This window comes from Myxine glutinosa, chromosome 1 (genome assembly GCF_964187855.1).
Source record: "Myxine glutinosa chromosome 1, kmMyxGlut1.1, whole genome shotgun sequence".
In the NCBI taxonomy this organism is placed as follows: domain Eukaryota; kingdom Metazoa; phylum Chordata; class Myxini; order Myxiniformes; family Myxinidae; genus Myxine; species Myxine glutinosa.
Genome location: NC_136261.1, coordinates 73118541 through 73190629, shown reverse-complemented (window position 1 = coordinate 73190629; position 72089 = coordinate 73118541). Strand labels below are relative to the sequence as shown.

General features: G+C 48.2%; 1 protein-coding gene across 1 annotated transcript; it reads left to right on the top strand.

Moving 5' to 3' along the window:
• The first annotated feature begins 48993 nt into the window (after window positions 1-48993).
• Window positions 48994-49988, top strand: LOC144889730 (uncharacterized). The gene is made up of 3 exons (XM_078770910.1): window positions 48994-49315; window positions 49443-49580; window positions 49672-49988. Exons 1-3 carry the CDS (start codon window positions 49015-49017, stop codon window positions 49839-49841), a joined length of 609 nt encoding a protein of 202 aa, XP_078627036.1. The 5' UTR covers window positions 48994-49014; the 3' UTR covers window positions 49842-49988.
• Window positions 49989-72089: the final 22101 nt, after the last annotated feature.

The following is a 72089-nucleotide window of genomic DNA, read 5'->3' as shown; positions in this document are numbered from 1 at the left end:
CAGAAAGCTCCAGTAGAACTACACAAAAAACATGCCGCACGCATGCACACCACACACACACACACACACACACACACACACACACACACCTACAAAATTCATCAATTTATAGCAGAAGGAACAGCTGGGCAAGTCGTTTCACCAGTTCCTCCATCTGACCATTAGTCATCGCGAATCTGTTGAACTGTTGGACTAGGGAAGAACGCAAGGAACTGCAGAAACTTCCAAGAACGCACGAAATGCCGTTTCTGACGATCACATTTTTAATAATTTCCTGGGGGAGGACCCCCAGACCTCCCTGTGCCCCCCCAACGCTATAATTTCATGCACCCCCCCCCCCCCCGCCATGAAATTCCTGGATACGCCCCTGACATGCCTCAACATTTGGCGCCTCCACAGCAATGTACGACAATTCATTCTCTACTCTGAGAAACGTATTGTTACGGTTTTCCGCCGCCCTTCTTACCCTTACCAAGGGGAATTAAGCCCCTTGTTCTTTCTGGGCCTGGCGTAACCGAGAGACTTGAAACGCCTCTTCCGGGCAAACGCAAGGTAGGGTTTTGGGACCAAGTCTCGCTCGTACCTAAATACCTGCGCCGCCACGGAAGCGGGGAACCAAGCCTCGCACGAGCCACGTGTAATTTGAGTACACCGAGTGGATTGCGTACCACGTGGGCAGAACCCCCTGCCTTGAGCTGCCACCGTTAAAGTTGGACCCCGATTGGAGCGGTTTTATTCGTACCACGCTTAGTCAATGATGGAAAACACAAGAACAATCGAATGGAAGGAAGAACACAGGTTTAATTATTATTCCCAATAGTATGTACAATGATCGGTAGAAGAAGAGACACAGAGCAGCCTTAAGCTGTCTTATTATAATACCCAGACACTGGCCCGTTCGCACTCACACAGGGAAATTGCAGGCAGGATGATGTTCAGGCCAAATGCGCCGACTTGGTCATCCAGGAACGGCCCCGTCCGGCTCTCCTCGGTCACAGCACGTCCCGCGATGATGGCAAACAGGCGGTGGAAGAATCCTCATAGCGCATCTCTCGAACAAAAGGCAGCAGATCAGGCAGGAAAGAGATGTACGTGTCTCTCAGCGCGGCTGGGCGGTTCCACAGCGCATTTAGCAACCAGCGCGCTATCACTCGCATAACCCAATGCAATATAGCAGCTCGACTTCAAGCTCAACCGAGCATCACTTTAATATGAGCGCGTATCTTGGTTCATGCGCATCTTTCTCCGATCTCATGTCTCTCAAACTCTACTGCTGACCGCGCTCCTTCAACTCCTCTTCTCTTCTCTGCAGTCCTCCTGGGGGCTTTGTGCGACGGGTTATATTTGCCACACCCTGGAGCCTTCTCGAACGTTCCAACCACGCCCTGTGACGCAGTGCTGCAGCCACTCCCTGGGAGCCCTGACTGGCGGCTCGCGCTTACCGTCAGCTTCTTCGCCGCCCTCATTCGGTCCCGACCCGACCTGCTAGGCCTGCCTCGTGTTAATTCGCGCCAAAAAGCCAAAAGCAGCACAAAGAGGCGAAAGGTGGCATAAGGCAATGGAGGCGGGATAAGGCAATGGAAGTATGAGAAGGACCTACTCTCATTATTCTACTCAACGCAAAACTAACACAGGAAAAGGACTATTCTTACACATACTATGAAATAACTGAACTATCGCGAGGCTACGTGTTGTTTGTGTGACTATACTATGAGGGGGAAATTTAACCTTCATTGTACAAAACTCAAAACCGCAACAGTATTTTCGGACCACAGACACGCAATGCTCCACAAAAGAAAGGCCCAGTTGGTTCAGCTAGCGTTTGAGAGGGACTTAACCCGAAAATGCACAACTGAGTGGAAGGACACCATTCTTAGGATGTTCAGCACCAACACTCGCAGCCTGCAACTCTTCTGAAGGTAAGCCATGCATTTCATTCACTTTACGATGCCAGCCTTGGCTTTCATGATTACTACACAAAATGTTGAATGATTTTTGGGTCTGTCTACATTTATTCGGTAAGAGTGGAGAGAAATAGTCTATTTCAAATGATGGTCCAATGACGCGCACAGTGCAGTGAGTGAAAGAGTGAAAGTGTGAAAGAGTGAAAGAGTGAAAGAGAGAAAGAGTGAAAGAGTGAAAGCATGAAAGAGTGAAAGAGTGAGAGACAGAGACGTGGCTTGCACGTAGGCTATATTTTCTGCAGTGTGGGGGCACAGTGCAGTGTGTGTGTGTGTGTGTGTGTGTGTGTGTGTGTGTGTGTGTGTGTGTGTGTGTGTGTGTGTGTGTGTGTGTGTGTGTGTAAGACAGAGACTTTGCAGCATGTTTTTAAATATTGTAACTGGGTTGGTGCTTGAGTGACAGAACTTCTTGGAGAGGATTGTTCAGAAAGTAGATGGGAGGGTTGTCCAGTCGATCTTTTCGGAGAGACAAAGTAAGAGTGTGAGATTTGTCAGGATTGAAAGACATGTTCCACTTGTTTGAACAGTCTGTGATTTTGTCCAGGTCTGCAGATAGTGAGGAGGTTGCAGACTGCCGATCTTAGGGATGAGGAATGGAGCGGCAGAGAGTAGAGTCATCAGCAAAGAGGTAGAGAGGATTTTCAAGAGAGTCTGAGAGATCATTGATGAAGACCAGAAAAAGCACAGGGCCCAGAACACTGCCTTGGAGAACTCCAGCCTGAACAGGAAGGGGAAATGAGAGAAACCCATTCAGGGCCACACGTTGACTACGACTAGAGAGGAAGTCTGCAAGCCATGCGTGGAGATTTCCATGGATACCATAGGAGGAGAGTTTGTTGAGCAGAGCGGGTGCCAGACCGTATCGAAGGCACGTGATATGTCAAGGGAGACAGCTCTAATTTCCTGTTTGACATTGAGGACCTCCATCCATTATTGAGACAGCAGAAGCAGCACGTCCACAGTAGAGTGACCTGGTCTGAATCCAAATTGATGATCGGAGATCAAGCCATTGGAGAAGAGGAAAGATTTGATATCCGAAGCAATGATGGATTCCATGACTTTGCTGATAATTGGGAGCAGGCTGATTGGTCTGTAGTTACAATGATCTGTTTTTGCACATTTTTTGTGTAAAGCGGTAATGTTGGCCGATTTCCAAGCTGATGGCAGATGACCTTGAGCAAAAGAGAGGGTGAAGAGAACAGAGAGAGAGGGAGTGAAAGAGTGGCAGAGCAGGATTTTAGGACCCGTGGGCTGATGCCGTCTGGTCCAGTTGCAGAATCAGAGTCGAGGTTTGACAAAAAACCTCTGATCCTTGTCAGGAGAGAAGGACACAGAGTCCTGGAGCAGCTGGGTTCGATTGGGTAAGGTGGGTACAGAGAGGGATGGGTTTGGGACACAAGATTTAGAGGCAAACACAGAGTTGAGGCATTCAGCTTTTTCACGTGCGGAGTCAGCCGTTAAGCCGTTTGAGGTGAGGAAGGGGATGGAGGGGGAACAAACACCAGAAACTGATTTGACCAGATGCCACCAGGATTTGGAGGAAGGAGACAGGTTTGAGAGTTCAGTCTTGAGAGTAGAGAGATATTGTTTCCTGGCTCTCCTGAGGGTGGACACACACTTGGTCTGAGCTTGGTGGAAGTAACTGAGATTTCCTTCAGTTGGATTAGCTTGGTTGGAGGCTCGGAGTGGGTTCATTGCTTCATGTGTGAAAAATACAATATATATATATAAAATGAAACTTGAACCGCTCTCTGTATATTCACGAATATACACAGTATGAAGGAGAACTGTTTCCGATTGCTGCATGGGTTCGACGACTCATGAATATTCATAAACAATCTCTCCTCGAAGTTCCTGAAGGAATTCAGATAAGTACGTACTAAGATTTCATTGCTGCAATAAACAGGTTTTGTTTCGGAGTAAGTTACAAAAGGATTGTGAGTAAGTGTTGTCACTTTAATCAAAAGTGATGTCAGCCGGACCCCACCCCTTCATGGCTTCGCGTTTGCAGCATCTACAGTACGTGAGTATGCACTCTGTTCCCTTCATTTCTTGGTCTTCCCTCCCCCACCCCCACCTCTTAAAAAAAATCCCCGATCCATCCCTGGAGTAGGTGTTGCATATATATACACTTGCGCCATTATATGGATTCGTCGGGCGTCGTTGGCGGGTGGGCGGGAGTAAAAAAATATAAAAAAATGACCTTACTCCACCAACCGGTAACTCTCCCTCCATAATGGGTGAAACGTCACACACATGTCCCACAAACCTTAGGGATGCCAGGGTGTTCATGAATAAATTGTAGGTCTCATGGTCTGGTCGCCATGTTGGATCAAATAAAAATAAAGAAATAATTATGTCTCTGAAACCGCCAAACATATTGAAGTCAAACTTTACAAATATGATCTAGTCGTCAAAGGGAATACATGTTTAAAATTTCAACGTGATCGGTCACAGTCTGGCTGCCAGAATTAAATATATATATTTGAAGAAGAAGAAACCTCACAATTTTATCTTCTCCAGCCATGTGACAATTTGTCTTAATTACGTACTGTTTCAACTCGGTGGCATCCTGTATTAATTACGTACGTCTATTAATTACATACTATTGTAATGCACCTTTTGACACTTTTTAGAGTGCTGAGGCCCCTTAGACCTTTTTATATTTTATTTTTATTGTATACTTAATAGTATAGGCTTGTATAAGAGCTAACACATATATCATATAATAAAGGGAGTGGGAGACAAGAGGTGGAGAGGGAGGGAAGCACAACAGGAGAGAACAGGGACATCAGTGGAAGAGAGAGAGAGGGCTGGGGCGGGGTGCATGGGATAAACAAGATGGACACTACAGGGGCTTTCAGGAAAGAAAACAGGGAATTTGAAGGAGGTGGATTTGGAGTGGCTTAACGGGGAAGAAAAGATCAAGGTTTTGGATGGGGGAAGATAATAGATGTTGATGAACAGCTGTTTTAAAGACCTGGAGGGAGGAGTGGGATTGAAGGGAGTGGGGGAGTTTGTTCCAGAGGTGGGAGAAAAGAGGAATGAAGGAGTGAAGGTGAGCAGAGAGTGTTGATTTTGGTAATTTCACCGGAAGAGGGATTATGGTAGTCCTTGTGCGTCCTGCAGGAATATTCGGGGGACAGAACACAGAGTAGGGAGAACAAGGCCGGAGAGGAGTTGGTAGAAGACAGAAAGACCACCTACCTGCCTACGGAGAGAGAGAAAGGCCCTCAGAATCAGCTTCATCGCGGGAGATTCCAATGATTCTGAAAGCTTTGGTTTCAACAGCGTGAAGCCGAGCTAGGTGTGAGGCAGGAGCACCAGCCCATAGGGGAGAACAGTATTCCATTGAGCTGCGGATGAAATCCTTGTATGTGGTGAGGAGCTCAGGTGTGTCAAGGAAGGACTTCGCACGACGGAGGATGCCCAGACGGCGACTGGCTTTGGAGGCCAACTTGGCAATATGACTTTCCCAGGAAAGATCATGGCAGATAGTGAGACCCAAAATGTTGAGTGACAGAACCTTGAAGACTTTTTAAGACACCTAAGATCACCAAGATCCCTGAAGACCTCTAAGACCCTTCAGACCTAACATTCCCTGAGGACCCAAAAGACTGAAATGACTTCGAAGACCAAAAAGACTCAGAGGACCCAAAAGACCCAGAGGAATTTTTTAATTTTTTTTTTAAAATCCAATTTTGAATTCAGTTTTACAAAAAGGACGTCATGGATCAGGTGTCCGATGAAAGCGGGGTTATATCAAAGCGGGGCAGGTTGGATCCAGTTCATATGTGCCCGCAGTTATAAAGTGGCCCGCCATAGGTGGCCGTCTAATTTAAATTTATCTCATACTTCGCTGCCCTTTATTACTCGTTTATATTTTGAGCCCATCTATCGATACATACGCGTGGTCTTTGTTTTTGGAAAAGAGGGAATTGAATGAATTGTTATTACTGGCGGGAGTACCTTTCTCGGAGCACCTACGGTGGGCAATGTGCTGTGGCATGCTTGAAATGCACATTATAATTTTTGTCATTTTTGAAAGACATTTTATTGATCATAACATATCGTGCATGATATCATGATCATATCCACATCATGATAGAAAGATGATTTATAATACCGGGTACCATCAAAGGTGGCACCATGTCTACCACATGTAAATTTTTGAGTTCAGGTGACATCCAGATCCAACATCCACGTGTACTCCATAATAGCAAAGGCTTGCGGCAACCGGAGGTTTCAAATGATGGTTAAACAAAAAGAATGGATATGAGACATCTTCTTTTTTATATTTAATTTTGTATACAAGATCGAGGCTCGTGAAAGAGCTAACATTAATCACACAAAAAGTCAAACCGACATATAAAACACAAAATAAGGGGAGCGGTAGACAAGATGGGGAGAGAGGGGGAAGGAACAAACACAACATTTGAGACCAGGGACATCGAGAGAAATGTGGGAGGGGGAGGGCTTGGGGGGAGGTGGGAGCGGTATAAAACATATGGACACTGCAAGGACTTCCAGGAAAGAAGTTGGAATTTCAAAAACGTGGATCTGGGGTGAATTAGCGGGGGTAGAAAAGATCAAGACTTTGGATGGGGGAAGATAAGAGATGGTGGTGAACAGCTATTTTAAAGACCTGGAGGGAGGAGTGGGATTGAAGGGAGTGTGGGAGATTGTTCCAGAGGCGGGAGAAAAGAGGAATGAAAGAGTGAAGGTGAGCAGAAAGCCTAGATTTTGGCCGTTTAACCATAAGAGGGTTGCTGGCAGATCTTGTGCGATCTGTAGGAATATTTGGGGGACAGAGCACAGAGAAAGCTGGGGGAGCAAGGCCGGAGAGGAGTCCGTAGAAGACAGAAAGACCACCAACCTGCCTGCGGTGAGTGAGTGAAATCTACATGAAACGGGACTACAAAGAAAAAGACATTCGCTAGAAACAAACAAAGGTACCGCACCGGTATCAACATTATAAAGGTGTGTTGCTTAAACATGAGATATTTCTCCTGTTCTATAAACGATATGTTTGTGTCCACAGCTGGAGGAGACTGTTATGATGGTTCGGTCCACCTCATGGTCCAAACATGAGTCTAATCATCACCAAACTCAGTACAACAAGTGCAGCGTGTCTTGGTGATACTGCCGAGCCCCGGGACGTGTCGACAGGTGGAGCTAGTGGTCTAAATAAACCATGGATGGCACAAGGAGCCTGCTTGCTGGTTGTCTGCATCTCCGATGAGACAAGGAGCCTCCTTGCTGGTTTTCTGCATCTCCGATGGGACAAGGAGCCTCCTCGCTGGTTTTCAGAATCTTTCATGGGACAAGGAGCCTCCTCACTGGTTTTCTGCATCTCCGATGGGACAAGGAGCCTCCTCGCTGGTTTTCAGAATCTTTCATGGGACAAGGAGCCTCCTCACTGGTTTTCTGCATCTCCGATGGGACAAGGAGCCTCCTCGCTGGTTTTCAGAATCTTTTATGGGACAAGGAGCCTCCTCGCTGGTTTTCTGCATCTCCGATGGGACAAGGACCCTCCTCACTGGTTTTCAGAATCTCCGATGGGACAAGGAGCCTCCTCGCTGGTTTTCTGACTTTCTGATGGGACAAGGAGCCCCCTCGCTGGTTATCTGCATCTCCGATGGGACAAGGAGCCTCCTCGCTGGTTTTCAGAATCTCTGGTGGGACAAGGAGCCTCCTCGCTGGTTTTCTGCATCTCCGATGGGACAAGGAGCCTGCTCGCTGGTTTTCACAATCTCCGGTGGGACAAGGAGCCTCCTCGCTGGTTTTCTGACTCTCCGATGAGACAAGGAGCCTCCTCGCTGGTTTTTGGCATATCTGATGGGACAAGGAGCCTCCTCACTGGTTTTCGGCATATCCGATGGGACAAGGAGCCTCCTCGCTGGTTTTCGGCATATCCGATGGGACAAGGAGCCTCCTCTCTGGTTTTCTGCATCTCCGATGGGACAAGGAGCCTCCTCGCTGGTTTTCGGCATCTCTGGAGAACGAAAAGTCACCAACACTTTCCCATCCCTTCAAATAATCAATTTTCACGCCTTTAAAATATAGTTAATTTAAACACGAGAGGAATGAGTATTTGTGACCAATGAGGAGAGGAAATAACCCCAAATAATCCTTTTCATAAAACATTTTGTTTTTATAGGATTTTAAAGACACTTTTTTGGATTCTAAATGTCGCAACAGGGTTGTCGATATTTAAGAAAGCTTATAGATTTGACTATCATAAACATAGTAATTATCCACAATAATAACATCAGCCCTCGTCATAATCAATGATCCATAAGCTATAGAGAGAGTTCGTGCTATATCGAAGTAGTCTTTGGGTAAAGTCTTCCCCAGGTTATGTTGGGTGTGGCTAGGTTATATTGGATGATGAGGTTATGCTGGGTGGTTATAGGTTATGCTGGGTGGTTAGGTTATTCTGAGTGGCTAGGTTATGCAGAGTGGTTGTAGGTTATATTGGGTGGTGAGGTTATGCTGGGTGGTTATAGGTTATGCTGAGTGGATAGGTTATGATGGGTGGTTATCGGTTATGCTGAGTGGGTAGGTTATGATGGGTGGTTATAGGTTATGCTGAGTGGATAGGTTATGCTGGGTGGTTATAGGTTATTCTGAGTGGATATAGGTTATACTGGGTGGTTAGGTTATGCTGAGTGGATAGGTTATTCTGAGTAGATAGGTTATTCTGAGTGAATGGGTTATGATGGGTGGTTAGGTTATGCTGGGTGGTTAGGTTATGCTGGGTGGTTTGTTATGCTGGGTGGTTTGTTATGCTGGGTGGTTTGTTATGCTGGGTGGTTTGTTATGCTGGGTGGTTAGGTTATGCTGGGTGGTTTGGTTGCGCCAGTTGGTTTGGTTGTGCTGGGTGGTTTGGTTGCACTCGGTGGTTTGGTTGCACCGGGTGGTTTGGTTGCGCTGGCTGGTTTGGTTGTGCCGGATGGTTCGGTTGTGCCGGGTGGTTTGGTTGCGCTTGGTGGTTTGGTTGCACCGGGTGGTTTGGTTGCGCCAAGTGGTGTTATTGCACCAGTTGGTTTGGTTGTGCCGGCTGGTATGGTTGCACCATTTGGTTTGGTTGTGCCGGGTGGTTTGGTTGTGCCGGGTGGTTTAGTTGCGCCAGGTGGTGGTGTTGCACCAGTTGGTTTCGTTGCGCCGGCTGGTTTGGTTGCACCAGTTGGTTTGGTTGTGCTGGGTGGTTTGGTTGTGCCGGATGGCTTGGTTGTGCCAGTTGGTTTGATTGCGCTGGGTGGTTAGGTTATGCTGGGTGGTTTGTTTTGCTGGGTGGTTTGTTATGCTGGGTGGTTTGTTATGCTGGGTGGTTAGGTTATGCTGGGTGGTTTGGTTGTGCTGGTTGGTTTGGTTGCGCCAGTTGGTTTGGTTGTGCTGGGTGGTTTGGTTGCACTCGGTGGTTTGGTTGCGCTGGCTGGTTTGGTTGTGCCGGATGGTTTGGTTGTGCCGGGTGGTTTGGTTGCGCTTGGTGGTTTGGTTGCACCAGGTGGTTTGGTTGTGCCAAGTGGTGTTGTTGCACCAGTTGGTTTCGTTGCGCCAGCTGGTTTGGTTGCCCCAGTTGGCTTGGTTGTGCCGGGTGGTTTGGTTGTGCCGGGTGGTTTGGTTGCGCCAGGTGGTGTTGTTGCACCAGTTGGTTTCGTTGCCCCGGCTGGTTTGGTTGCACCAGTTGGTTTGGTTGTGCCGGGTGGTTTGGTTGCGCTGGGTGGTTTGGTTACGCCGGGTGGTTTGGTTGCACCAGGTGGTTTGGTTGTGCCAGGTGGTGTTGTTGCGCTGGCTGGTTTGGTTGTTCTGGGTGGTTTGGTTGTGCCGGGTGGTTTGGTTGTGCCAGGTGGTTTGGTTGTGCCTGGTGGTTTGGTTGTGCCAGGTGGTTTGGTTGTGTCAGGTGGTTTGGTTGTGCCAGGTGGTTTGGTTGTGCTGGGTGGTTTGGTTGTGCTGGGTGGTTTGGTTGCGCCAGGTGGTTTGGTTGCGCCGGGTGGTTTGGTTGTGCCGGGTGGTTTTGTTGCGCCAGGTGGTTTGGTTATGCCAGGTGGTGTTGTTGCACCAGTTGGTTTGGTTGTGCTGGGTGGTTTGGTTTTGCCAGGTGGTTTGGTTGTGCCAGGTGGTTTGGTTGCGCTGGGTGGTTTTGTTGCACCGGGTGGTTTGGTTGCGCCAGTTGGTTTGGTTGTGCCGGGTGGTTTGGTTGCGCCAGGTGGTTTTTGGTTGTGCCGGGTGGTTTTGGTTGCGCCAGGTGGTGTTGTTGCACCAGTTGGTTTGGTTGCACCAGATGCTTTGGTTTGGTCGAGCCCGTTGGTTTGGTTGCTCAGGTTGGTTTGGTTGAGCCCGTTGGTTTGGTTGCACTGGGTGGTTTGGGTGCACGGCTTGCCGTTGCTGTCCCAGCAGTTAGTCAGGAGAGGAATTTGGAATTTATTTAAGGCTGCCATTGATAACTAACTTACTCTTCAAGAAAGAGACCATAGTGAGGAGCTGTGCTCCTATGCGAGTCGAAAGGATTGACGCGACAAAAGACGGGAATTCGTCCGAGCTCCTTTATTGGTAAAACGAAAACTTGGGTACTCTGAAAAGCCCGTTTATCGGGTAGCAATATATACTGAAACGCAAAAGAAACTTACCACCTTTGAAACCTTTAAATATCAACAATAACACTGCGTGTAGTGAATGTGTGAACTTATTTGTGGACAATAGTGTCCTCACTGTCAGACAAAACGGTCACGGATGGTCACTTGAACCTTCAATGGTCACTTCATAGCACAGCTGTTGAACAGCCGTTTTGACTGTCAGTGATTAGCCAAGGGGTACGGGATGATTTTAATGAGCTGCACGTGATGTCTTGATATTGGCTTTAAAAAGGCCAGTGCAAAATGGGCATTTCAATCAACATGCCGCAATTGTCAAGGGATCAACGGCAGCGTGCCCTGGGCATGCTGCAAGGCGGATTGAGCTACCGTGAGGTGGCACGTCGCCTTGGCTGTTCACACCAGACGATATCGGCCCTGGTGGACAGAGACACCCTCCACAACTCTGCAGATGACAGACCTCGATCAGGGAGGCCAAGAGTCACCACTGCAAGGCAGGACAGGCAGATGGTCCGAAGTCACCTGCGGGATCGATTCCGTCCAGCATCCCGCACTGCGGCAGAAACTCCGGGGCGTGCAAACCCACGGATCTCCAATGATACTGCACGAAGACGACTGCATGACTATGGTCTGACTGCCAGAAGACCATACAGAGCCCCCGTGATGACGGCTGCCCATCGCCGCAACCGACAGAGATGGTGCCAGCAGCATCAGAGGTGGACCTTGGCGCAGTGGAACGAGGTCGCTTTCAGCGATGAGTCAAGGTTCTGTGTGGACAGTCCTGATGGGCGTGAGCGTTGCTGGAGAAGAACTGGCGAGCGATATGCCGATTGTTGCGTGCGTCAAGCCAACAGGTGGGGTGGCCCAAGTGTGATGGTGTGGGCCGCCATATCAGGCCGGTACAGGACGCCACTGGTGGTTGTGGATGGGAATCTTAACGCCCAGCGGTATGTGGATAACATCCTGCGACCTCATCTGCTGGCATTCCTGCTAGACCACCCAGAACTGAGAACCTTTCAGCATGACAACGCTCGTCCCCATGCTGCTCGCTTTACCACTGCATTTCTCCAAGGCGAGAACATCAACACCATGCAGTGGCCTGTGCTCTCCCCTGATCTGAATCCCATAGAGCACCTGTGGGATGAGCTTGGGAGATGCGTAGTTGGCAGGGCCAGGACACGGGCAGAGCTGCTTCAGACATTGAGGACTGAGTGGGACAGAATCCAGCAGCAATCCATCCAAAGACTGGTAGGCAGTATACGCCGACGATGCACTGCCTGTATCCAAAACAATGGTGGCCACACACGCTATTGAAAGGGGACTGACATTGCACCCTGTGCTGTTCTGTACTGTAGAACAAACTGATGAGATGGTGTATCTTGGTCAAAAACTTGACATGTCATCAATAAAATGCCAATGTTTCAATTAGCAATTGTTGGTTTGTTTTATTTTGAACTGTTACAATTTTATTACATTTCAAACAAGTGGTAAGTTTCTTTTGCGCCCAGGGCACGCTGCCGTTGATCCCTTGACAATCGTGGCATGTTGATTGAAATGCCCATTTTGCACTGGCCTTTTTAAAGCCAATATCAAGACATCACGTGCAGCTCATTAAAATCATCCCGTACCCCTTGGCTAATCACTGACAGTCAAAACGGCTGTTCAACAGCTGTGCTATGAAGTGACCATTGAAGGTTCAAGTGACCATCCGTGACCGTTTTGTCTGACAGTGAGGACACTATTGTCCACAAATAAGTTCACACATTTACCACACGCAGTGTTATTGTTGATATTTAAAGGTTTCAAAGGTGGTAAGTTTCTTTTGCGTTTCAGTATATATAAGCACAATCAAACACGTCATGCCGGAAGCCACGCCTCCCAAGCCGGGCGCGGCATGCCGATCGGAGCGTTTGCCCGGGAAAGGCGAGGCTGGGCATGCCCGGGCGGCCTGGGCGAGCCCGGGAAAGGCGAGTATGGGCATGCCAGGGCGGCCTGGGTGAGCCCGGTACAGTGATCGCTCCCTGGTTGCGTCATCGGCAGGGGTAAGGCGATTGTGTATGCTCAGCGGCAACCGCTACACGCGCCCCCCAGAATCGACTTGCACCGGCAGGGTCAATTTAAGGGGGGTCCTGATGACCCGGTCGAAGCGACCCCTGGAGGGTCGTGGGGGGGGGGGGTCCGGTGTGGTGGTGGGTGGTCGAGCGGGGGGAACCGTGGACGGGGGGCGGCCTCGCCGCGGAGGAAGGGCCAACCATAGTGGTTGGTCGACGTCCAAGTGCGCCGGCTTGAGGCGGTCCACCGAAATCCGGTCCGACCTGCCGCCGACGTCGACGACGAAGGACTTGTCGTCCTGTCGCAGGACCCGGAAGGGCCCGTCGTACGGCGGCCGGAGTGGCCCCCGGTGTGCGTCATGACGCACAAAAACGTACTCCGCTGTGCGAAGCGCTGGGGCGACGTAGGACTGGGGGCCACCGTGGCGGGACGTTGGCACGGGGGCAAACCGTCGGGCGGCCTCCTGGAGGTCCGAGCGCTGGCGAGCCGCGGACCAGGGACTGGTAGCGTCGGGCATGAACTCGCCCGGGACGCGTAGCGGCTGGCCGTAGACGAGCTCAGCGGTGGACGCCTGGAGGTCCTCCTTGGGGACCGTGCGGAGGCCCAAAAGGACCCACGGCAGCCGGTCGGCCCAACCGCCATCCTGAAGGCCGGCCATGAGCACGGCCTTCATGGAGCGGTGAAAACGCTCGCACAACCCGTTGGCTTGGGGGTGGTAGGCCGTGGTACAGTGGAGCTTGACCCCCAGGTTGCGGGCGACCGCACCCCAAAGCTCGGAGGTGAACTGCGGACCGCGGTCCGAAGAGATGTCTGCCGGTGCGCCGAAACGGGCGACCCAGGTGGCGATGAAAGCCTGCGCCACGTCGGCGGTTGTGGTGGAAGCGAGGGGAACGGCATCCGGCCACCTGGTGGTCCTGTCCACCATGGTGAGCAGGTGTGTGAAACCTCGTGATGGGGGAAGGGGGCCCACCAGGTCCACGTTGACGTGGTCGAAACGCCGTTCAGGCACGGTGAAAGGTGCCAGCGGGGCCTGGGTGTGGCGGTGGACCTTGACCAACTGGCAGGCCGTGCAGGCGTTGGCCCAGTCGCGGACATCCCGTCGAAGTCCATGCCAGACGAAACGCGCCGACACCAGCTTCTGGGAAGCTTTCCGGCCCGGGTGAGAAAGGCCGTGGAGGGAGGCGAAAATGCGGCGCTGCCAGGTAACGGGCACGACGGGGCGAGGCTGGCCTTGGGAGACGTCGCAGAGCAGGACAGTGTCCGCGAAGGGGACGTCGGCCAGGCGGAGGCCCATGTCCGCCGCCCGGAGGGCTTGCACCATGGTGTCGGCAGTTTGGTCGCCCACCATAAGCGCGAAGTCCATGCCCAGGTGGACTGCGTTCGCGCTGGCCCGAGAAAGACAGTCGGCCACGGCGTTGTTTTTTCCGGCGACGTGCAGGATGTCCGTGGTAAACTCCGACACGGCGGAGAGGTGGCGCTGCTGGCGGGCCGACCACGGCTCCGTGACTTTGGCCATCGCGTAAACCAATGGCTTGTGGTTGACGAAAGCCGTGAACGGGCGGCGCTCCAGGAGGTGGCGGAAGTGGCGAACGGCCAGGTATCGACCGAGGAGCTCGCGGTCAAATGTGCTATATTTTAGCTCGTTCGGCCGGAGTTGCCGGCTAAAAAAAGCGAGTGGCTGCCAAACTCTGTTCACCCATTGTTCATGTACGGCGCCCACCGCGTAGTCGGAGGCATCCGTAGTGAGGGCGATGGGAGCGTTGAGCACCGGGTGAGCAAGCAGCGTTGCGTCGGCGAGGGCCAGCTTTGCGCCTGTGAATGCCGTGTCCATGTTTGCGGACCAGACGACGTCATGCTTGGCCGGCTTGCCCCGGAGGGCTTCATAAAGGGGCCGCATGAGCTGAGCAGCACGGGGCATGAAACGGTGATAAAAATTCACCATGCCGAGGAACTCCTGCAGGGCCTTGATGGAGCAGGGACGCGGGAACTTGTTGATGGCCTCGACCTTGGTTGGCAGTGGCACGGCCCCGTTCTTGGTGATGTGGTGGCCCAAAAAGTCAACGGCCGTCGTGCCGAAGTGGCATTTGGCCGGGTTGACGATTAGGCCGTGCTCGCTGAGGCGTCCGAACAGTGTTCGGAGGTGGAGGAGGTGCTCGGCCCGGGACGTGCTGGCGACGAGGATGTTGTCCAGGTAGACGAAGAGGAACGGCAGGTCGCTCAGCACGCCGTCCATCAAGCGCTGGAACGCCTGGGCCGCGTTGAGGCCAAACGGCATCCTCAGGAATTCGAACAGGCCGAGAGGTGTGATGACGGCCATTTTTGGGACGTCGGCCGGCCTGACAGGTACCTGGTGGTATCCCCGTAGCAAGTCAATTTTCGAGAAAATGACCCGCCCCGCCAAACGGGCGGAAAAGTCCTGGATATGCGGGACAGGATACCTGTCGGGGGTGGTAACGTCGTTGAGGCAGCGGGAGTCACCACATGGGTGCCAGCCGCCCCCCGGCTTCGGCACGATGTGCAGAGGTGAGGCCCACGTGCTATCGGAGCGCCGCACGATGCCGAGGTGCTCCAACGCGTCGAACTCGGCCTTTGCCATGGCGAGCTTGGCCGGGTCGAGGCGGCGGGCTCTGGCGTAGACCGACGGGCCCGTAGTTGGTATGTGGTGCTCGATACCATGTCTCACTGCGACGGCCAAAAACGTCGGCCGCGTGAGGGCCGGGAACTCTGCGAGCAGGCGAGCGAACTCGTTCGCCGCCGGGAGGGCGCATGATAGTTCGGTTGGTGAGGAGCTGCTCATTGTGCATGCCAGGGAGCTGAAAGTCTCGGCGTTGACGAGGCGACGCCGTTTTACGTCGACTAGCAGCCCGTGCGCGCAGAGGAAATCGGTGCCTAGCAAAGCCATGGGCACGCTTGCCGTCACAAAGGTCCAATTAAAGCGCTGGCTGCCGAAGCAGAGGGTGACGTTGCGCGGGCCGAAGGTGCGGATGGCCAATCCGTTTGCAGTGACCAAGGAGGGGCCGCAAACGGCAGTCTGCCTGTCCTGCTCGGAGGCGGGTATGACGCTCAGTTGGGCACCGGTGTAACAAAGAAAACGCCGCCCGGACGCTTTGTCCTTGATGAAAAGCAAGTTGCCCAAGTGGTCGGTGCTCATGGCTGGTAATGAACGCCGGCCCGGCCGTTTCCCGACTCGCCGAAAGTGCACGGGGGTCGGCATGTCCGAGCCTTTTGTCCGAACCTAGCATGGTAATAACACCATTCCTGGTCAGGTGGAGGCCGCGGCCGTCGTGTTGGAATCGGTCGGCGCAGCGTGGCGGCCACCAGTCGCACTGGCAGTTCGGCCTCCAACCGCACCGGGCGCTCGGGTGCCATGGGCGTCACCTCGGACGGCGGCGGGCTCCAGGTAGCTGCCCCGATGTGCTGGCCTGCCGAGGAGATCTTGTCGGCTTCCCTGGCGAGGGCGCGGGGAGCCGTGTTCTGCGTGCCTGCCAGGGCTAAGCGTACCTGGCTAGGTAGCTGGCGGAGGAACAGCTCCCGGAAAAGAAAATCCGAGGAGTGCTCACCTCGCAGCGAGAGCATGTAGTCCATCCGCTCGGACGGGTGCGTGTCGCCGAGCTCGGGCAGGTCGAGCAGGCGTCGTGCGCGTTCTGCCGGTGAGAGGGCGAATGCGACGAGGAGGAGCATCTTGATCGCACCATATTTGTCAGTGGCTGGCGGGTGCTGGAGGAGGCTCAGGGCGCGGGCCGCGATGGCGGAGCTGAGTGCCGCTACCACATGGTGGAAGTGGGTGTCATCTGCGGTAATGCCTCGCAGGGCAAACTGGGAGTCTGCCTGGGTGAACCAAACCGCCGCATGAGCCTCCCAGAAGGTAGGCAGTTTAAGGGTAACTGCCGTGTCCATGTCCAGGTCACCAGTGAGGAGCTGTTCTCCTACGCGAGTCGAAAGGATTGACGCGACAAAAGACGGGAATTTGTCCGAGCTCCTTTATTGGTAAAACGAAAACTCGGGTACTCTGAAAAGCCCGTTTATCGGGTAGCAATATATATAAGCACAATCAAACACGTCATGCCGGAAGCCACGCCTCCCAAGCCGGGCGCGGCATGCCGATCGGAGCGTTTGCCCGGGAAAGGCGAGTCTGGGCATGCCCGGGCGGCCTGGGCGAGCCCGGTACAGTGATCGCTCCCTGGTTGCGTCATCGGCAGGTGTAAGGCGATTGTGTATGCTCAGCGGCAACCGCTACAATAGGATGTTTATTGTCCAGCAACGATTATTGCAGGCAGGCAGGTTTTCCTGCTCAACTTCCTTCTGATGGATACCTCTCTATATATAGATGGAAATATTGGAGGTTGTGGATTGTTAATGCAATGTTTTGAATTTACATTAAATGCTCCAAAAATAAGGAAAGCAAACTCCTGATCAAACCTGACCAAGATCCTCCTTGCCCGGTTGCCCAGTTTATCCGGGCGGTCAGCTCCAGGAAAATTTTGGGTCGTTCCATATTATTTCCTTTTCTTAGTGATGGAGCTCACTGTGCCCTTGGGAAATTTCAACAATCCAGAAATTGTTTTCTACCCTTCCCCCAAATATATGCGTCATCACAATGCTATCTCAGAGTTCTACAGACAGTTCCTTGACCTCATGGTAGAGTTTCTGCTCTGACATGCACTGTCAACTGTGGGACCTTATATAAAAAGGTGTGTTTCTTTGTAAATCATGTCCATTCAATAATTGAATTTACCACAGGTGGACTCCAATAAAATGGTAGATACATCGAAAGGATGATCAAAGGAAATTGGATGCAACTGAGCTCAATTTGGAGTGTTATAGCAAAGGGATTGAATACTTATTGACACAAAACATTTCAGTATATATATATATATATATATATATATATATATATATATATATATATATATTGTTATAGATCGCGGCTAGATGTTATAGACCGAGCGGTTGGTGACCGCGACCTAACAAACTTACCCGATTCCACCCGAACGTTGACTAATCGCGCTACGCTAGATCAATTGAGGAAAGGACACACGGCTGGGTTTAAAATGACACGACACCAGGGATACGGTTCTCAAGACCTCCGGAGGAGGTTATATTATGGCGGAAGGTCAGATTACAACGACAAGAGGGACAGCATAGGAAGATAGGCACTTAAACACGGTCTTATAATAGCCCCGACAGACGACAGATAAACAGGACAAAACTGACTCACACGGGGATTGATGGCAAGGAAGGGCAGAATCGATGGCCAGCACAAGGTGCACCTTGTGCTCAGGGACAGGATAGCGCGGCCCAAAAGATGCAGGAGGTCTCTCAGCGCTCGGAGGTAGTGACTTGTGACTTGTCTTCTCAAGCTGGGGGCGCATCTGACGTCACGTCCGGTAAGTCGCTGCGTATATCCGGCGGGGAGTGACACGCCCTCGGCTCGTTAGCTCCGCCCCAGATGGAATCAGTCCGTTGCTTGTCATTGGGTGCGGGGGTTACCGGCTCCGCCCTTGACGAGGGGCCGACAGGCAGCCCCTTCGTGGTAACCCCGTCGGCGCACATGGGTAATGGCGGCTAACCGAGCCGGAGTGAGGACGCACACTCCCCGCGCCGTCGCCGCGCCGCCCCCCTCTGCTGTTGTAGTTGTTGTTGTTGTAGCATTGTAGTTTCTTCATGGGGAAGAGATGCGGGGAGGTATGGGGAGGTCCTAAACTCACTACTGGTGCCATATAATCACATTCTGGTGCAACGAAGAGTCAGAATTAATGGAAACGAGTCCTTAACTGACATAGACTAAGAATAACTAGCAAGATGTCCGAAAGTTGTCTACATGAGATGCGGTGGACCTGGGCACGACATTGAATGGGGGAAAAGGGGGAAGGTCGGTTCTACAGAGTGTTGTTTACAGACAATGGGACTAGGGAATGGGGGATTGGGGATAGTTGGGGAGTATTGGGGAAATAGGGGAATATTTACAAGCGGATATGGAGGCCAAATTCCATATCCGCAACAATATATATATATACACAATTTTATAAACAGGAATCAAATTCCTGCGAGGGGCTAAGTGTGAAAAAATTCTGACAATGCGGGGCTCGAACGATGGACCTCAGTTGATTACGCGTCAACAGCCCACTGCGATATTGAGCCAGCCGCAATCTCCTCAGAACTTTTCGACACTCAACACTGCGAGCTTTATAATGGCCGATGTCTTACGTGCCTGCTGGGCAGACCCAAAATGTTAGCGTGAGTATATGGATGCAAGTAGAAATGCATTGAAGATTAATTCATCCACAATTTATGAACAGGAGTCAAATACATACATATACATATATACATACATACATACATACATATACAATATACATATATATTATATATACATACATACATACATGCATATACATATATACATACATACATATACAATATACATATATATTATATATACATACATACATATACATATATATACATACATATACATATACATAGATATACATACATATACATATATACATACATACATATATATATACATACATACATACATACATATACATATATATACATACATATACATACATATACATATATACATACATATACATATATATACATACATATACATATATATACATATATATATATATATACACATACATACATATATATTGTTGCGGTTTTGAAATAAAGGTTAATTTCCCCTCTTAGTTACACCACAACATGTAGCCTTGCGATAGCTCAGTTATTTCTTAGTGAATGTAAGCGTAGTCCTTTCCTGTGTTTAGTTTTGCGTTGAGTAGGCCAGTGAGATTAAGTGTTCTTTTGGCGCTTTAGTTTTGGTTTAGCGCTGAAATACCACACAGCAGGCCTGAACAAGTCGACCGAGGCCAAAGGAAGGCGGGGCAGGAGGAGCCATCGGTAAGCATGAGCCGCCAATCAGGGCTCGGGGGGAGTGGCTAACCATGACGACCAGAGGCGAGGTTTGGAACATTCGAGTCGGGCCGGGGCGGAGCCATATAACCCTGCTCCGAGCCCCCCCCCCCACCTCAGATGAGTTGCGCAGCCCATGAGATGAGTTTTAGATGAGGAGAGATCGCACGAGAACGGACGGCACGAGAACGCAGAAGGAATTGAATTGTCGTTGTACACGAACTTTGTCCTGTTCCCCGCGCTCTGCGCAGTATTAATCGCACACTGTAAAGAACGACCGGGCCACAGACGCGCGATTTCCTCCTGCCTGCCTTCGCCTGGATACGTGCCGTGACCGCCACAGGGCTACACCACGAGTGAGCTGTTCTCGGAGCGACCGAAGCGGGCGTGCTTGGCACGCGAACTTCTCTTCCTCCATCTCCCCGTGTATGTGCGTGGGCCCATTTGTCTGGGAATAAGTAAGACTGACTAAGCTCTGCTCTGTGTCCCTTTCCTTTCCTTTCATTCTGATCATTGTGCACAGTGTAAATAAATTCTGTTCTTCCTTCTGATTTGACCATCATGTCTCTTCCATCATTGGCTTCGCATGGTACGAATAAAACCGCTCTAATCGGGTTCCAATAGAAAAGTAACAGCACGAGTGACGTGATACGCATTCCGCTCGGGCGTACTCGATTAAGCGTGGCTCATGCGAGGCTCGATCCCCGCTTTCGTTGCGGCGTGGGTACCAAAGGTACGTGCGAATTTGTCCCGAAACCCTTTTCCACGTTTGCCCGGAAGTGGCGACTCGGTCTCGCGGACCCGAAGACCCAGGGGGGAAAAAGGGGTTTAATCTCCCCTTTGTAACGGGAACGGGCTTCAGGGGACCGCAACAATTTGGTGTCAGTGGAGTGGGATTTGAACCCTAAAAAATGTTTTGCACGAATTGGCCACAGCAAATTGGTGTTTGGGAGTGTGAGATAATTGGACTTAGAGTGCGCTTCACGCACTCGAAATTAAGAGTGGACGAAATTTAGTTGTAAAACCAAATTAAATTCGTACCATGGCTGGCCAAGGCGGTCAAATGCCGGTGTGAGTAGAAGAAGAGGAATTGATGACCCAGGACCCACAGCAGGAGTTGGTAGACGAAGGGAATTGATGAGGGTGCGGCAGCTGGCGAAGAAAATGGCGGCGCCTCGCACGTGGCGGCGAGAGCCGAGCCCGCAGGGCCAGGGGACTGGGGTCTTTTTATGATTCAAATAGCGGCGAGCTTCGATAGAGTGAATGAAAACATGAAAGAAATGGGGAGGGTATTGGAAAACAAAATGGACACCCAAGAGAATAAATTGAAAGAAATGTGGGACAAATACACCCGGGAATTGAAATAAATGGGGGACAAATCCACCCGTGTAAGGAAAAAAATGATGGAAGAGTCAAAGAGGGACATAAAAAAGGTGGGGGAGGACATTGGGCGCAGGTTGAGCCTTGAGCGGGAAGGTCGCGGTGGTACGCGACGAGGTGACACGGTGTGAGGAACGCGTGGGGAGCGAGCTTGAGCGAAGCACAGCCAAGTTGACTGGGGCAATGAGAGTCGCGACATGAAGTGTAGAAGAGCCGGCGATCGTCGCATTGGAAAATAAAATTTTGGGGGCGCCGGTGAGGGTTGAGTTGGAAAAGAAAATTTCATGGGTGCTGGTGGTCGTCGAAGAAAAATAAATAATTGGGGCCGAAGAGACGGTAGAATCGGAGAATAAATCGCAGGAGAAACAAATGGAATATGCAGAAAGTCTGCATTTGCACCATGATGCCGTGCTTACTAACGAAATTAAAAGTTTGCAGGTGCTGGCGAAAAAGCCGGGGAAGGAGGTCCCCAATGTGAGTTGCGAAAATGGCGCGAATGTGTTTGGCGCGAACGGGTTTTCGGCACGCTTGGGAGAAAGGCGAGACCCGGGCGTTCACGGTTGGGCCATTGTGTGGTGTACGAGTGAGGGTGGCACAATTTGCGAAGGGCCCATTGTGCGGTGTACAAGGGCGACTGGCACGGAGTATGAGAGGGCGTGCGTGGAGCGCGAGTGTGTGAGAGGAAAGTGTGCGCCGGAGTGTGCAGGAGATGAGTGTGTTACAGAGTGTGTAACGGGAGAGTGCGCACCTGGGGGTGTGGAAAAAGAGTGTGTGATGGCCGAGGAGTGTGAGCGAGAATGCACAACAAAGTGTGTGGGGGGCGCGTGTGCACCTGGTTGTGCGGTAAAGGAGTGTGGAGGAAAAGTGCACACCTGCGTGTGTAAAAAAAGAGTGTGCGATAACGGAGTGTGTGGGAGGCACGGGGTCACCTGAGTGTGTGAGTGTGGAGTGGGTCGCGAGTGGTGAGGATGCGGCTCAAGCATTGACACCGACCGGGGTAGTGCCTAGCGGGACGGATAACAGACGCGAGCACCCGGTGAGTTGTGTGCAGCAGGGACCAGAGGGAATCCGTGCCGCATCGGTCTCCCAAGGACCGGCGTCCACGATCCGTGCCGGCCCCCCCACTGTATGGTTGGTGCCGTGCCGTGGCGGCAAAGGCAGTTCAAGGGGAGGGAGGAGTTTTCGGAGCCGCGCACCCTTTCGGGTGCGGTGCTCCGACCATAGCCGGCTGGGTCACCGTGCGTGGGACCGTGAGGCCCCGCGCCGGGATGGAGCCCTGCACCTCGGCCCATCCATACCTCCCCCCTTGGATCGAAAATGCTGGACGGACACCCCATACAGGAGACCAACCACCCACATGGATCGCTCGGCCCTTCGAGGCCGAGCCATGACAACGTATTTCCACACGAAGAGGCTCAAGTGTAGCGGACTGATGAGAGTAGTGTACCCCACATGGGGGAATGGTAGTGTAACCATTCCTCACAAACGGGGCCCATGAGCATTAGTTTATAGGGATGGCAGTGATAGGCTCATGGGGGTGCCAGCAATGGTTGCCTCCATGGGGCACCGAAGCTAGCCGAGGGAGGGCTAGGATAATGTTAGGGATCTAGCAGACTGTAGGGACCAGAATTAAGTAGTGACACCTGTACTATAGAGGGGACGTAGGTAGCTTAGATGGTTGTTAAAGAAAAGGGAGTGCATAGCGTAAAGGGACGACGGAGAAGCACGAGAGTAGGGGAAGTAGTCAGCTAGATGATGATGTATGTTTGAGGAATTGTGTGTAGAAAATAAATGGAATTGTGTTGCAGGTGTGTGAGCACAAAAGGTGTGCGAGATAAATGGTTTGTGAGAAAAATGGTGTGCGAGATAAGTGGTGTGGAATGCTTGGTGTGGGAATAAAAGGTGTGGAATGCATGGTGCAATGGAGTGAATGGGGGGAGGTGGAACCCATTCGCGAAAGCCCGGGGTGGGTAGTGTAAAGCCAGGTAGAGGGCATCGGCAAAATTTGTATGGATATTGACACCTGTGGTGCGGGTTGTGGAAAGAAGTTTTTTGTAGGGTGCATGAGACTATGGAATGGCTGGGTGTGTGGCTTAATTGGTGCGTGTGGTTATTGGGGCACTCCACCACTTGTATTTTGTCGGCCAGGTGAGGCCGCAGGTAGGCTCTGGGAGCCGGTTAGGGTAGTCGTTGAGTGGGGCCCGAGGATCCAAGGGAAGGGCCCGTGCCCAAGGGATCCAAGGTTGCCCAATGCCAAGGTGGGCATCAGGGAGTAAGAGCCAGGGAGGGCCTTCCCCAGTTAGGTAGTCGCGGGAGCAGGTAAGCTCGGGTGGCGACTTCAGTGGCGGAGGTGCGCAGGTAGGTAGACCTGCTAGTGGAGCCACACGACCCAGCCCCGAAATTGTGCAAAGGCACAGTGTGAAAATTCGTTGGGAGTGAGACCCAAATTCGGAGGACACCACAGAGTGGGCAATGGGAATTGGGGTTCTCAGAACCACATAGTTTAAAGAGGCCGATTGGCAGGGTATGACCCCGGGTAGTTTAAATGAGTAACGTATTAGAATAGTTAGGATGTGAGAAATCCCTTCGCACCATCCACAGCCAGTCACTGAGGAGGACGAGCTCCACACCAGGGCTCTGTAAGCCATTTGAGAAGTGAGACGCATCATGACGTAATGAGACATTGTGTTGTTCCATCCCTTCCTTCCTGGGAGGGATTGGGAGACGAATTTGGAATTAGAGGGGGATATGGGAGACAAGACGTAGAGACGGATTGTGAATGCAAGGGGGGCTAGGGTCGTGTAGCGGACGGTGGGGGGTACGGATGGTTAGGGACGAGCCTGCTCTGCTCGCTCTTCCGCGTCCCTCGTGCCACGTTACCATGTTTTTTTCTATGTGCCACTGTGTGCTTTTCCAATTGCTTGTGGAAGGTTGGTTACCTGACAGGAGTAAAGGCTTGTCAGTGGACTCACTCCTTTTGAGAGGAGTGGTCCAATTGTATGACCATGCATTGTGGCCCTTCGGGGTCAGAATGCATGTGTTTGAATGACCATGTGCTTCAGCCTTGGGGTTGAGGTGCATGTGTAATGTTATTGTCTCTCCCCCCGCTCCAGGACCATTTTGGAGGCCGAACTGTGCAGCACCATCGACCTGTGCAGCATCCCTTCTACACCTTGTTACATCTGTGCAGCCGAACTGTGCAGCACCTTGCACCTTCGGAACACTTGTTTGAGTGGCGTTAATGCCATGCAGTTGGACCACATGAGAACGGCCCTGCAGGCCAAATAAAAGCATTTTTGTGCATTTTATTATTGTGTGCTAGGCATAAGAAGATGTGCAAGTTTAGATGGCCTTGAAGTTTCAAATGGCCTGTATGCCGGTCAAGGGGCCAGCTGGTTTGATATATGCACACAGAAGAAGCAAGAAGCAAGTAGCAAGTGCCATTTTTTAGTGTGTTTTTGCTGTGTTTTCTCTCCCCTCCAATCTTCTCTTCCAAAAAGAACAGGTCCTGGGTCATAGAATTGTAAATATACATGCTTGTAAATATAAGAATGCTGCCCACCGGCTATGTGTTTAGTTTGAAATTTCCGGAAATACTCGGGTAGTTGTGGGCGTGAAACTGTTAGGAAGCTGCTCAACGCAATAGGAGGGACATATCTAGTACTAAACCTGTCGCACACATGGGTCAGAGTAAATGGTAGGGGGAACCACACCTATGTGTCACATTTAAAAGTAAGGTTAATTTTGCATGTCACTCTCTACCGATCGTTCCATTGGGTGGTTTTGACTCGGGGACGAGTCTGACGAGGGAGGGGTGTAGTGTTGCGGTTTTGAAATAAAGGTTAATTTCCCCTCTTAGTTAGTTACACCACAACATGTAGCCTCGCGATAGTTCAATTATTTCTTAGTGAATGTAAGCTTAGTCCTTTCCTGTGTTTAGTTTTGCGTTGAGTAGGCCAGTGAGATTAGGTGTTCTTTTGGCGCTTTGGTTTTGGTTTAGCGCTGAAATACCACGCGGCAGGCCTGAACAAGTCGACCGAGGCCGAAGGAAGGCGGGGCAGGAGGAGCCATCGGTAAGCACGAGCCGCCAATCAGGGCTCGAGGGGAGTGGCTAACCACGACGACCAGAGGCGGGGTTTGGAACATTCTAGTCGGGCCGGGGCGGAGCCATATAACCCTGTTCTGAGCCCCCCCCCCCCCCACCTCAGATGAGTTGCGCAGCCCATGAGATGAGTTTTAGATGAGGAGAGATCGCACGAGAACGGACGGCACGAGAACGCAGAAGGAATTGAATTGTCGTTGTACACGAACTTTGCCCTGTTCGCCGCGCTCTGCGCAGTATTAATCGCGCGCTGTAAAGAACGACCGGTGCCAGGCCACAGACGCGCGACTTCCTCCTGCCTGCCTTTGCCTGGATACATGCCGTGACCGCCAGAGGGCTACACCACGAGTGAGCTGTTACTGGAGCAACCGAAGCGGGCCCGCTTTGCGCGTGAACTTCTCTTCCTCCATCTCCCCGTGTATGTGCGTGGGCCCATTTGTCTGGGAATAAGTAAGACTGACTAAGCTCTGCTCTGTGTCCCTTTCCTTTCCTTTCATTCTGATCATTGTGCATAGTGTAAATAAATGCTGTTCTTCCTTCTGATTTGACCGTCCTGTCTCTTCCATCATTGGCTTCGCATGGTACGAATAAAACCGCTCTAATCGGGTTCCAATAGAAAAGTAACAGCATGAGTCACGTGATACGCATTCCGCTCGGGCATACTCGATTAAGCGTGGCTCGATCCCCGCTTCCGTTGCGGCGTGGGTACCAAAGGTACGTGCGAATTTGTCCCGAAACCCTTTTCCACGTTTGCCCGGAAGTGGCGACTCGGTCTCTCGGACCCAAAGACCCAGGGGGAAAAAGGGGGTTTAATCTCCTTTTTGTAACAGGAACGGGCTTCGGGGGATCCGCAACAATATATATATATATACAGATGTTTGGTACCGGTACTACAGAACTTTAATATGCAAGAAAGCAAACACGACATAATAACCATAACAACGAAGCTTTTCGTGCTGTACTCCTCAAGGCAATTCACATCAAAATACCAGAAGAGGTGAGAACTTGTGCATTTATAGCATGTCTCTGTAACAGCGACACCGATTGGTTCATCAGTCATGACGTCATTGGTGTTCTGAACGCCCATTGGTTGACTCAGTCACCACTATCCCCGAATCAGATTAGCTGGGGCGGAGTTAATAGCGATGACTCACCATTTGTATCGGTGCCTTGGAGGGAGGGGGATGGGGTTCCCCCACAGCGGGGGACTCCACATTTGCAGAAATATCATGGACAACGGTCAGACAACATCTTTAATCTTTCCATATTGGAAGAGAATGAGAGAACATTCAAAAAGAACATGTACATTCTCTTTCAACATGGAAAGATTAACAAAATCGTATTAACAAAAGATTAACAAAGCCTGATTAACAAAAGATTAACAAAACCTGATTAACAAAAGATTAACAAAACCTGATTAACAAAACGGATTAACAAAAGAGTAACAAAATCTGATTAACAAAAGATTAACAAAATCTGGTTAACAAAAGATTAACAAAACCTGATTAACAAAACGGATTAACAAAATCTGATTAACAAAATCTGATTAACAAAAGATTATCAAAATCTGATTAACAAAATCTGATTAACAAAATCTGATTAACAAAAGATTAACAAAATCTGATTAACAAAATCTGATTAACAAAATCTGATTAACAAAACTGATTAGCGTCACATAAAATCACCAATATTCATCCAATTGACCTGAAATTTCAATTTACGATTTGAGTTTTGTCATCAAATTTCGACAAAGCTTTATTATGATAATATGGATTTGGTCAAAATTTAAAGGTCAGCGTCACCTAAAATCATCAATTTTCATTCAATTTACCTGAAATCGAAATTTACCATTTGAGTTTTGTCATCAAATTTTCAACAAAGCTATATTATGAGAATATGGAGAAGCCAAATTAATAATTTGCTTAAAAGGTCAAAGGTCAATATCACATAAAATCGTCATTTTTCATCCAATTGACCTGAAATTTTAAGAATTTGCATCTTGGGCCACTGGATTGGTTCACCAATCAAAAGCTAGAAGCTGATTGTTTTGTTTTTTTCAGATCAAAAGGTCAAAGGTCATGGTGGTATAAAATCGCCAATTTTCACCCAATGATCCCCCTCATGGCCGTATCCACAGTAAAATCGCCAATTTTCACCCAATTGACCTGAAATTTTAAGAATTTGCATATTGGGTCACTGAATTGGTTCACCAATCAAAAGCTAGAAGCCGATTGTTGTTTTTAGATCAAAAGGTCAAGGTTGCATAAAATCGCCAATTATCACCGAATTGACCTGAAATTTTAAGAATTTGCATATTGGGTCACTGAATTGGTTCACTAATCAAAATCTAGAAGTTGATTTTTTTTTTAGATCTAAAGCTCAAAGTTCAAAGCTGCATTAAATCATTAATTTTCATTTTGTATTTTTTTCAAACTGTTTTCGTTAATTTGAGCATATGGAAGAAGAATAAGACGACGTCCGAATACAAACGGACGCATGGACGGGCTTTGCATTTTCAGATGCTTTCTAGTTGTGTTTGTTTTCATATAAAAGTCCCTTCAAGGTGAATACTTGTTCATTTGAGCAGTGAGCAGAATGAATGCATTCGTCTTAATGGGATTCATAATTGTTTTTGTGATACATGAAATGAAGTAGGGGTGTCAGGGAAAGGGTTTGGGGTCTTTGCTGCATTGCATTGTCCATCTTGCTTTGTGCATTTCCTAAAGCATGTTCCGCTGCCTTTGGATTCATTGCAGGCCACGGGTTCGGACTGAGAATAATAAACACAAAATGCCCCATGCAGGCCTACATGCCGAGTTGTGGATTTATCCAGAGCATGTGTGCTGTGGCAGCCAATATATACAGGGCCATGGCCGTATCCACAGTCAAGTGATGACATGTATTTATATTACACTCTGCGCAAGGAATTAAGCGGCAAAAGTTTTGAGGCTTATATGTATATTTTTTAATATTATGGTCAAAGTTGGTCAGAGTGTGGTTGTAGAGGGAGGGATCTGTACAGTTCATAAAAACAAATTTGTCAGTTGAAGCCAAAGATCAGTTGTTATGAGAAAACAACATGGCTGTCTGACGTGAGTATGCAAATTGGCAATCACACCAGTCACAGGCAAGTTTACATTGGCAGAGATGGATTTAATAACATGTGTGGCCACCACTGACCCTGATACAAGCTTCTACACATCTGTCATCGAGCATATCAGACCATTGAGTTCTCTCTCTCTCTCTTTGTGTGGGATGTTGCGCCACTCTTCGACCAAGGCCACAATCGCTTGATCAACAGACTGCATGGAGTTGGCGACCCACAAACTCTCCTCCCGAGAGTGTCGTAAACATCCAACATGTTCAGTCTGATTTAAGTTCAGAGATCATGCCAGTGATGTTGTGTTCCTAAAGTGCAGATGTTGACAACATTTGTATAATGTGGACGAGCATTGTCATTCAGGCCAAAAAGACAAGTGTCAACCTTGCTGATGGACTAGATGAATGACAATATGCAAAAATTATGTAATTCCTGTATCCGACACAAGTCATACCTCTCCTCCGAATGATGACAAGTTCAGTTCTTTGGCTAACTCGAATGCCAGCCTCGACCATTATGCTGCCCACACCCAACCGACCACGCTGCCCAGTGACACAACTAGAAAAAAAATTCTCCGCCATGTCTCCAGACTCTAGCATGCCCGTACATGAATTATCGACAGAATCTACAAGGTGAGTCACAACTCCCAGGACACGGTTTTAGCTGCTTATACAAGATTCGTTTATACCTTCTACCAGGGTGAGGCATAAGCCCCAGGAATAATAACATATTACAGCAATAACAGTAATACACAATAACAGGCATAATAATAATAACATATTACAGTAATACAACAATTACAATACCTCCTTAGACATTGAGTGCATCCGTACGACATCCATCGTTGTCACGGCACAAGATAATTTTTCTCCACGTGTGGTGTGATAACCGACGCAAAATACGATGTGTTATGGTGCTAAAATACCACGTGTTATGGTGCTAAAATACCATGTGTTATGATGCTAAAATACCATGTGTAATGGTTTTAAAATACCATGTGTTATGGTGCCAAAATACCATGTGTTATGGTGCTAAAATACCATGTGTTATGGTGCCAAAATACCATGTGTTATGGTGCCAAAATACCATGTTTTATGGTGCCAAAATACCATGTGTTATGGTGCCAAAATACCATGTGTTATGGTGCTAAAATACCATGTGTTATGGTGCTAAAATACCATGTGTTATGGTGCTAAAATACCATGTGTTATTTGGTGCTAAAATACCATGTGTTATGGTGCTAAAATACCATGTGTTATGGTGCTAAAATATCATGTGTTATGGTGCTAAAATACCATGTGTTATGGTGCTAAAATACCATGTGTTATGGTGCTAAAATACCATGTGTTATGGTGCTAATATACCATGTGTTATAGTGCTAAAATACCATGTGTTATGGTGCTAAAATACCACGTGTTATGGTGCTAAAATACCACGTGTTATGGTGCTAAAATACCATGTGTTATGGTGCTAAAATACCATGTGTTATGGTGCTAAAATACCATGTGTTATGGTGCTAAAATACCATGTGTTATGGTGCCAAAATACCATGTGTTATGGTGCTAAAATACCATGTGTTATGGTGCAAAAATACCATGTGTTATTGTGCTAAAATACCATGTGTTATGGTGCTAAAATACCATGTGTTATGGTGCTAAAATACCATGTGTTATGGTGCTAATATACCATGTGTTATAGTGCTAAAATACCATGTGTTATGGTGCTAAAATACCACGTGTTATGGTGCTAAAATACCACGTGTTATGGTGCTAAAATACCATGTGTTATGGTGCTAAAATACCATGTGTTATGGTGCTAAAATACCATGTGTTATGGTGCTAAAATACCATGTGTTATGGTGCTAAAATACCATGTGTTATGGTGCCAAAATACCATGTGTTATGGTGCTAAAATACCATGTGTTATGGTGCAAAAATACCATGTGTTATTGTGCTAAAATACCATGTGTTATGGTGCTAAAATACCATGTGTTATGGTGCTAAAATACCATGTGTTATGGTGCTAAAATACCATGTGTTATGGTGCCAAAATACCATGTGTTATGGTGCCAAAATACCATGTGTTATGGTGCAAAAATACGATGTGTTATGGTGCCAAAATACGATGTGTTGTGGTGCTAAAATACCATGTATTGTGGTGCTAAAATACGATGTTATGTTGCCAAAATACGATGTGTTATGGTGCCAAAATACCATGTGCTATGGTGCCAAAATACCATGTGTTATGGTGCTAAAATACGATGTTATGGTGCCAAAATACCATGTGTTGTGGTGCTAAAATACCATGTGTTATGGTGCTAAAATACCAAGTGTTATGGTGCTAAAATACCATGTGTTATGGTGCTAAAATACCATGTGTTATGGTGCTAAAATACCATGTGTTATGGTGCTAAAATACCACGTGTTATGGTGCTAAAATACCATGTGTTATGGTGCTAAAATACCATGTGTTATGGTGCTAAAATACCATGTGTTATTGTGCTAAAATACCATGTGTTATGGTGCTAAAATACCATGTGTTATGGTGCTAAAATACCACGTGTTATGGTGCTAAAATACCATGTTTTATGGTGCCAAAATACCATGTGTTATGGTGCCAAAATACCATGTGTTATGGTGCTAAAATACCATGTGTTATGGTGCTAAAATACCATGTGTTATGGTGCTAAAATACCATGTGTTATGGTGCCAAAATACCATGTGTTATGGTGCCAAAATACCATGTTTTATGGTGCCAAAATACCATGTGTTATGGTGCCAAAATACCATGTGTTATGGTGCTAAAATACCATGTGTTATGCTGCTAAAATACCATGTGTTATTTGGTGCTAAAATACCATGTGTTATGGTGCTAAAATACCATGTGTTGTGGTGCTAAAATATGTGTTATGGTGCTAAAATACCATGTGTTATGGTGCTAAAATACCATGTGTTATGGTGCTAAAATACCATGTGTTATGGTGCTAAAATACCATGTGTTATGGTGCTAAAATACCATGTGTTATGGTGCTAAAATACCACGTGTTATGGTGCTAAAATACCATGTGTTATGGTGCTAAAATACCATGTGTTATGGTGCTAAAATACCATGTGTTATGGTGCTAAAATACCATGTGTTATGGTGCTAAAATACCATGTGTTATGGTGCTAAAATACCATGTGTTATGGTGCTAAAATACCATGTGTTATGGTGCTAAAATACCATGTGTTATGGTGCTAAAATACCATGTGTTATGGTGCCAAAATACCATGTGTTATGGTGCAAAAATACCATGTGTTATGGTGCCAAAATACGATGTGTTATGGTGCTAAAATAGCATGTATTGTGGTGCTAAAATACCATGTGTTATGGTGCTAAAATACGATGTGTTATGGTGCCAAAATACCATGTGTTATGGTGCCAAAATACCATGTGTTATGGTGCCAAAATACCATGTGTTATGGTGCCAAAATACTATGTGTGATGGTGCCAAAATACGATGTGTTGTGGTGCTAAAATACCATGTGTTATGGTGCTAAAATACGATGTTATGTTGCCAAAATACTATGTGTTATGGTGCCAAAATACCATGTGTTGTGGTGCTAAAATACCATCTGTTATGGTGCTAAAATACGATGTTATGGTGCCAAAATACCATGTGTTATGGTGCCAAAATACCATGTGTTATGGTGCTAAAATACCATGTGTTATGGTGCTAAAATACCATGCGTTATGGTGCTAAAATACCATGTGTTATGGTGCTAAAATACCATGTGTTATGGTGCCAAAATACGATGTGTTGTGGTGCTAAAATACCATGTGTTATGGTGCTAAAATACGATGTGTTATGGTGCTAAAATACGATGTGTTATGTTGCTATAATACCATGTGTTATGCTGCTAAAATACCATGTGTTATGGTGCTAAAATACCACGTGTTATGGTGCTAAAATACCATGTGTTATGGTGCTAAAATACCACGTGTTATGGTGCTAAAATACTATGTTATGGTGCTAAAATACCATGTGTTATGGTGCCAAAATACCATGTTATGGTGCCAAAATACCATGTGTTATGGTGCCAAAATACCATGTGTTATGGTGCCAAAATACCATGTGTTATGGTGCCAAAATACCATGTTTTATGGTGCCAATATACCATGTTATGGTGCCAAAATACCATGTGTTATGGTGCTAAAATACCATGTGTTATGGTGCTAATATACCATGTGTTATCGTGCTAAAATACCATGTGTTATTTGGTGCTAAAATACCATGTGTTATGGTGCTAAAATACCATGTGTTATGGTGCTAAAATATCCTGTGTTATGGTGCTAAAATACCATGTGTTATGGTGCTAAAATACCATGTGTTATGGTGCTAAAATACCATGTGTTATGGTGCTAAAATACCATGTGTTATGGTGCTAAAATACCACGTGTTATGGTGCTAAAATACCATGTGTTATGGTGCTAAAATACCATGTGTTATGGTGCTAAAATACCATGTGTTATGGTGCTAAAATACCATGTGTTATGGTGCTAAAATACCATGTATTATGGTGCTAAAATACCATGTGTTATGGTGCTAAAATACCATGTGTTATGGTGCTAAAATACCATGTGTTATGGTGCTAAAATACCATGTGTTATGGTGCTAAAATACCATGTGTTATGGTGCCAAAATACCATGTGTTATGGTGCAAAAATACCATGTGTTATGGTGCAAAAATACCATGCGTTATGGTGCCAAAATACGATGTGTTATGGTGCTAAAATAGCATGTATTGTGGTGCTAAAATACCATGTGTTATGGTGCTAAAATACGATGTGTTATGGTGCCAAAATACCATGTGTTATGGTGCCAAAATACCATGTGTTATGGTGCCAAAATACTATGTGTTATGGTGCCAAAATACGATGTGTTGTGGTGCTAAAATACCATGTGTTATGGTGCTAAAATACGATTTTATGTTGCCAAAATACTATGTGTTATGGTGCCAAAATACCATGTGTTGTGGTGCTAAAATACCATATGTTATGGTGCTAAAATACGATGTTATGGTGCCAAAATACCATGTGTTATGGTGCCAAAATACCATGTGTTATGGTGCTAAAATACCATGTGTTATGGTGCTAAAATACCATGTGTTATGGTGCTAAAATACCATGTGTTATGGTGCTAAAATACCATGTGTTATGGCGCCAAAATACGATGTGTTGTGGTGCTAAAATACCATGTGTTATGGTGCGAAAATACGATGTGTTATGGTGCTAAAATACGATGTGTTATGTTGCTAAAATACCATGTGTTATGGTGCTAAAATACCATGTGTTATGGTGCTAAAATACCATGTTATGGTGCTAAAATACCATGTGTTATGGTGCCAAAATACCATGTTATGGTGCCAAAATACCATGTGTTATGGTGCCAAAATACCATGTGTTATGGTGCCAAAATACCATGTGTTGTGGTGCTAAAATACCATGTGTTATGGTGCTAAAATACCATGTGTTATGGTGCTAAAATACCATGTGTTATGGTGCTAAAATACCATATGTTATGGTGCTAAAATATCATGTGTTATGGTGCTAAAATACCATGTGTTATGGTGCTAAAATACCATGTGTTATGGTGCTAAAATACCATGTGTTATGGTGCTAAAATACCATGTGTTATGGTGCTAAAATACCATGTGTTATGGTGCTAAAATACCATGTGTTATGGTGCTAAAATACCATGTGTTATGGTGCTAAAATACCACGTGTTATGGTGCTAAAATACCACGTGTTATGGTGCTAAAATACCACGTGTTATGGTGCTAAAATACCATGTGTTATGGTGCTAAAATACCATGTGTTATGGTGCTAAAATACCATGTGTTATGGTGCTAAAATACCTTGTGTTATGGTGCTCAAATACCATGTGTTATGGTGCTAAAATACCATGTATTATGGTGCTCAAATACCATGTGTTATGGTGCCAAAATACCATGTGTTATGGTGCTAAAATACCATGTGTTATGGTGCCAAAATACCATGTGTTATGGTGCCAAAATACCATGTGTTATGGTGCCAAAATACCATGCGTCATGGGGCCAAAATACCCTGTGTTGTGGTGCCAATATACGATGTGTTATTGTGCCAAAATACCATGTGTTATGGTGCCAAAATACCATGTGTTATGCTGCCAAATGTTTCCTGAATGCGTTGTTTCAGTTCATCAACAGATGCCATAGGATGTTCTGCAACCTTAGCTTTGACGTTCTCACACCGATCATTGTCATGGTTGGTCAGGTTAGGACTGCGTGGTGGCCACAGAAACTGTCAACCTGTTTTAATGATCTGCATCTGACAATTCACAAATTACATTTGGTTCATATGGTTTCATGTAAAGTTCTTATTTCATTCTGCGACATAATGATGAATACGAAACATCCAACTCTGCAGAACGCTTCCGTAATGATTTTTTTCGGAGATCTGAGAACAGATGTTTAAATCTTTTGAATTCTCAAATCACGATTTTTTGGTCGTCCGTTGCCCTTGCTGTCGGGTACACTTCCAGTCTGAAATACCTTTTCTCCCAGAGATGAAGATTTGATTTTGACGATGCTGCCTTTCCATAACGCTCCTTGAAGTTTTCTTGCACCTGTTTAATCGTCCTGTTTGTGTTTCTCCTCTCATGGCACCACACCTCTGCTACCAACTTCTCTTCCACTGTAAATGGACTGGTGTCTGCCATCTTGGTTTAATGTAGTATTTGTATTATCTGAAAAAAAGCAAACAGTATAAATACATGATATAAGCAAATGTTGAATAAGAAGCTAAAATGTGTTTTGGGACTTATGACTCACCCTGTAGTGCAGATGGATTGGTGAAAAGAACATTGCACAATCACTTAATTTACCCTCCAGTTGCGATGTTGTGTTGCCCGTTGTATCCATTGCTCTCATGTGACTGTCACGGAGCCTGTTTCACACTGTCCGGAGTGAAATGAGATGGTTGAATGTTATTTGCAGGTCATTCTGGAGAGATTGTGCTGTTGATCAATCTGGTCCAATATCTCCTGGGCGACGAAATAACAATCTTGACTACGAAGGCTTGTAACCTATGGATGGTCTGAATGAGGCCTGTCTAGTCTAGCGCTCCCTTGTTAGTGATCTATGAATGGTGATCTGACGAAAATTGTCCTGGGATGTAACGCAAGTCACCCTTCCCCTTGATCCACTCCAAAACTGACTTTTGGAGCCTGTGGATGGCCAATTTATAAGGGGTATTGACATTGTTTTGTGCAAGAATGAAAGATATTAGTTCTCAGAATGAGATGCAGTTCTCCAAGACATGCCACCTTGTTATCTTTCTCCATGCATTAATGAATAAATAAATAATAGGAGATCTCTTGAAGGGACTTCAACACAGGAGAAGGCCATTAAGCCCATCAAGGCCTACACAATTATTACTAACATATGGCTGTTTCTTCATGCTCTAACTTTTTGAAATTCTGACCGTCAAGCAAGGAAGCAGCACCTACCATTTTTTCAAAGTTTTTGGCACGACTCGGCCAGGTTTGAACAACTGACTTCCCAGACTCAGAGCAGACACTCAAACCATTATGCCACCGAGGTTCTTGGTATTTCCTTTATTCAAAGCATGTTATCCATTTGTCCTCCAAACTATCTATGCAGTAAAATTGAGGTTTTCAGATTCCTCCGTCAATGATCACTTTGCTACAGTCAGTTCCTTGTTGTTGGCCGATTGGCAGCCATGCAGTTGAGATTTCAAATATCAAAACAGATCATTGTCACTGGGTACCATGTCTGGGCTTTATGTGGTGTTTGTGGAGTTATGGGGGCAGGAGCTAGGACGTTGAACCTCATCCAGCTGCTCAAAGTCACAGTCATGAATGGCGATCTGCGCAGCGCAGATCAGACTTTGTGCACAGGTGCAATGACTAGAAGGAGCACACTTTGGTGTTTGTCCTTGATGACCTCCTGCAATGCCTAAGGCTGGCAAATTATTCTCCTGTGATAGTGTAGTTTCCTGAGGCATTTAGTCAATCAATTTTAGTCAATGAACTGTTCAAGAACCTCGTGAGATTATGTCGGACATTTGTGCAGCTCGAGTGCTGAGGTTTTGGGCGACCCATCTTGCTGAGACCTTGGGCAAACGCAAGTGTTTATGGACGATGGCGAAAATGCGATCTTGAGAAATTCCAAGTTGTGTGACTACCTCGGCCACCTTGATGCGCTGATCCTCCATGATTGACCTGGGCAATACTTAGTGCGTCGGTCACATCTACCAGCCATCCCGACCCAGATCATCTTCAAGGGACTCGCATCCACACTTAAAGTTCATTCACCCTTTGGGTTACTGTCGACTATGAGGACACATATTTCCCATACACAGCCACCATGTACTCAGAGACTTCTTTGCAGCCGGAACCTTATTTTGCATTATGACATGCACCTCGATTCTCAGTTGTTGGTAGAAAGATTATTGTGTGACACACAGTATTTCTGAATTTTAATCTCAACAACGACTATCATGTTGTTGTTGTTGTTGTTGTTGTTGTTGTATAGCTCCGGACAGTTCTCTCGAACAAGCCTGTGGCACTGAGATAGCCAATCGCTCTCACAGGAGCGACCCAGGGATCCCCTCCATCCAGGATGGTGTATCCCCGCCTTCACAAAGTCAGGACCACGACAGAGTTGGAGAAACTTGACTTTTATGTCCTTTTATTACAAAAGCATAAAATAAAGATTGCTTACAGTCAAAACAAAAGAAACAAACTAGTTACAGACAATTTTACCATCGGGGAAATCAAAACCAACAAAACGTTAAGCTACCACATTTTACCATTTCACCCATAGACAACAAAACGTTAAGCTACCAAAAAAAGCACAAAGGATATTTAGTAAAGACGCGAGAGAAAGCACCAAGCGGCCATCAGATATTTTCCAAAAATCATCATTTATACACCACATTCTTTCAAAGAGTTCAAGTTGGCTGGAAAGGGAGTAACAGTGAAAATCAAGTTTTATCCGGCTTTCACAAAATGCTCTGAACATTGCTACAGCATCTGTGCTGTACAAATCATTCTTTATCTTTGTTTTTCTAGTTTTGTAAATTGCCAATTTTGCTTGGGAAATGAAAAGGTTTGCAAGAATTGTTGCTTGGATGTTAAAAGGGCTACTTGGACCAAAAATTAAAATTTGAAAACAGAAACCAAGAGAAAGACGTGCAAATAGCACTCTCAAGAAAATAAAAAGAGGAGTTAAACGATTACATCGAATATATGCATGGGACAAGGTTTCACTCTGTCCACAAAAGGGACACTGATCACTTATCGCTTGTGAAAAGTGGTGAATAAGATAATTTGTAGGTATTATCCAATGTGTGATTCTCCATGGGAGATCACCAGCACGTTTTGGCACAGGATTTTTATAATACCATCCCCAGTTTGGGGAGAAAGGAGGAGTGTGTGGCAGGACTGCAGACCACTTACAAGGCGCTGGGGTAGACAAGGGGGGAAAAAGAGCTTTTAAACATTGGAGATACAACGTTTTACGGTTATCACTGGAAGAGGAAAAGGAGCAGCCAAAATTTATTGGCTCCAAGTTTTCAGAGGCAGACAAAAGAAGGTTGGAGAAAGGAGAGAGGCTCGGCTGAGAGGGAGGGAGGTACAGGACGAACCAACCAAGGTTGGGAGGTACCATAGCCACGAAGCACCACCCTTAAACATCTGTCTATTTGGCGAGGTGACCTAACGCCAGTCGCTGAGGCAATAGCAGCAACACTTAGCCACTTATCATTGGCATTGTTTTTAAGGTGGCACACTTTAGTTATTGATGCAGCCACAAACTTTTGAATGAAGGCCCTGTTGTTATCAAAACCTTCAAAAAGTGAGTTGTAAAACAGTTGTCATGAAAATCAACCACAGACACGACTTGTCCCTTGGGTAAGTTTAATATCATTTAGATCTGTGGTAACATCCTGCAAAATACATTCATGCAATAGACATCAGAATCGGAGTATTATATGGGCAATGTCCGATATCAATAGGCAAAGCAAAACACGTGCAGCATATAGGGGCGTACATACCATTCAAACCACAGGACCATATGTCACAGTAAGTGTCGCTGGAGTGGCCTTGCGCCGCGGTTGTCCCGGGTCTTATAGACGCCCCTTTAGTGGGATAAGCGAGCACTCCTGGGTTCACCTTCAGTATAATTTCACTACATTCTCCCCGCCGTTAAAACTAGACTGCCGCTAGGCAGGTCGCAAGCAAGCGTCAGCAATAATCGAATGGGGTACGTCAATCCACGTCAGTCGGTCCACCCGTAGCGGTCGGGGCGGCGAACTACCCTGCCAGTTCGGGTGCGGAGACCACCGGGTACGGCGTCCCCAAGCCCGGAGTCCCCCGCGTCGGAATAGCCGCCGGAGGTGGGTGTCGGAGGGGGCACCCCAGAGCCATCAGGCAAGGGAGTAGGCGACGACGGAAGTGACAGCAGTAGTTCCATAGAGGAAGTTTCGGTAGAGTCCATAGACTCGTAGATCGGTTCGTCAATATCCCTGTCGGCGACCCCACAAGGGGCGAGATGGCGTACTGAGACAGTAGACTCGCGTCTGTCAGCCGTTAGCACACGGGCATGCTCGGGATTAGCCTGGAGTACCCGCACCTTATCAACGAGGGGGTCGTACTTGCTAGCGCGAACCGCTCGTTTGAGATAGGCCGGCCCCGGCTCAGCGAGCCAGCTGGGTAAAGATTGGATACTACCCGAGCTTCTAGGGTGGTGGAACAGTCTTTCATGAGGAGTCTGGTTGGTGGCGGTACATAGGAGAGCCCGGATCGAGTTTAGAGCTGCAGGTAGCGACCACGCCCTTTTATCGAGGCCCCGGCCGAGGGTCCTGAGGCTTAGCATGACGGCCCTCCATATAATCCTATTAAAGCGTTCGATCTGCCCATTCACCTGGGGCCGGTACGGGGTGGTGTAGCTCGAAGCAACATTATTCTGGAGCAAGTAGCCCCTCACCTCCTGAGACAGGAACACTGCACCCCGATCGGTATGGACGTAGGCCGGATACCCAAACATAGAAAACAAATTCTGTAGGCACCGTATAACCGTGGCAGCCGGCATATCTCCGCACGTATAAGCAAAGGGGAATCGCGAATACTCATCAACGATAGTGAGCAGATAACGAGAGTTACTCGACACCGGCAGCGGCCCCTTGAAGTCCACCGCCAAACGCTCCCACGGTCTAGTAGCCCTAACCAGCGCCCCCATAGGAGGGTTGTAAAAACGCAGGTTGAGCTCCGCGCAGATAGTGCAATCACGGCAGATCCGGCGGATGTCCTCAATTGAGTACGGCAGATTCCCCTCACGCACAAAATGCGCGAAATGCGCTACCCCGGGATGACACATAGTGCCGTGCAAAGCGTGCAGCCCCTCCAAAGTGACAACCCCCACGCAAGTGGCCAGCCTCGATAAGGCGTCGGCGACCAGGTTATCCTTCCCCAGGCGGTATTTGATGGTGTAGCAGAAGTCGGCGAGTTCAATACGCCAGCGAGTGATTTTCTCATTCTTAATGCGTTGAGCATGTAAGGTCTCGTACATGAATGCAACGCTTTGTTGGTCCGTGACGATTTGGAAACACCGCCCGAGCAGGTACGGCCGCCATCGCCGAATCGATTCGACGATCACGTATGCTTCCTTCTCAACAGACGAATGCCTCCGCTCAGCGGAGGTGAGAGTCCGCGAAAAGAAAGCCACAGGGCATCCCCCTTGGGAGAGAGTCGCCGCTATCGCATGATCCGAGGCATCACTTTCCAAAACGAAAGATGCACTCTCGTCAATTGTCGCGACAGCGGCGCAAGCGATGTTGGCTTTAAGACCCTCGAAGGCTGCCAAGGCGGCCGGGCCCATGGGGAACGTGTCGCAGGCCATGAGGGGGCGGAGCTTCGCGGAGAAATTTTGCACCCACTTCGAATAGTGGGCGGACAGCCCAAGAGCGCGTTTCAGCGAAGCCCAATCGCTAGGCGGAGCCATATTGAGCAAAGGTCACAGACGCTCCTTATCCGGAGAGACAGAGCCATGGGTCACGGTGTACCCCAGAAGATCTACCATGCGTAGAGAGTAACGACACTTAGCCGCATTCATGGTTAGGCGATATTTCTGCGCGACCTCGAGGAAGCGTTTCAGATTAGCGTCGTGATGCCCCTGGTCATACCCACAAACCGTAAGATTGTCCAGATAGACAAATACATCGGTCAAGTTCTCCTTCGTAACGAGGTCATCCATAGCCCTCTCAAAACAAGAACCCCATTAGTTACCCCAAAGGGGAGTCGAGTGAACTGGTACAACCGTTGACCCGATTCAAAGGCCGTATAGACGCGATCAGCCCTAGAGATGGGGACCTGATGATACGCACTACGCAGATCGAGAGTGCTGTAAACGGAGTACTGGGCCACCTGGCGTACCAGTGCATCCATCCCCGGTAAGGGGTAGGCATCCAGCTGTGTAAAACGATTAATCGTCTGTGAGTAGTCGATTACCATGCGCCGGCGATGGGCCTCACTTCGCACTACTAAGACTTGGGCCCGCCACGGCGACCGGCTGGGTTCTATAATACCGTCCTTTAAGAGCTGGGCCATTTCTTCCGCAATGAATTGCGTGTCTGCGTGAGAGTAGCGGCGCGATTTTACGGCTACAGGGGTACAATCAGTGGTCAGGTTGGGGAACAGCAAGAGAGGCTCCACGTCCATCTGAGCGAGGGCGCACACAGCAAGCGTGTCCGGCCCACCGAAGTCAATTTCCAAACGTCCATGTCGCTTAAGGAAATCGTGTCCTAACAGAACGTCGGCACATAACGCAGGTAATACCATGAGATACACGTCGGGGAACGTGCGTCCCTTTATCACAAGTTTCAATCGACATGCCCCTTTTGTGCTCAGCCGAAGGCCTTGGGAGGCCATGAAGATCCGTCGTGTAGTCCCGAGAACCGGCCACCCATGTTGATGCACTAGTCGTTGATCGATAAAACTATCCGTAGACCCCGTGTCGATTAAGGCTTGTGACAAAACGCCTTTGACCTGGAGCGGAATGATGGCCTGCGCAAAGCCGGAAGACCCAGCAGGTATTGTGCCGTCCGGGCGAGAAGATCGCGCCTCGCGAGTGGATCCCACTGCAGCTGCAGTTTTCCGGTCGTTCGGGCAGCCCGTGGAGGATTCCCGTGACAAGCGCATAGTTGGCCGCGCTGGAGCAGGAGCATGTAAATCGTAAAAGCCACTGTCAGAGGACGTTCCCACACCGGCTGCAGTTTGCCGGTCGTTCGGGCAGCCCGTGGAGGATTCCCGTGACAAGCGCATAGTTGGCCAAGCTGGAGCAGGAGCATGTAAATCGTAAAAGCCACTGTCAGAGGACGTTCCCATGCCGGCTGCAGTTTGCCGGTCATTCGGGCAGCCCGTGGAGGATTCCCGTGACAAGCGCACAGTTGGCAGTTCTGGAGCAAGTGCGTGTAATTCGTAAGAGCCGCCGTCAGATGGCGCTCGAGTCACGCGTAGAGGATCATTGCCATCCACCGTTCCATGAGCTGGTGCGATAGCGTGTAATTCGTAAAAGCCGCCGTCAGATGGCGCTCGAGTCCCGTGCAGCGTTCGCTGCGAATCCAGAGGAGGTGGCAAAGCAGTACTTCGTTGCTTGTTCGAGGTGGGCGTCCGGACGCCAGCCAAGGCCGATCGCGCCGCGGCCGGTCATGGTCGCGCCGGTTGTTTAGGCTGCCCGATGTCCCCCATCAAGGTCGAGCGTGCAGCCAGGGGCCCGCGAGGAGGGGATACTCTCATCAAGGCCGGGCGGGGCGCTCCGCTCGGTGCGCAGTCCGGCTCAGCGATAAGCCCATTCAAGGCCGCGCCAGCGCGCGTACCTCACACGGACTTTTTGCAGACCTTCGCAAAATGACCCTTGGTGGAGCACAGATGGCATATCGCCTCCCGAGCCGGGCATTCTATTCGGGGGTGCTGCCGATTCCCACAAAAATAACACTTCGCGTACCGTTCAGGCCGTGGCCGGGCAGCGGTAGCAGCAGTCAGGCCGGATGCGTACGCTTCAAGAGCACCCAGAGACTCGGCCGTGGTCGAGTCCTCCCCCATATCCTCGGCGGTAACCCTCTCCGGTCGCGCGAGTAGAGAAGTCCCCGCCACGACTCGTGAGTGGTCATAAGCGGTAGATTGTTCACGGGCATCTGTAAAGACGTGAGCCAGCCCTAGTGCCTCCGTAAATGTCAGCTCCGGGCTCCAAAATGTCTCCAAAAGTCGGAGCCTCAAGGCTCCAGAGCTAATTCCAGAGACGAAAGAATCTCGGAGAAGGTCGCCCTGCACTTGCTCGTGGGTCCGTACCTCCTGCACGCAGTCCGCTAGAAGGTGTCGCAGCTCCTGCGCGTAGCGATCGATCGATTCCGAAGGTTGTTGTCGCCGCTGAGAGAGCTGATGCCGGTCGTGCACGGCGCTCCGTTTCTTTATGTATAGTCGCTTTAGCTCGGCCAGAGCCGTGGCGTACGACTCAAAGCGAGCAATGCACCGGTAAACGCAGTGATGGACCTTCGAATGTAACACGGACAGCTTAGCCGCAGCGGTGGGCTCCGGTTCATGCGCGGCGAAGTAGTTCTCCAGCGTTTTGAGCCAGTGAGTGAACTCCGATCCCGACTCCTCGGCTTGTGCGTCAGCATCGAGAGTCGGTACCGTGATCATCTTGGGTTCAGCCATTTTGTAGATTTAAATGATATTAAATGTCGTGAAAATCAACCACAGACACGACTTGTCCCTTGGGAAGGTTTAATATCATTTAGATCTGTGGTAACATCCTGCAAAATACATTCATGCAATAGACATCAGAATCGGAGTATTATATGGGCAATGTCCGATATAAATAGGCAAAGCAAAACACGTGCAGCATATAGGGGCGTACATACCATTCAAACTACAGGACCATATGTCACAGTAAGTGTCGCTGGAGTGGCCTTGCGCCGCGGTTGTCCCGGGTCTTATAGACGCCCCTTTAGTGGGATAAGCGAGCACTCCTGGGTTCACCTTCAGTATAATTTCACTACAACAGTGGCTCGTTAAAAAAACATGGATCTCTCATACGTAGTATGATCGTGATGGCTTGTGAAAGCTTGTCATGCATTTAACAATCTTCGATAGAAAGAAGGAAGTGAAGAGAAATCAAACTTGGTCAAGTCCATTAGGAAGAACTCCTTAGCATGACTGAAATTCTCAACTTGACCCAAAATTTAGCATGCAAGTTGCCTCCCAGGCACAACAGGCTCATGCAAAAAAAGACCATATCGTGCGAAGACGAAAAGCCATGATTTGGCATTTTACGTTGACAAGTCCTTGTCCACCCTCAGATATCGGCAAATTCAATCTCTCCGGTCGAAGCCAATGCTCACCAGACCAGAAGAAATGAGTGACACTCTTCTGTATTCTGTCGACTAACCCAGCAGGTGGTTGCAGACCCCAACGTATGCCACAGAATGGAAGTAACCAGGTTGTGTATGACCAATACTCTGCCACAGTAAGACAATTGGCAGAGTAGGCCTGTCCATTTTATTAAAGCAGTTCAATGCGTTCAGGCAAACCTTCCCAGTTATGCCTGATGAAATCTCCAGGACTAAGAAAAACTCCCAAAAACTTGATCCCATCTCTTCTCCAAGCGATATTTGCGGGGAGAGACGGGGGAGAGGGGGGAGGTGGGGAGAGGGAGGGGTGGGTAAGGGATTCAAGCCACAGTGCCTCAGTCTTTTTCCAGTTGATTTTTACTGACGAGGCTCTGCTAAAAAGTGCGAAAGCATGCATCATCTTAGCAATGTCATCAGAGTTTTTGATACAAACACATATATCATCAGCGTAGGCAATGGTCTTTATAGTGTGGTTTAAACCTCTAACAGTGAAACCAGACAAAGACTTACGAAAAATGTTTCAGAGGGGTTCAAGGGATAGGGTGTATAAAGCATCTGAAAGTGGGCAGCTCTGCCTAACACCTCTTTTAATACAAAAAGGGGGCACAAGCTTATTATTTATGTTTAGTAGGGCAGATACAGTCATGTGAAAAAGTAAGTACACCCCATGTAAAGTTTTGACTTTTTCAAAATATTTCAACATACAGCTATTTGATCTTCATTTCAACAATATTGACAGATAAAGGTGATATAATATAACAAATATCATGAAACATTTACATTTTGTAGTCCATTGTATAATTTAAATAAACATAAATGCAAATTTCGCATGTGGAAAAAGTAAGTACACCCTTGGCTCTAATAGGTGGTATTGCCCCCTTTGGCAGAAACAACCTCAAGTAGGCGTTTTTTATAACTGTCTACCAGTCTCTGACATCGACTGGGAGAAATTTTGGCCCATTCCTCCATGCAGAATTCTTTCTGCTGTGCAATGTTTGAGGGGTTTCTTGCATGTGCAGCTCGTTTCAAATCCCACCACAACATCTCGATGGGATTTAGATCCAGGCTTTGACTTGGCCATTCCAGAACCCTCCATTTCTTTATTTTCAGCCATTCCTTGGTGGATTTACTGGTATGTTTAGGGTCAATGTCATGTTGCAAGGTCCACCTCCGGTTGAGCTTCAACTTTCCGACAGATGGCCTCACATTATCCTCAAGCACCCTCTGGTACAATGAATAATTCATAGTGGATTCTATGATGGTGAGCTGCCCAGGCCCTGATGCAGCAAAGCTGCCCCAAACCATAATATTTCCACCACCATGCTGTACAGTTGGTATCAGGTTCTTGTGGTCAAATGCTGTCTTTGGTTTTCGCCAAACATGTCTTCTGGTACTGTGGCCAAATAGCTCTACATTTGACTCATCTGTCCAGAGCACATTGTTCCAGAAGTGCTGGTCTTTGCCTAGGTGTTCATTGGCAAACTTTAGTCTTGCCCTGATGCTCTTTCTGGACAGCAAAGGTTTCCTCCTGGCACACCTCCCATGTAGATCAAATTTGTGCAGCCTCTTTCTAATGGTAGACTCGTGCACTTTGACATCAACAGTGGCAAGAGCTACTTGTAGGTCCCGTGATGACATTCTGGGGTTCTTAGAGACTTCTTTCAGCATCTTGCGGTCTGCTCTCGGGTTGAACTTGCTGGGGCGGCCTGGCCTGAACAAGTTGGCAGTTGTTTGGAATCTTCTCCACTTGTAGATGATCTTCCAGACAGTCGAATGATTGATTTCAAATTGTTTGAAGATCTTTTTAAATCCCTTCCCAGACTCCTAGGCATCTATAACCTTCTTTCTGAAGGCCTCAGAGAGCTCTTTTGATCTGGGCATGGTGACGCCGCACACTTCAACAACAAAAAGAGCAAACCAAACGAAATGTCTGAGGTTTAAATAAGACAGGTTCCTCCAAGATCCTTTCTAACGATGTTCTAATCATTTGCACCTGAGCTGGTGCACCTTATTCTAATTTTAGGTATTTGAAGTAGTGATAAATGTAGGGGTGTACTTACTTTTCCACATGCGAAATTTGCATTTATGTTTATTTAAATTATACAATGGACTACAAAATGTAAATGTTTCATGATATTTGTTATATTATATCACCTTTATCTATCAATATTGTTGAAATGAAGATCAAATAGCTGTATGTTGAAATATGTTGAAAAAGTCAAAACTTTACATGGGGTGTACTTACTTTTTCATGTGACTGTATGTTTGAATAACACATTTGTATACATGTTAAAGAAAAGGTCCAAAACCATATCGATTTTAGACTTCGGACGGACAAGTATTCATGAGAAACATAATCAAAAGCCTTCTCCTGATCTAGGAAAACAAGGCCAACACTTTCAAGATGGATATCACAAACATCAATGAGATCACAAATAACAGAAATATTGTCATGGATATTATGACCAGGGACACAATAAGTTTGGTCCATGTTTACGATGTCCTTTAGGAAGGGTGAAAAACGCAAGGCAATAGCTTTGGAAAAGATCTTGTAATCAGTACATAGTAATGATACTGGCCTCCACTGCGAAATGAGTAAAGGGTCACCTTTCTTGGGAAGCAAGGTAAGTAATGCTCTTCTGAAGCTCAACGGGAGTTCATTCTTTTCAAGGATTTCCTGGAAGACTGAGAGCAGTTCCGGACTAATTAGGTCCCAGAAAGATTCAAAAAATTCTGTCGGTAAACCATCAATGCCAGGTGATTTTCCTTTGCCAAGGCTCTTGAATGCGATGGATAGTTCCTTAAGAGTGAGTGGTTTCTCCTAGCTCTGCGTTTGCTCTGGAGTTAAGGTGGAAACACCATCAAACAAGTGAGAGACACCATTTAAATCAACTTCCTTTGTTTTGTAAAGGTTGAAGAAAAAGAGTCTAGTTTCCCTCTTGATTCCTTCAAGGTGATGACAGAATTGTCGGGGCATTTTAGAGCAATAATTTGGAGGTGAGGAACCTTATGGTGCTTTTCCACCGCAGTACTGTACAGTACCGTACTGTAACCAAAATCCGTTTTTTCATTGCCAAGCAAACCATACCGTACCTAATAGACAGGTCCATGCCAGGCAGAAATGGCGCCGTTTTCCAGTCAAGGTTTTCTCAGTGGATTTATATACTTTTGATCATACTCTGTCGAATAAGCTTGTGGGCCACCCTGAAATTTGCCTCAAATCCAAGATGGCCACCAGAATAGCTAAAATAGTATTTCTGAGAGTTGCTTTTACCCATAGATGATTTTTTTTCAACTGATTGTGGCCTATTATGATAAAGAAAGATAACTCAGTCATAACTCAGCCATAAAAATTAACAATCGGTACTTTATTAACAAAATGGCCGCCGGGCAACTTCCGTATTACGGAAACTGCTATAACTTCAGTTCCGAGTGTGATATGATTATAATTTTGGTGTCCAGTCATATGTTTTTGGGGTCAAGGAATCCATATTTGTACTTTTTATTTCAGTGAAATATATATTACAATACATTTTGATTCAATTTCTTGGTTTCCATTTCAGATTCCTTGAATCCGGATGCAAAGAAATGATTCCATGAATGCGGACGCAAAGAAATGATTCCATGAATCCTGGCTTAGCAGATACAGTGAATCCTCATAAAATTACTACATAAAGACAAAACTTTTTTGGCACAGGAGAAAAGGGTTGCACAATGGCATCCACGCCGATTTTGAGTTTAGCAAGGGGCGACAAACCGTTGTGCTGCCTCTGTAATGAAACTATTAAGGACGTTGAGTCAGCTTATAATATGACTGAGGAGGGATTGCAGTCTATTCAAGAATTAGCGGGAAGATGGGTTAAAGTTGACAAGAGTCTGTGTACTCAGGCACCATATGCTGAATTTCAATCAGCCGCTGTGAGACTATCTAGTGCAGGCCATGATGTCAAGATTCATGAGAACTGTAGAATCACATTTCGGAACAGAATTGCCCGAAAGGAAGCCCAGTCTCGCAAACTTCCCGTTTCCAGTTCAGAGAATATTCATGAGTCGAATGAACCAGTTGCTGCTCCCGCGTATAGGATACGCAGGGGGTCACTTGAGAAAAAGCAAATCTGTTTCGTGTGCAACGTGGATACGAAAGATGACAGTAAACCGTACAATAGTGGTGGTCTTGGTAGATGCTCCGAGAAGAATGCTGTCAGTAAAGTAGAACGTTCAAAGGACATGAAAATCAAAGATGAAGGAGATAAGTTCCATGATGCAGCGAAGCGACTCGATGTTATTCTGAGTGGAGCATCATATGACATGTTTGCAGTTGATGTGTACTATCATAAAAGTTGTTATGACAATTTTACCTATGCATATGATAGAAAGTTGCTGTCAGCGGATGCAGCAGAGAAGGATAGATTAGCTACCGAGGTTATGGACAGCTTTTTCAAACTGTTTCACCGCATGGTAGTCAAGGATCAAAAGGCGTATTTCCTGAGAGAATTGATTGAGGACATAAAGGAGATCAGTGAAGACAATGAACTTGAGGACACTCCGATTTCAAAAACCTGCATGTTGAAAAAACGACTGACTGAGAAATTTGGTGACGCCATCGACTTCCACTTGTTTGGGAATCGACACATCGACACATGTCGACACATCGACACACCTGGCAGCAGAGAGAACGCTTCTTCCAAAGTGCTTTGCTTTCGGGCACATCAACTATGCTAGGTACCTGACATTCCAACACGTCAATCTCCAAAATCTGAAGGTGAATCACAAAGATGCCTGGGATGATCTGTTGCAAAATGGATTCGGAGGGTCGATGACTGGCGAGCCCTTTTCTACGATCCATGGGGACTTGATCACTGAGACCACAATCAACAGAGAGGTTAAAGTCCGGGGTGGTCCAATGCAAGGCGGTTACAGTACCAGCAAGCAGACAACAGATGCGTTCATAAAAACGAGTCACTTAATGGCAAAGCTCAGAGGAAGATTGAAGGAAAGGTTGCATATCCTGACCTCTTCAACTCACAAGGAAACAACAATAGGGGCACGGAGGCAGCATGACAACATGGTTCGCAACCTAGTCATCCAATTGGATAAGTACTTTGACCCTTTTCTGATTGGTTCTGCGCGTCACATGAAAACTGGAGTGGAAATTAACCAAGGTATTGTCAGTGGATTGTTGTCATCAACCGAAGCAGGAGAGAAACAATTCCAAGACTTTGTTAACCTTAGACTCAAGGCTACTGGAGAAGGCAGAATGAACATTTTTGACAGGATTGTGAATCTCAAGATCAAAACGGGCATGGAGAAGGTCAAGAAAAATCCAAAATCAAGCCATTGAAGAAGATGTTGAAACAAGAGAAATCCCATCTACTCTCTCAGCTGGGCAGATCAAATCAATCTTTTCAAGATGCTACCAGTGCTAAATGCTTCTTCAGAACCTGCATGTATTCTGGAAGTGAACAAGAAAGCTTTGTTGAAACAAGGATCCGAACGTACAACACTCAAAAGGTGAAATCTAGTTCCAGCATCCTTCCAGACGAGAGTAGCACCAATGAACACCTCAAGAGGAGTGACCTTCAGGCATGGGTGTGGTACCAGTGTCTCAAGCAAAACATTGAGTATCCTTCTATCACTGACAGAGGATGGGAAAATACAGATGATGGTATCAGGCCAATATGGTTTACCTGCCCGCAACTCCCTCCAAGCCTCTCCAAGAAAAAGAGCAAGAAAAGACAAATTCAAAGTAAGTATACTAAAAATATATCATTACTTTGATCATTGCTTTTCGTTCCTGTCATAAAGTTCCTCCAATGTATTCCCACTGGCAGTGCATTCATCCAGATTAAATATGTGTAACCTTCCACTTACAGGTCTCGCGGAGTATGATGCAGATTTAGAAGATGCAGTAGAAGAGAGAAGCCAGCCTTCAAGGAAGAAGAGACACAGGAATACAAGCAGAAAACATGTACAAGACAGTGAAGTTCACTGTAGAGAAAGAGAAAAGCAAGGTAGATAAGTCCAAAATGCAATCGTAATTTTGTTATTTTTATATGATTTACTGTTTTGAATCCCGACTATATCCATTCACATTTTTTATAGGTATCGGTGGGGCAGAAGAAAGAGCAGAAGAATCTGAAGTTGATGAAGAGTACCAAGGAGATGGGGAAAATTCGGAGAGCACCATGGAACAACTTTCTTCGGATACCTGTGGACTTTATTCAGACTTTCAGAGTGAAGAGAGTGATCTTGATCTTGATCTTAGTAACTGAGGATTATGTGCCTTTTGAACAACATATTTTTCCCAAAGCATAACCAAAGCCGGGGATCATATTGAATGGGAATTCAGATACATTTTATAAACCTGTGTAGTTTGGTAGACGAAGCAAAACTGACTAGGAGCCGTTCAGCGGCAGCCATCTTGGATTTATTGTTCATCCATGATTTAGGGGATGATCTATTGAGCTAGTGTCATGATAAACCAACTAAATGGATAACCAGACTTTGGAAACCAAGAAATTGAATCAAAATGTATTGTATGGAGCACAAGACATGACTGAATCTGCCACATCGGTGGCCAGTATTGGCAGCCATCTTAGATTTCTTTATGAACCAATGATTTCACTGAAATAAAAAGTACAAATATGGATTCCTTGACCCCAAAAACATATGACTGGACACCAAAATTATAATCATATCACACTCGGAACTGAAGTTATAGCAGTTTCCGTAATATGGAAGTTGCCCGGCGGCCATTTTGTTAATAAAGTACCGATTGTTAATTTTTATGGCTGAGTTATGACTGAGTTATCTTTCTTTATCATAATAGGCCACAATCAGTTGAAAAAAAATCATCTATGGGTAAAAGCAACTCTCAGAAATACTATTTTAGCTATTCTGGTGGCCATCTTGGATTTGAGGCAAATTTCAGGGTGGCCCACAAGCTTATTCGACAGAGTATGATCAAAAGTATATAAATCCACTGAGAAAACCTTGACTGGAAAACGGCGCCATTTCTGCCTGGCATGGACCTGTCTATAAGTACCCGTGCTAAATTTGGTTCCTGCTATGGGTAGGTACCAAGCGAGCCGAACCCGGACCTATGGGTGGAGCTAGCAATACTGCAGACCGTTGATTGGTCAATCACAATCGTAACAGAACCGTCACGCTATGTTCAGACCCAACTGCCATTTTGTAATACCACAATTCCAGAGAGAAGATAGCTAAAGCATAAGTGATAAAAATCAGGAAAAAAATACATGGAAACCTGGAGAGTTCAGTTTGGTCTGCTGCTGATGTGCAAGCCCTCATCAGTGTTTGGTCGGAAGACCAAATCAAACGACATCTGGAGTCCAGCATATGAAATGAGAAGATCTACCAAAGCATATCTCAGCAAAAGTTTCTTTCTCTTTTTAGCTGTCCGCTTTCTGGCATCTTTCAGCTTTTTCTCAAACACTTCCTTCTCAAACACGTCCTCTTTCTCTTTTTGCATTTCGTTAAAAAACTCATGTTCAGATAAAACCAAAACCCGACGAAGAAGTAAAACACACCTTCAAGTTCCTCCATAGTTGCGGAGATGTTTAGAGTTTAGTGTCGCATGAGAAATGACGTCACCACAGCGGTCGCAGTTTTTTTTCGTCACTTCAGATAACTCCGCCTATTTTCATGGTTCTGTTGTGCGATGGAAAAACGACACAGGGATTACCGTACCATACCAAACCATACAGTACAGTGCCGTACCGAACCGTACTGTGCAATGGAAAAGCGCCATTAGATTCAAAATCAAAGAAGTATCGGGTTGGCGTGTCCAAAAGGTTGAGCTGTTGAAAACGTAATCTTGTTAATGCCCCTTGGGATTGATTCTCAATTATTGTATTAAGGAAAGCTTTCTTTTCCTTCAGTTTCAGTTCTTGTTGGGGGGGAAGAGTGAGTTTTTTTTATGTGTTTGAATTTGTAGAATTTGCCTTTCTAAACTAGCCTTTATTCTACGCTCCACTTGTGTTGTTAAGAAACAAAATTGTTGGCAAAAACCTCTACTTTGGGCCTTTATATTGTCCCACCACAAACGCTGATCTGTAAACTGGTGTTTTTGATCCATGTTTTCTGTGTCTTCCACTTTGTCAACTCACATCACTTCACCGACGGGGGACCTAGGCGTAACGCTTGTTGATTTAATAAAACAGACCATACGTCTTCAAAAGCAGCCCAAAAGGAGGGGTTTTCTAATATGGTGACTAAGTTTCCAGAAAGAATGGCGATTCAAAGACAGATGTGAGTGGTAATTCACGGTAATTAAATGATGATCTGAAAAACCAGAGGGTGAAATTCCAGTGGTAGGAGGAGAGATTGAAAAATGGTGAATTTATACAGATCCGGTCGAGCCTAGCTAGGGATACCTGGTTGTTTGTGATCTTGCTCCAGGTAAATTGATGCGTCGTGGGATTTTGTTGCCACCAAAGATCCTGAAGCTTAAAATCCCTTATTATCTCTGCTAATAATTTAGCTGATCTGGGATGGGGTTCCGCACCGTTCCTATCTAGGTTTGGTTGCAGAGTGCAGTTAAAATCACCTGCCATTATAATACACCTGTGCAGGTCTATTTGCCTCATATAAGGCCCTAATCTAGCATAGAAGCGTTGCCGCTCCTTGCTATTTGAAGGGGCATAAACGATCAACAAAGTAACATTTATGTTATTAATAACAAATTCCAGGGAGGCTAGGTGCCCTGGGATCATGTTTTTAAAGGAAAGTTTTGATGGATGGAAATGGGGATTCAAAAGAAAAGCCACTCCTGCAGTTCGGGAATTGGAATTCACTAAGAAAATTGGTCGTTTTCATCATCCGGTTCCATTCTGCATGGGATGCTGGCATAGTGTGGGTTTCCTGTAAGAAAAGAACATCTATTTTTTTCTGTAGTGCAAGGTTCACCACTTGGAGTTTGCGCAACTGACTCGTGCCACCATTTATATTTAAGCTTCCAAAACTCATTTTTTTAGTTCATCTTTTGCTCTCACAATGTACTTTTTCAGCCTGCTCCATTGGGCTTCTGTGAAATGGTCGCTAGGCCATCGGATGATGTTCCTTGCCGTGTCGATAAACCGGTGCAGGTCAGAAAAGTGATCTTTATTGTCCATGTGTCTCTTTCTAAAAGTGTGATTGAGGAATTTCAATATTTGGGCTGGTGAGACATTGCATTCACTTGTTGTTTGGGAACTCCTCAATTTCGTAAGATTCCTACTCGGACATGTCGGAACCAGTGTCCGGGAAACTTTCAATTACTGGTTCTTGGGGCTCTGAGGTAACTAGAGGTGTGCAGGTGCCATCCTGCTCCATATTAATATGAGCAGGAGGGGGTAGTGCAATTAAAGGAACCTCATGTAGTGGGGGTGGGGGGAGGGGGGGAGTTCTTCGATTGGATGTCCCCCTATTTTTACGGTCGGGTCTTGATGCACTTCGTCATCATTCACAGGAGGACACGGAACAGTTTTACATTTCCCTTGAGGAGGGATATAATTTTCCTCCATTGCATTGTGGGGGAAAGTCTCGGGTGAGGGCTGGGGATCTACATTCTCATGCACGACCATCGTACCGGTTGCTGGTAGTAGTTTGGTCGGACAGAGGCATTTCCGAAGTGTCTGATTCGAGAACTACCACTTTTTCTTTATGAGGTGTAAATGAATTCTGAGGCGTTTTCCTCTTCTATTTATATAAAGCAGTAAAGTATGTTTGTTTGTTTGTTTGTCCTCTTATAACTCGAGAACTACTCATCGCAGCGCAAAACCAAAGGCATATTCGGAATCAGTACGTCTCAGAGCAACTACAGCACACCTTAAAATTAAAAGAAACTTCGCGTTTTAAAATCATGACGTCATCAGCGTATTTCGGAACGTTAATTTTTCAACTTCATATTCGGAATCAGTACGTCCCAGAGAAACTTTGTAACGTTAATTTTTCAACTTCATCCGATTGACATGGGACCAACGGCATGTGACAGAGTGAAACATTTATTTGATGACAATGACGTCCGACTTCCGGGTTCGGAATGCGGGACCAATGCCATTTGACAGGGAATAAAAAATAAATGCGACATTCAATTGATGACAATGACTTCCGACTTGACTCCCCCCACCCACTCCCCTCCACCCTACCCCCTCCCTTTCTCCCCTCCCCCTCCCCTCCCCATCCCCCTCCCCCATTCCCCTCCCCTCCCCCTCCCCCCTCTCCCCTCTCCCTCCCCACTCCCCCCTCTCCCTCCCCCTCCCCCCTCTCCCCTCTCCCTCCCCACTCCCCCCTCTCCCTCCCCCTCCCCCTCCCCCCTCTCCCTCTCCCTCTCCCCCTCCCCCCTCTCCCTCCCCACTCCCCCTCCCCCCTCTCCCTCCCCCCTCTCCCCTCTCCCCCTCCCCCTCCCATCCCTCCCCTTCCCCTTCCCCCCCACTTCTCCCCTCTCCTCCTCCCCACTCTTCTCCCCTCCCCCCTCTTCTCCCCTCCCCCCCTCTTCTCCCCTTCTCCCCCCCCCTCTTCTCCCCTTCTCCCCTCCCCCCCTCTTCTCCCCTCCCCCCCTCTTCTCCCCTCCCCACCCTCTCCTCCCCTCCCCCCCCCATTCCCCTCCCCTCCGCTTCCCCTCCCCTCCCCTCCCTTCCCCCGCCCGGCAATGCCGGGGACTTCTGCTAGTCCTTAATGAAGAACACAAGTGTAAACCCATCCGAGATGTTCGTATCATCAGCATTGAAATTGGTATGATGTCATCTGAAACAGTAGTTGGGGTAGTTTGTTCGTCAGTGTTGTGAGGGAGAGGGGGTCTGAGACAGTAGTTGGGGTAGTTTGTTCGTCAGAGTTGAGGGGTAGTGGGGAATCTGGGACAGTAGTAGGGATAGTTTGTACGTCAGAGTTGAGAGGGAAGCGGGGGATCTGGGACAGTAGTTGGGGTAGTTTGTTCGTCAGAGTTGAGAGGTAGCGGGGGATCTGGGACAGTAGTTGGGGTAGTTTGTTCATCAGTGTTGAGAGGTAGAAGGGGATCTCAGACAGTAGTTGGGGTAGTTTGTTTGTCAGTGTTGAGAGGGAGAGGGGGATCTGAGACTGCAGTACGGGTAGTTTGTTCGTCAGTGTTCATCAGTGTAGCGGGGGATCTGAGACAGTAGTTGGGGTTGTTTGTTCGTCAGAGTTGAGAGGAGGTAGGGTGGGGTCTGAGACAGTATTGGGGTAGTTTGTTCATCAATGTTGAGAGGGAGGGGGGATCTGGGACAGTAGTTGGGGTAGTTTGTTCATCAGAGTTGAGAAGTAGAGGGGGATCTGGGACAGCAGTTGGGATAGTTTGTTCGTCAGAGTTGAGAGGTAGCGGGGGATCTGGGGCAGTAGTTGGGATAGTTTGTTCATCAGTGTTGAGAGGTGGAGGGGGTCTGGGACAGTAGTTGGGGTAGTTTGTTCGTCAGTGTTGAGAGGTAGTGGGGGATCTGAGACAGTAGTTGGGATAGTTTGTTCGTCAGAGTTGAGATGTGGAGGGGGATCTGGGACAGTAGTTGGGGTAGTTTGTTTGTCAGTGTTGGGAGGTGGAGGGGGATCTGGGACAGTAGTTGTGGTAGTTTGTTCATCAGAGTTGAGAGGTAGCGGGGGGTCTGGGACAGTAGTTGGGATAGTTTGTTCGTCAGAGTTGAGAGGTGGAGGGGAATCTGAGACAGTAGTTGGGGTAGTTTGTTTGTCAGTGTTGAGAGGTGGAGGGGGATCTGGGACAGTATTTGGGGTAGTTTGTTCATCAGAGTTGAGAGGTGGAGGGGGGTCTGGGACAGTAGTTGGGATAGTTTGTTCGTCAGTGTTGAGAGGTAGAGGGGATCTGGGACAGTAGTTGGGGTAGTTTGTTCGTCAGTGTTGAGAGGTAGCGGGGGATCTGGGACAGTAGTTGGGGTAGTTTGTTCGTCAGTGTTGAGAGGTAGTGGGGGATCTGGGACAGTAGTTGGGATAGTTTGTTCGTCAGTGTTGAGAGGGTAGAGGGGGATCTGGGACAGTAGTTGGGGTAGTTTGTTCATCAGTGTTGAGAGGTAGAGGGGGATCTGGGACAGTAGTTTGGGTAGTTTGTTCGTCAGTGTTGAGAGGTAGGGTGGGGTCTGAGACAATAGTGGGGTTGTTTGTTCGTCAATGTTGAGAGGTAGAGGGGATCTGGGACAGTAGTTGGGGTAGTTTGTTCATCAGTGTTGAGAGGTAGCGGGGATCTGGGACAGTAGTTGGGGTAGTTTGTTCGTCAGTGTTGAGAGGGAGAGGGGGATCTGAGACTGTAGTGGGGGTAGTTTGTTCGTCAGTGTTCAGAGGTAAAGGGGGATCTGAGACAGTAGTTGGGGTAGTTTGTTCGTCAGTGTTGAGAGGGAGAGGGGGATCTGAGACTGTAGTTGGGGTAGTTTGTTCGTCAGTGTTGAGGAGCAGGGGTCTGAGACAGTAGTTGGGGTAGTTTGTTCGTCAGTGTTGAGAGGTAGAGGGGGATCTGAGACAGTAGTTGGGGTAGTTTGTTCATCAGTGTTGAGAGGTCGAGGGGAATCTGGGACAGTAGTTGGGATAGTTTGTTCATCAGAGTTGAGAGGTAGAAGGGGATCTGGGACAGTCATTGGGATTGTTTGTTCGTCAGTGTTGAGAGGTAGAGGGGGATCTGGGACAGTAGTTGGGGTAGTTTGTTCGTCAGAGTTGAGAGGTAGTGGGGGATCTGGGACAGTAGTTGGGATAGTTTGTTTGTCAGAGTTGAGAGGTAGAGGGGGATCTGAGACAATAGTTGGGGTAGTTTGTTTGTCAGTGTTGAGAGGTGGAGGGGGATCTGGGACAGTAGATGGGGTAGTTTGTACATCAGTGTTGAGAGGTAGAGGGGGATCTGAGACAATAGTTGGGGTAGTTTGTTTGTCAGTGTTGAGAGGTGGAGGGGGATCTGGGACAGTAGTTGGGATAGTTTGTTCATCAGTGTTGGGAGGTAGAGGGGGATCTGAGACAGTAGTTGGGGTGGTTTGTTCGTCAGAGTTGAGAGGTAGAGGGGGATCTGGGACAGTAGTTGGGGTAGTTTGTTCGTCAGAGTTGAGAGGTAGAGGGGGATCTGAGACAGTAGTTGGGGTACTTTGTTCGTCAGAGTTGAGAGGTAGAGGGGGATCTGGGACAGTAGTTGGGGTAGTTTGTTCGTCAGTGTTGAGAGGTAGAGGGGGCACAGTATTGTCCGGAGAGCCTGTCTGCTCGGTCACAGAGGGTGCAGTTTGGGGACAGAAGCGTTTTAAATGTCCGAACTTTCCACATGTGAAGCATTTTAATGTTTCGGGTGACGCATATACTTGGTCGTCGTGTTCTTTGATTTGGGATTTTAAAACCACATTTAATACTTTATCGACGTTGGATGTGGGAAGTTCGATGAATTCTGCCGTCGGAAAGATCCTGGGACGATACCTGGGACCTGGGACATGACGGTGCCATACCGCGATAGTTCCACTAACAGCGACTCATTCTTTAGAAAGGGGGGACATTAGATAGTAGTTTAACAATAACAGCTGGGGTAGCGAGTGGGGAAACCAAAATGAAGTGTCCATTGTCCGTGGATAGACCAGCCGGACAACCTCATGTACCGGTACGAGGCTTTCCTCGGCTAAAAAAAACCACGATACGTTTATTCATTCGTGACGCTGCACGGATCTTTTCCATACCAATGATCTATCTATAATTCCACTAATCTCTGTGTGTATGTATGTATGTATGTATGTATGTATGTTTGTCTGTGACCGCTGTTTCTCGACAACTACCGGTCCGATATACTTGAAACTTGCCAGGTATATTGCTGGGGACCCGAGGATGTGCCTTTTCAAGGTTTCATATTAATCGGAGAAGTAGTTACCGAGCTATGTCCAAAAAACGATTCAACCAATCAGAGAGCAGCGAGCTATCACGTGTGCCGAACGTGGCGAACAGACTCTGCCTCGGACGGCACATTTGAGAGCGTATTCATTTATTTCACGTTGGCAAACTATGTTGGCGTTCAACTATGTTTTAAAACTAATTACGTGCACGCTATGGCGATTTCTTTACCAAACTCCGCAAGCCGTTCGCTTTGGACCAAACCATTTCATGTAAATAGAGGGGGGGGATTGTCACCGTACTCGCAAGCCGTTCGCTTTGGACCAAACCATTTCATGTAAATAGAGGGGGGGGGGGATTGTCACCGTACTCGCAAGCCGTTCGCTTTGGACCAAACCATTTCATGTAAATAGAGGGGGGGGATATAATTTTAGATATATATATAGTACGGGCATGCCCTAGTATTACCAATAGCAACAAGCATTCTGAGTATTGCGCTGCAATACATGTCCCCTACCGGCAGTCTGTCGTCCGGATTAGCATTAAGCGTTCAGAAAAAAAGTCCGGAAAATTGTTCTTTGCGTGACGGACTGATAGACGGAGGGACGGCGTGCAAACCTATAGTCCCTTCCGGTGTACTCCGGTAGGGGACTAATAACAATGTGTTCCACACTAACTTCATCGGGAGGAGTGAGAGCTTCGAAAGCTGCATACGGCCCGTATGATACGGGGAACGTGTCGACATTTTACCAATTTTAAAATTACCCGGACTAAGCCGAGTTGGAGCCGGGGGGAAAGGGAGGGGTACAGCTTTCAGGGGGAAAAGGAGGGGGAATAAATCGCAAACAAAAACGGCAATCGGCATGTACCAGCACGAGAAAACGAACGCAGAAAAACACACCTCTCAATGAGGAAAAGGGCGACAAACCACAGAAACTCGTCAGAGTGCCGATGGAATACCACTCACCCCTCAATCTCACCGAAAGGTGTGGGCGCTCTCTCTATTTCTGTATCTCAGAGGAAATATAGAAGAAAATGGGAAAAGATTCGAATAGAGACAGCCACACAAGCGAGGAGCGAAATGGGGGGGGGGGGGGGGGGAGGAGAACGGATGGGGATGAGGAGAACGGATGGCGATGAGGAGAACGGGCTGGGATGAGGAGAACGGGCGGGGATGAGGAGAACGGGCGGGGATGAGGAGAACGGGCGGGGGATGAGGGGAACGGGCTGGGATGAGGATAACGGGCTGGGATGAGGATAACGGGCGGGGATGAGGAGAACGGCTGGGATGAGGAGAACGGGTGGGTATTGAGGAGAACGGGTGGGTATTGAGGAGAACGGGTGGGTATTGAGGAGAACGGGCGGGTTATGAGGGGAAACGTGCAGAGGAAGGGGAGAACGGGTGGGGAGGAAATGGGTGGGGATGATGAGGGTTGAGGTATCGGGTTTAATGAAAGGGAGTGGTGGGGGCAGGCGGAGAAGTGAAGATAAACAAAAAAATGGGAAAGAAAAAGTGAAAACGATGAGGAAAAAAAACAACAAGATCGAAAGTCAGAACAGCTTGCACCTCACCACACATGCACAGCCGCCATCTTGCCATGCCCAAACACACCGACAGCCAGCAGAGGGCGCTTGAGAGAGAACGAGAGAGAGCACCAAGAAGGAAAGGGCCAGTCCACCGAGACCGATCGGCACTTTTCACTGCACGGTTCCCAACACTTTAAATCTGCCGAGTTCCCCACGTTCTTTACCTGCTTGTGTTCGGGACTGCTGTTTGCCGGCCAGGTGCTTGTTGGTGAGGTCGAGACAAAAGATGTCGTGAGGAGAAGCACCTTGTAACATCGTGGCCATTTTGATAACAGGTTGCCAACGTTCGTTTCTCCTCCCCTCCCCCGTGAATGTGTGCTGGCGCCTTGTTGTGTTTATTGGCGCTGAGGAAGCGCCTCTAGCGAATGACTTCCAGCCAGTGTAACGCGAATTCCTGTCACAGGAATTCTGAGATCATAAGTGTGACGTGGCAGTTCCTGATTGGTTCGTGTTGGGGAACCCCTTCTCGCTGCCGACGTGACGTAAATTCGCGCACGCGCACTGGCAAGGCTGCCACTCGTAGGGGAAATCCCCTATGGTAGGGGTTTTCAGCCTAATGTAGGGGGTAGGGGATACCTACGGGGAAAATGGCAATATGCAGCAAAATGCAGGGGAAAATGACAATATGTAGGGGAGTTGCCAACTATTGCCAACTGCATTTATTGCCAACTGCATTTGCCACCATTACGGCGTGGTCAAGCCTCGGAGAAGAAGGGGGAGGAGCTACATTACGGGCGTGGCCCGCACTTCGTCATCAGGAGGTGGAGCCAGGAAGCGCTTGCGCCCAACCAGGACTCGGTGATGTAGCCAGATACCAAAGGAAAATGTTCATTTACGCCAAAAATTTGTTTGTTTGTTTTGTGGAATAAGCAATTTATTATCTAAAATACCAAAGAAAACTTTACTTTTTCTATGCCAAAAAGTATTTTCCTCCTAGAAATTCCATGCCCGAACCTCAGCGCAATCCAAGAGGATTCACTTGTTCGTAGTGATCGTAATAAGGCATAGAATAAGCTATATTTCTGCCTCTTGTCCATTTTTCTTTCCTATCAATAAGTTTCACTGTAAATACTTGTAAATAAATCAAATCGTTAAACGTTTCCTTTCTCTCTGTCCATGGATGTCTTTTTTTCCATTGGTCCGCCATTGCTCGCACCCAGAGTAACGATCGGCCGTAACAAAATTAGGATTTGCCTGGCGGGTACCAACGCTGGCCCGGCCATCTAAATTTGGTGCACCATGGGAGGTACGGTACGTTCCCAACCGTAACATTATATTATATATATATATTGTTGCAGTTTTTAGAACCTTAACTTTGAAGAGCAGGGCCCTTGCTTGAGACGGACGAAGTGACGGGCAAGACACAAACTCGTCCGAGAAGATGTTTATTGTAAAAACCAACTCGGGAACTCTGACAAACCCGTTTTTCGGGCTGCATATATATCACAACCAGAAAGCACAACCGAAACCGAAAGCCACGCCTCTCAGGCGAGGCGCGCTTTGGTGGTCACGTGACCGACAGGTGCAAAGGATTATAACCGCACGCGCGGCACGCTTTGGTGGTCACATGACCGGCCACCCCGGCGCCGTGGTTTGCCCGCCGGTTACGTCACCGGCTGGAGCAAGGAGATTCTGTTGTTGGTCTCGCTTGGGGGAACCATGGGTCGCTACACACGCCCCCCCAGAATGGACTTGATCCAGGAAGGTCAACCTGAGGGGGGTCCGGATGACCCGAACGAAACGACCCCTGGCCAGTCGCGGGGGGGGGGGGGGGGTCCGGTGTGGTGGCGGGTGGTCGGACGGGGGGTGTAGTGGACGGGGGGCGGCCGAGGGGCCGGGCAAGGCCTTGGGGGAGGCTGCCGAGGTTCCCCGCGGGCCTCCCGAGGTTGCAGTTCGCGGGTGCAGTGCCGAGAAGGCTTGAGCGGTGCACGCAAAAAGCGGGTGAGCCAACCGAGGGGCTGGTCAAGGCCTCGGGGGAGGCTGCCGAGGTTCCTCGCGGGCCTCCCGAGGATGCAGGGTCGGAGAAGTAGTTGCGGTTGTAGTTGTAGGTGCGCGAGGGTGACGAAGCGGCCGTGCCGCGAACGTCAGCGCGCGCGAAGGTGACGAAACAGCCGTGCCGCGAACGTCAGTGCGCGCGAAGGTGACGAAGCAGCCGTTCCGCCAACGTCAGTGCGCGCGAAGGTGACGAAGCAGCCGTGCCTTCGGAGGGTCTTGGAATAGGTTCGCCCCTCCGGTCGTAGAGGAGGAGCCGAGCGCGGTGCGCAAACCTCACAGTCATGGCCGTCGTCGTTACCAAAACTCCGGCATATCGAAACCGCGGTCGAAACTGCGCCCAAAGCCGTGCGGGAGAAGCCGGCGTCACCAGCCTAGGTGGCTTCCCTGGCTAGGGCACGCTTGCCGTGTCCGTTCGCAGCCCCCGAATCCGTTCGGGGGCAGTCGGGGTCACCAGTGAAGAGCAGGGCCCTTGCTTGAGACGGACGAAGTGACGGGCAAGACACAAACTCGTCCGAGAAGATGTTTATTGTAAAAACCAACTCGGGAACTCTGACAAACCCGTTTTTCGGGCTGCATATATATCACAACCAGAAAGCACAACCGAAACCGAAAGCCACGCCTCTCAGGCGAGGCGCGCTTTGGTGGTCACGTGACCGACAGGTGCAAAGGATTATAACCGCATGCGCGGCACGCTTTGGTGGTCACGTGACCGGCCACCCCGGCGCCGTGGTTTGCCCGCCGGTTACATCACCGGCTGGAGCAAGGAGATTCTGTTGTTGGTCTCGCTTGGGGGACCCATGGGTCGCTACAACTTTGTCAATTTAGTAGTAAATTTCCTTATAAATAACCCCTGTGTACATTTCCCCTTAATTGGCTGTTAAATGAAATAATCGCACCTTAGTTAGTCCATCGCACCACGTAGCGAACCATAGGATCTCTCCATAGCGAGATCTTGGAGACTCTCGCGAGATCTTGGAGACGGCGGCAGGGATTTTCGAAGCTCCACACGGTCTCCACGTTTTTCGAAGTTAAGTCTGTTCACAATTGTATTTTGTCGAAACTGTATTTATCTTTCGGTGTGTGAAGTTATTGTGTGCAACTTTGGTTGTTTCTCGGTGTTTATCTTTCATAAATTGATCGTCTGTTTGCCGTGTCGTGTTTTGAGGCCTTGTACAGTGTGCACTGTACAACCTTGAGGCTTTGTTTTTTATCTCAGCGGTCCGTCTTTTGTGATCCAATAACTTTCGTTCTCTGTATTCCCAGGCTTTTCACCCATAGCCTACCTACTTCCTTGTGTAAATCTCAACTCAAAAAAAAAAAAAAAAAAAAAAAAAAACATTTTCCTTCTCTGTTATCATTCGTTTATTCATTCTTATTCGTTCGTTCGTTCTTCGACCACGTGTTTCTCCCCCATTTCCCCAGATAGTTTTCACTCATTAACCTTCAATGTTTACACTTTCCCCTCAAGTTATGTATTCCGTCATATTTTATAACACCTTTTTCTTCTTCTTCTTTAAAAGGCTGCTTTCGACTTGCTCACCAAATCAATTCATCCCAAAAAAAATATCCATCTCCTATAGTGCCTTTTTTCTACATTCCCTAAACTCTCCTGCACTCCATCCTCCATCCAGCGTCCTTAAACGTATTTTTAACTCGAAGGTCACAAGCAACTCATTTTGCAATAAATGTTCGTTTCCCATAAATCGTACACTTTCAAAAATCCAATCTCACCCCTCCCCTCCAAATCTTCCCCATAACCCCTCCCCTCCAAATCTTCCCCATCACCCCTCCCCTCCAAATCTTCCCCATCACCCATCCCTTTCAAATCTCCCCCCTTGCCCCCTCCCTCCTAAACGACCCCCTCACCCCTCCCCGCCAAGACGCCCCCTCGCCCCTCCCCTCCTAGACTCCTGCCTCAACCCTCCCCTCCAAATCTCCCCCATATCCCATCCCTTTCAAATCCCTCCCCTTGCCCCTTCCCTCCCAAACTTCCCCCTCACCCCTCCCCTTCAAATCTCCCCACCCTCATTGCTTCTCAATTTCCCCCCTCTCACTCCCCCTCCTCAAAGCGTCCTCCCCGCTTCTTCCCCCTTCAAACTCTCACCTCCATCTCCCCCAACCTTCTGCCTCGCTCTTCCCCCTCCTCAAATAACACCTCATTGTGGCTCACCCAATCACCATCAAACCTTTTGTCCGCCCCATCCTTCCCTTTCTCCGAGCTATTCTGAAATCTCTGACACACCTTCAACAGCTCTCCCTACCTCTTCCACCTCTTCCACATCTTACCCTACCCCTCCTCCCCCCTGTTCTGTATCTGATGCTCCCCCTTCCTCTTCATTAACGGTATGGACCTCAAACATCCGGGGCCTTCGTTCAAACTTAACTGATCTCTCCATACAGGTTGCTTCTGTCAAACCAGACGTGATCTGCTTAACAGAAACTTTCCTCCTTTATGATGTCTCTGATTCCATAGTATCTCTCCCGGGCTACTCCCTCCTCCGGTATGATAGACCTGAGCCTCGTCCTGGAGGCGGGGTTGCTATCTTTATCAAAAACTCTCTTCCTCACTCGCCCTGCACTGCACTCTCTCCACCTCACCCCCAGGAATACCTCTGGCTACGGCTTCCCCTTCGCTCCCACCTCTTGTTCATATGTGTGTTGTACCGTCCACCAAACAGTGATGACTCCATCTACATCTCGCTGTCTGATGATATGGACCAACTTCTATCTACTCATCCCAACTCTCTCTTCCTCATATGTGGTGATTTCAACTGTCATCATGCCAGTTGGCTGGGTGTGGGTACCTCTCTCACCAGCCATGGCTCCTCAGCAAAGGACTTCTGCGACTCACTGGGACTGACACAATCTGTCAATTTCCCGACCCGGATCTCAGTCAACGGAACATCTTCTCTTCTGGACTTGGTTATGACTAACTTCCCTGAAAATGTCTGCTGCTCTTCTTCTGCTCCGATCGGATCATCTGATCATGTCCTTGTTAAAGTGGACATCTCTCTGACCATCCTCAGGGAGCCTGCTCAGCGTCGACGAGTCTGGCATTTCACTCAGGCCAACTGGCACGGTCTTCAAGCAGCCATCAATCATCTGGACTGGTCTCCCATCTCTACCACCTCTGACATCAACTCATCCTGGGAATTCTTCCAAAGTAAATTGCTCTCTCTCATGCACAGATTTATCCCATCTCGTCTTCAGTTGTCATACCCTTCCTCCCGTCCATGGTACACGGAATCTTGTGGTGAGGCTGTTGCCCAGAAACAACTTGCCTTCGTCTCCTGGAAAGCAAATCCAACGGAAGGAAATCTCATTTCCTTTCACAAAGCCCGAAACAAGTGTGTGTCCACCCTCAGGAGAGCCAGGAAACAATATCTCTCCATTCTCAAGACCGAACTCTCTTATCTGTCTCCCTCTTCCAAATCCTGGTGGCGTCTGGTCAAATCCGTTTCTGGTGTTTGTTCCCCCTCCATCCCCTCCCTTACCTCAAACGGCTACACAGCTGACTCCGCACGTGAAAAAGCTGAATGCCTCAACTCTGTGTTTGCCTCTAAATCTTGTGTCCCAAACCCATCCCTCTCTGTACCCACCATACCCAGTCGTACCCTGCTGCTCCTGGACTCCGTGTCCTTTCCTCCTGACAAGGTGGAAAAGTTTCTGTCAACCCTCGACTCTGATTCTGCAACTGGACCCGACGGCATCAGCCCACGGGTCCTAAAATCCTGCTCTGCTGCTCTATCTCACCCTCTCTCTGTTCTCTTCACCCTCTCTTTTGCTGAAGGTCAACTGCCATCTGCTTGGAAATCAGCCAACATCACCGCTTTGCACAAAAAAGGTGCAAAAACAGATCCTAGCAACTACAGACCAATCAGCCTTCTCCCAATTATCAGCAAAGTCATGGAATCCATCATTGCTTCGGATATGAAATCTTTCCTCTTCTCCAATGGCTTGATCTCTGATCATCAATTTGGTTTCAGACCAGGTCACTCTACTCTGGACATGCTGCTTCTGCTGTCTCAACAATGGATGGAGGTCCTCAATGCCAAACAGGAAATTAGAGCTGTCTCCCTCGACATATCACGTGCCTTCGACACGGTCTGGCACCCCGCTCTGCTCACCAAACTCTCCTCCTTTGGTATCCATGGAAATCTCCACGCATGGCTGGCGGACTTCCTCTCTAGTCGTCGTCAACGTGTGGCCCTGAATGGGTTTCTCTCATCTCCTCTTCCTGTTCAGGCTGGAGTTCCCCAAGGCAGTGTTCTGGGCCCCGTGCTTTTTCTGGTCTTCATCAATGATCTCTCTGACTCTCTCGAAAATCCTCTCTATCTCTTTGCTGATGACTCCACTCTCTGCCGCTCCATTCCTCTTCCCTCAGATCGGCAGTCTGCTGCCTCCTCACTCTCTGAAGACCTGGACAAAATCACAGACTGGTCAAACAAGTGGAACATGTCTTTCAATCCTGACAAATCTCACACTCTTACTATGTCTCTCCGAAAAGATCGACTGGACAACCCTCCCATCTACTTTCTCAACAATCCTCTCCAAGAAGTTCTGTCGCTCAAGATTTTGGGTCTCACTATCTGCCATGATCTTTCTTGGGAAAACCACATTTCCAAGCTGGCCTCCAAAGCCAGTCGCCGACTGGGCATCCTCCGTCGTGCGAAGTCCTTCCTCGGCACACCTGAGCTCCTCACCACATACAAGGCTTTCATCCGCAGCTCAATGGAATACTGTTCTCCCCTATGGGCCGGTGCTCCTGCCTCACACCTAGCTCGGCTTCACGCTGTTGAAACCAAAGCTTTCAGAATTATTGGAATCTCCCGCGATGAAGCTATCTCTGAGGGCCTTTCACTCACTCACCGCAGGCAGGTAGGTGGTCTTTCTGTCTTCTACCGACTCCTCTCCGGCCTTGCACCCCCAGCTCTCTCTGTGCTCTGTCCCCCAAATATTCCTACAGGTCGCACAAGATCTGCCAGCAACCCTCTGATGGTTAAACTGCCGAAATCTCGGCTCTCTGCTCACCTTCACTCTTTCATTCCTCTTTTCTCCCGCCTCTGGAACAAACTCCCTCACTCCCTTCAATCCCACTCCTCCCTCCAGGTCTTTAAAACAGCTGTTCACCACCATCTCTTATCTTCCCCCATCCAAAACCTTGATCTTTTCTACCCCCGCTAATTCACCCCAGATCCACCTTGTTTGAAATTCCAACTTCTTTCCTGGAAGTCCTGGCAGTGTCCATATGTTTTATACCTCTCCCACCGCCCCCTTCCCACGCCCCCCCCCCCAAAGCCCTCGCCCTCTCTCAGATCTCTCGATGTCTCCATGTCTCTCGGTCCCTGCTCTCAAATGTTGTGTTTGTGTCCTTCCCCCTCTCTCCCCATCTTGTCTACCGCTCCCTATGTTATATGTTTTATGTGTCGGTTTGTCTTTCTGTGTGATTAATGTTCGCTCTTTCACGAGCCTCGACCTTGTATACAAAAAAAAAAAAAAAAAAAAAAAAAAAAAAAATAGTTATATCCTTATTATGTGTGTCAGGTAAGGCTATGTTTCCACTAGTTGACCTTACGTTGCATCAATCAAATAAGATAGATCCCCTACAATATCGCCATGGCCTCCAAAGCTCAGTACGGCGGCGTTCACCACCGTTGCATTGGGTGGTTGTTATTGGCATCATCTTCACCCCAAGACTCCATTGCACACGAGGCCAGCAGGAGGGGAGGAGCCGTGGGATCACGGGCGGGGCCCACCTCGTCACCCAAGGTGGAGCCAAAGAGCCCTCGCCAGCCAACCAGCACCGAGGTGAGGAAAACCGGTAGGCGTGGCATCGGAGTTGGCGGCTTCATCGCACTACGCGCAATATAAGCACGCGCGCAAGCCTTTTCAGGCAGGACAGGAGATGCGTGATCCAGCTGAGGACAGGAGATGCGTGATCCAGCTGAAAACAGAGAAAGGTGTGATCCAGCTGAACAAAAGAAAGACGCGCAAAGAGGCTGACGACCAGGGTTTTTCGCACTCTGAACAAGAACAAGTGCGTGCACGCGGACCTGGACGTCATGCCGCGAACCCCCCGGACCTCCCTGCTGCCCGCTCTTTGGACCATCTGCCCTTCTTCTCCTTCCAGCCAGCCATTCCTGCCTGAGAATTCCCCTTTCGTGTATGTGAGTTCGTTCTGTCTGTATTGTCCCTGGGAGTAAGTAAGCCTGTATAAGCTAAGAATTGCACTGTGTCTTCTGTTCTTTTTCTGTAAATAACTTCGTTCTTCTTCCTTCTTTGGTTCATTGTAAATAATAATAAATCTCTGTTCCTCCTTATTCTTGAGTTTTCATTCTCATCCGAGCGCTTTAGTGATTTCCCAATTGAGTTCCTGTGGCGCGATTTCGGCCAATGCTTATGAATCGGGTTAGTCTTTGCTAACGGCTCGACCCGCAGACTGCTAACCCGCTCGGCAAATACCATCTTGTCCGTGGTTTCGAGCGGTACTTGTCTCCCTGTTTTGCGGAGGGATTGGTGAAGGCATTCGGGAGAACACCTTGACCAATAACCCTGATCAATCCCACCTCGCAATGGAGCGTTAGAAGTACCAGGATCGGGAATCAGCTCGTGTAAAAGACAAGGGGATTGACCCCCCTTAGTAAGGGGAGCGCCGACCCCAGATCCGTAACAATTGGTGTCAGGAGTGGGATTTGGACACGCACCAAATTTGTTAACGTCTGAAAAATTTGGTCAAAAAAATTACGAGCGGCCGAAATTGTTTAACATCCTAAATTTAAATCGTGCCATGGATGATCAAGGTGATCAGATGCCGGTAGGGGAGCTAGAAGAGGGTTTGGAGGTACCCCAGGACCTCAGGGAGGAATTGGAGGAGGAAGGCAATACGCATTGGGTAGCGGAGGTATCAGGCGCACAAGATGGCGGCGTCACGCACGAGGTTGTGGGCGCACAAAATGGCGGCTCGCACGTGGCTGCGGCAGCCACGCCCGCAGCACCGATGGACTGGGGCCTATTTATGGAACACATGATGGCCTTTATGGACAAAACAGGGGATCGCCTCAAGGGATTAGACAATAAACTTGGGGGATTGGGAAATCGAATCGGGGGGCTAGGAAGCAAATTGGAGCGAATCGGTAAATTTGGGGACAGAATGGGTGAGAGCATGCAAAGATGTGGGGAGAGCATGGATCGCATGTTGGGCGAGAGGGTCCCAAGGGTGCACGACGAGGTAATGCGACTCGAGGAGCGCAGGTTGAGCGAGACGGAGCAAGGCACAGGTAACTGGACCGGGGTAGAGATCGCGACCCGTGGTATGGAAAAGCCAGCGACCGCTGAGGTGGAGAAAATTTTATTAGAACCAGCGGCTGTCGCGGGAAAAGACAAAGATATTAAAGGAAAAGAACTTGGAATCGAAAAGTCCGAATCATTCAAAGCAGTAGTGGGAATTGAAATTGAAAAGACGACGGAGGCAGCCCAGGAATTGAAGGAAGAAATGGAAAATGTACAAAGTCTAAGTTCACATCCTGATGCTGTACTTGCTAATCCTTATAAAGATTTGCAGGTGCGCGTGGAAATGAGGATCCCAAAGGTGAGACGGGCTGTGTTTGGCGCGAAAATAATTTTCGCGCACTTGGGATCCCAGCGTGCCGCGGGCGTTTGTGGGAGGTCCGTTGGGCGCTGTGTGAGAGGAAATGGTGCGCTTGTGAAAAAAAAGTGTGCAACGGAGAGTGAATGTGTTACAAAGTGTACGGAGTGTGACACGGAGAGTGAGTTGGTGGTGGCGCGGGTGCGGGGGGGGGGGGCACATCAGAGCGCGTGAGTGGGTGGATGCAAGAGTGCACCCCCATGAGTGGTACAGAGTACGTACTGAGGGAGAGTGCGCAAGACGGTGCGCGAGGAGGTGTGTTAAGGAAGTGTGCGAACGGCGAGGGTACGCGTGAGGTGTGGTGTGTAACAGAGAGTGCGGTGGTAGAATGGACGAAGTGTGTGGAATGTATGGGCGGCATTGGAACGCCGGATTTGGAGAGTGTGAAAGGGGTCGCGTATGCGTGTGAGCCTGCAAGTGAAGCATCGATGTGGACCGGGGCAGCGTTTTGGGTGATGGATAGCCGACGCGAGCACTCGGTGCGCGGTGCGCTTTCTTTGTTGCGGGAGCCGGCGGGGATCGGTGCTGCGTCGCTCCTCTTCGGAGCATCGTGCATGATCCGGGCCTGGCCCCACCCCGCACGGTCGAGTCCAGGCCTTGCCGGGCAAGGCGACCGGTCCGGTTCGAGGGAAGGTAGGAGGGACCGGAGTGGCGCCCCCTTGTGGTTGCGGCGTTCCGGCCGGGCGAGATTGAGCCATCGGGCCGGAGACCGAAAGCCTCCGCGCCGAGATGGTGTGTGGAATCTCGGCCCAACCAAACCTCCTCCCCTGAACCGAATGCCGTACGGACCCAACTTGCAGGCGACCAAACCACCCGCATTCATCGCTCGGCTTTGCGAAGCCGCGCTTTGAGAATGTAGAGATGCACCGAGGCTCAAGTTAATGGACATTTGGTAGGGATAGGGAATTGATGATTGGCAAAATTGATGGGCGAGAATGATTGGCAGTGATTGGCAAATTTTATTGGCAGAAAAATTGGATGGGCAAAATTAATAGTGGGAGATGCCCGATGTGCAAGGATGGTAAATCCACCATCCCTCACACCCCCTGGGCACATGAGCACTAGTTATGGGGTTTTGGCAGTGCAAGCTCGCCGAGGGAGGGTTTGGATAAATGTATAGGGACTTAGACATGACCATAGGTGACATGAGAATTAAGTAGCGACATGCAGTGTTGGGCTAGCCTGGTGTTGGGCTAGCGGCTTGGTGTTGGGCTAGCGGGCCAACTAGTAGCGGTGTTGGGCTAGCAACACCAGTTACCCTGGTGTTGGGCTAGCGGCTAGGGTGCCGGCTTAGGATCCTAGGATCCTGGGTTCGAATCCTGGTCGATCGCTGAATTAACGCCAGGGGGGTTGACTCAGCCTGTCATCCTTCCGAGGTCGGCTAATTGAGTACCAGTTCAATGGTAATTCCCTGTTTGTCGTTAAAGGCGGCAAAAAGGGTTGGCGTCAGGAAGGGCATCCGGCTGTAAAACATTGCTTCAAAAAGGGGACCGAAAAACAACAACAACCACGGTTCCTGAAAAAGGCCAACCCCTGCTTTGCGGGGAAAAATGGCCTCTAAAGGTGGTTATTTATTTTATTTTTATATATGCACCTGTAGAGGGGACGTAGAATAGATTAGGTGGATTATAATGACGAGGGAGCGCAATAATATAAGGGGCGACTGGGAAGCGCAAGTTTTAGAAGGGCACCAGGTAGATCAGATGATGCAGTGTGTTTGTGGTTCATCGAATGAGGCATTGCGTATGGAAGAATCTTGGTATTGAGCAAATGAGGCAATGCTCGTGAATGGTGCCGTGTGTGTCAAGAAAGTGTGTGGAGTAGTGTATGAGTGAATAATTGTGATTGTGCATTGTATTGAATGAAGAAGCCTGGGAGGAAGGAGGGTGCAGGTGGCACCAGGTGTGTGGGCACAGGTGTGCAAATCCAGGTGAGAATGGTTGTGGGGAATAAAAGGTCTGGAGTAAATGGAGTATGGAATGGATGGTGTGGAGTGAGTATGGTGGAAAATGTGGAGTGGAGTGGTTGGTGCGAAGGGGAGTGGATGGGGAAGATGGACCCCCATCACGAATACCCGGGGAGGGCAGTTTAAAAGTAGGTAGAGGGTATAGGTAAATTGTGGGTGGATATTGGCATCTGTGGTGCGTGTGGAAGAATGGTGTTTGGATCGGTGCATTAGTGACGTGGAAATGGCTGGGCGTGTGGCCTGTTAGAGGGATGGTTGGTTGAGCGCTCCGCCACTGTTAGGATGTCGGCCAGGTGAGGCCGCAGGTAGGCTTTGGGAGCCAGTTAGAGTTGTTGTGGATGGGGCCCGAGGATCCGGAGGACGGACCCGTGTAGCCCTGTGCCAGAGAGGGCACCGAGGGGGTAAGTGCCAGGGAGGACCTTCCCCAGTTAGATAGGTTAGTGAGGAGCAGGTGAGCTCGGGTGGCCACTTCAGTGGCGGAGGCGCACAGGTAAGTAGACCTGTTAGGGGAGCCACACGACCCAGTCCTAAAATTGTGCGAAGGCACAGGGAGTTGAATCGGGGGAGTGAGACCCCAAATTGATGAGCACCACAGTTTGGGCAATGGGAATTGGTTTTTAGAACCGCATAGAGTAAAGATAGCCAATGGTTTTGCAGGGAAAGACCCCGGGTAGTGTAAAGTGTGTTAAGGTCATTTAGGAAGTAGTTAGGATTAAGAATCTCCTCGCACCATCTACACCCACTCACCTGAGGTGATGACAGAACTCCACGCCATGCCATGGTTGTTTTGGATATTTTTGTGCAGATGTTTTTTTTGGGGGAATGTGAGACGCATCATAACGTGGGTGTGATGTTGTGCTGTTGTTCCATCTCTTCCTCCTTAAGAGGAATTGATGAGGAATTGGATGATGGCAAATTTGGTTTAGAGGGATTGTGACGAATTTGGTATTAGGGGAGATATGGGAAGACGTGACGATAAAGACGAATTTGTAAATGTGTAGATTTTGTAAATATGGGGCAAGGGCAAGGGTAGAGTAGGTGACAGGGGGGGGGGGGGTGGCGTATGTTAGGGATGAGCTTTCTCAATTCGCTCTCCGTGCGCACCTCACTCTGCATTACCTTGATTGATGTGTACCCTTGTGACCTTACCCCTCGCTAACGCTGCCTGCTTTGTCTTCCTTCCCCACCCATGTACCGTGCTCTCTGGGCACTGAGGGGGAGCGTGCGGGAGCCGCAATTGTGTGCCCGAATCCCCACAACCATCTGCCTGCATCCATGCACCACTTATGGACCGCACGTCTTGTGGCCATGCACCACCTTATGGACCACACGTTCTATGGCTGAGCACCACTTATGGACCACACGTTTTGTGGCATGGCCCCTCTGCTGGGACCGGCCAGGTTGGCCAGAGAAAGATCTTGCTTGCGGACCTCGGTGAGGTGGCACCAAGCCTACAGGTGGACCACCCATAGTCGGCCCCTGTTGGCCATAAATAAAAACAATGGACACGGTTGTGTTTTT

What these genes read in the sequence shown, in the direction of transcription:
- LOC144889730 (XM_078770910.1), top strand. Translation starts at nt 49,015, where the DNA reads ATGTATTCTGGAAGTGAACAAGAAAGCTTTGTTGAAACAAGGATCCGA. An exon ending in CAAGAAAAGACAAATTCAAA is followed by an intron (nt 49,316 to 49,442) that starts GTAAGTATACTA and finishes TTCCACTTACAG; the next exon opens with GTCTCGCGGAGTATGATGCA. An exon ending in TAGAGAAAGAGAAAAGCAAG is followed by an intron (nt 49,581 to 49,671) that starts GTAGATAAGTCC and finishes CATTTTTTATAG; the next exon opens with GTATCGGTGGGGCAGAAGAA.